This window comes from Loxodonta africana, chromosome 15 (assembly GCF_030014295.1).
Source record: "Loxodonta africana isolate mLoxAfr1 chromosome 15, mLoxAfr1.hap2, whole genome shotgun sequence".
NCBI classification, from domain to species: Eukaryota; Metazoa; Chordata; class Mammalia; order Proboscidea; family Elephantidae; genus Loxodonta; species Loxodonta africana.
Genome location: NC_087356.1, coordinates 53,396,094 through 53,468,182, shown reverse-complemented (window position 1 = coordinate 53,468,182; position 72,089 = coordinate 53,396,094).

Below are 72,089 nucleotides of genomic sequence, written 5' to 3'. Positions count from 1 at the left end.
TGGCCTTGGTTTCCTCTCCATGTGGAAGATCTATGCCTCCTGTATTTAGTACCTCTTTTTTGATTGTTGTAATCTTTTACATAATGACATCAATGATTCCCTGTTTTGAGCCTTTTTTTTTAACATTAACCTTATTTTGTTTTTTTTGATTTCCCTATCTGAGTTGATATCAGAACGTTCTGCTCTGTGACCTTGTGTTGTGTTGGTATTTGATATTATCGATATTCTGACCAAAGAATTTCTTTTAGTAATTCTTGTAGCTTTGGTTTGGTTTTTGCAAATTCTCTAAGCTTGTGTTTATCTGTAAATGTCTTAATTTCACCTTCATATTTGAGAGAGTTTTGCTGGATATGTGATTCTTGGCTGGCAGATTTTCTCCTTCAGTGCTCTATGTATGTCATCCCATTGCCTTCTTGCCAGCATGGTTTCTGCCAAGTAGTCTGAATATATTCTTATTGCTTCTCCTTTGTATGTGACTTTTCGTTTATTCCTGGCTGCTTTTAAAATTTTCTCTTTATCTTTGGTTTTGGCAAGTTTGATGATAATATGTCTTGATGATTTTCTTTTGGGATCTGTCTTGAATGGTGTTCGATGAGCATCTTGGATAGATATCCTTTCATCTTTCACGATGGCAGGGAAGTTTTCTGCCAACAGATCTTCAACTATCCCCTCTGTATTTTCTGTTATCCCTTCGAGTTCTGGAACTCCAGTCACACGCAAGTTATTCTTCTTGATAGAGTCCCACATGATTCTTAAGATTTCTTCCTTTTTCTGATTTTTCTTCAAATATATTGGTGTCAATTGCCTTATCGTCCATCTCCCCCACTCTGCATTCCAATTCCTCAATTCTGCTCCTGGGACTTCCTATTGTGTTGTCTAATTCCATAATTTTATTGTGAATCTTGAATTTCTGAATGCTGTCTCTCTATGGATTTTTTTAAAATAATTTTTCTTGTGCTTTAAGTGAAAGTTTACAAATCAAGTCAGTCTGTCACATATAAGCTTATATACACCTTACTCCATACTCCCACTTACTCTCCCCCTAATGAGTCAGCCTGCTCCCTCCTTCCAGTCTCTCCTTTCGTGACAGTTTTGCCAGTTTCTAACCCTCTGTACCCTCCTATCTCCCCTCCAGACAGGAGATGCCAACACAGTCTCAAGTGCCCACCTGATACAAGTAGCTCACTCTTCTTCAGCATCTCTCTCCAACCCATTGTCCAGTCCCTTCCGTGTCTGATGAGTTGTCTTCGGGAATGGTTCCTGTCCTGGGCCAACAGAAGGTTTGGGGACCATGACCGCCGGGATTCCTCTAGTCTCAGTCAGACCATTAAGTCTGGTCTTTTTATGAGAATTTGGGGTCTGCATCCCACTGATCTCCTGCTCCCTCAGGGGTTCTCTGTTGTGCTCCCTGTCAGGGCAGTCATCGGTTGTGGCCAGGCACCATCTAGTTCTTCTGGTCTCAGGATGATGTAAGTCTCTAGTTCATGTGGCCCTTTCTGTCTCTTGGGCTCATAGTTATCGTGTGACCTTGGTGTTCTTCATTCTCCTTTGCTCCAGGTGGGTTGAGAACAATTGATGCATTTTAGATGGCCACTTGTTAGCATTTAAGACCCCAGACGCCACATTTCAAAGTGGGATGCAGAATGTTTTCATAATAGAATTATTTTGCCAATTGACTTAGAAGTCCACTAAAGCCATAATCCCCCGCCCTTGTTCGGCTGACCTTTGAAGCATTCAGTTTATCCCAGAAACTTCTTTGCTTTTGGTCCAGTCCAGTTGAGCTGACCTTCCGTGTATTGAGTATTGTCCTTCCCTTCACCTAAAGTAGTTCTTATCTACTAACTAATCAGTAAAAAACTCTCTCCCACCCTCCCTCCCTCCCCCCTTGTAACCACAAAAGTATGTGTTCTTCTCAGTTTATACTATTTTTCAAGATCTTGTAATAGTGGTCTTATACAATATTTGTCCTTTTGCCTCTGATTAATTTCACTCAGCATAATGCCTTCCAGGTTCTTCCATGTTATGAAATGTTTCACAGATCCATCACTGTTCTTTATTGATGCATAGTATTCCATTGTGTGAATATACCCTAATTTATTTAAGCATTCATCCATTGATGGACACCTTGGTTGCTTCCAGCTTTTTGCTATTGTAAACAGAGCTGAAATAAACGTGGCTGTGCATATATCTGTTTGTGTGAAGGCTCTTATTTCTCTAGGGTATATTCCGAGGAGTGGGATTTCTGGGTTGTATGGTAGTTCTATTTCTAACTTTTTAAGAAAACGCCAGATTCCCAAAGTGGTTGTACCATTTTACATTCCCACCAGCAGTGTATGAGAGTTCCAATCTCTCCGCAGCCTCTCCAACATTTATTATTTTGTGTTTTTTGGATTAATGCCAGCCTTGTTGGAGTGACATGGAATCTCATTGTAGTTTTAATTTGCATTTCTGTGATGGCTAATGATCGAGAGCATTTCCTCATGTATCTGTCAGCTACCTGAATGTCTTCTTTAGTGAAGTGCCTGTTCATATCCTTTGCCCATTTTTCATTTGGGTTGTTTGTCTTTTTATGGTTGAGTTATAGCAGAATCATGTAGATTTTAGAGATCAGGCATTGGTCGGAGATGTCATAGCTGAAAATTCTTTCCCAATCTGTAGGTAGTCTTTTTACTCTTTTGGTGAAGTCTTTAGATGAGCATAGGTGTTTGATTTTTAGGAGCTCCCAGTTATCTGGTTTCTCTTCGTTGTTTTTGGTAATGTTTTGTATTCTGTTTATGCCTTTTATTAGGGCTCCTAACATCCCTATTTTTTTCTTCCACGATCTTTATCGTTTTAGTCTTTATGTTTAGGTCTTTGATCCACTTGGAGTTAGTTTTTGTGCATGGTGTGAGGTATGGGTCCTGTTTCATTTTTTTGCAAATGGATATCCAGTTATGCCAGTACAATTTTTTAGAAAGACTATCTTTCCCACAATTAAGTGACACTGGGCCTTTTGTCAAATATCAGCTGCTCATATGTGGATGGATTTATATCTGGGTTCTCAATTCCGTTCCATTGGTCTATGTGCCTGTTGTTGTATCAGTACCAGGCTGTTTTGACTACTGTGGTTGTATAATAGGTTCTAAAATCAGGTAGAGTGAGGCCTCCCACTTTCTTCTTCTTTTTCAGTAATGCTTTACTTATCCAAGGCTTCTTTCCCTTCCATATGAAGTTGGTGATTTGTTTCTCCATCACTTTAAAAAATGTCATTGGAATTTGGATCGGAAGTGCATTGTATGTATAGAAGGCTTTTGGTAGAGTAGACATTTTTACTATGTTAAGTCTTCCTATCCATGAGCAAGATACGTTTTTCCACTTATGTAGGTTGTTTTTAGTTTCTTTTTTTTGTACTAGTACTTTGTAGTTTTCTTTGTATAGGTCTTTTACATCTTTGGTAAAATTTATTCCTAAGTATTTTATCTTCTTGGGGGCTACTGTGAATGGTATGGATTTGGTTATTTCATCTTCGATGTTCTTTTTGTTCATGTAGAGGACTCCAAGTGATTTTTTTATGTTTATCTTATAGTCTGAGACTCTGCCAAACTCTTCTGTTAGTTTCAGTAGTTTTCTTGAGGATTCTATAGGGTTTTCTGTGTATAAGATCATGTCATCTGCAAATAGAGATAATTTTACTTTCTCCTTGCCAGTCTGGATGCCCTTTATTTCTTTGTCTAGCCTAATTGCTCTGGCTAGGACCTCTAGCACAATGTTGAATAAGAGTGGTGATAAAGGGCATCCTTGTCTGGTTACCGTTCTCAAGGGAAACACTTTCATGCTCTCACCATTTAGGGTGATGTTGGTTGTTGGCTTTGTACAGATGCCCTTTATTATGTTGAGGAATTTTCCTTCAGTTCCTATTTTGCTGAGAGTTTTTATCATAAACGGGTGTTGGACTTTGTCAAATACCTTTTCTGCATCAATTGATAAGATCATGTGGTTTTTGTCTTTTGTTTTATTTATATGGTGGATTACATTAATGGTTTTTCTAATATTAAACCAGCCTTGCATACCTGGTATAAATCCCACTTGGTCGTGGTGCATTATTTTTTTGATATTTTTTCTATGTTGTTGAATTGTATTGTCTAGAATTTTGTTGAGGGTTTTTGTATCTATGTTCATGAGGGATATAGGTCTATAATTTTCTTTTTTTGTGGTGTCTTTACCTGGTTTTGGTATCAGGGATATGGTGGCTTCATAGAATGAGTTATGTAGTATTCTGTCATTTTCTATGCTTTGAAATACCTTTAGTAGTAGTGGTGTTAACTCTTCTCTGAAAGTTTGGTAGAACTCTGCAGTAAAGCTGTCCGGGCCAGGGCTTTTTTTTGTTGGGAGTTTTTTGATTACCTTTTCAATCTCTTTTTTTGTTATGGGTCTATTTAGTTGTTCTACTTCTGATTGTGTTAGTTTAGGTAGGTAGTGTTTTCTAGGAATTCATGCATTTCTTCTAGGTTTGCAAATTGTTAGAGTACAATTTTTCGTAATAATCTGATATGATTCTTTTAATTTCAGTTGGGTCTGTTGTGATGTGGCCCATCTCATTTCTTATTTGGGTTATTTGTTTCCTTTCCTGTATTTCTTTAGTCAGTCTGGCCAATGGTTTATCAGTTTTGTTAATTGTTTCAAAAAACCAGCTTTTGGCTTTGTTAATTCTTTCAATTGTTTTTCTGTTCTCTAATTCATTTAGTTCAGCTCTAATTTTTATTATTTGCTTTCTTCTGGGGCCTGATGGAGTCTTTTGTTGCTCACTTTCTATTTGTTTAAGTTGTAGGGACAGTTCTCTGATTTTGGCTCTTTCTTCCTTATGTATGTGTGCATTTATCATTATAATTCGACCTCTTAGCACTGCTTTTGCTGTGTTCTAGAGGTTTTGATAGGAAGTGTTTTCATTCTCGTTGCATTCTATGAATTTCTTTATTCCTTCCTTAATGTCTTCTATAACCCAGTCTTTTTTCAGCAGGGTATTGTTCAGTTTCCAAGTATTTGATTTCTTTTCCCTAATTTTTCTGTTATTGATTTCCACTTTTATGGCCTTGTGGTCTGAGAAGATGCTTTGTAATATTTCAATGTTTTGGATTCTGCAAACGTTTGTTTTATGACCTAATATGTGGTCTATTCTAGGGAATGTTCCATGTGTGCTAGAAGAAAAAGTATACTTTGAAGCTGTTGGGTGGAGTGTTCTGTATAAGTCTGTGAGGTCAAGTTCGTTGATTGTAGCAATAAGGTCTTTCGTGTATCTATTGAGCTTCTTACTGGAAGTCTGGTCCTTCTCCGAAAGTGGTGTGTTGAAGTCTCCTACGATGATTGTGGAGGTGTCTATCTCACTTTTCAGTTCTGTTAAGGCTTCTTTTATGTATCTTGCAGCCCTGTCATTGGGTGCATGAATATTTAATATGGTTATATCTTCCTGGTCAGTTGTCCCTTTTATCGTTATGTAATGTCCTTCTTTATCCTTTGTGGTGGATTTAACTTTAAAGTGTATTTTTTTCAGAAATTAATATTGCTACTCCTGCTCATTTTTGCTTGTTGTTTGCTTGATATATTCTTTGCCATCCTTTGAGTTTTAGTTTGTTTGTGTCTCTAAGTCTAAGGTGTGTTTCTTGTACTTACCACATAGATGGATCGTGTTTCTTTATCCAGTCTGAGACTTTGTGTCTCTTTGTTGGTGCATTTCGTCCATTTACATTCAGTGTATTTATAGATATGTATGTGTTTAGTGCTGTTACTTTGATGACTTTTTGTAGGTATTTTTGATAATTTCATTTTTCTACTTACTTTTTTGTGCTGAGACATTTTTCTTTGTAAATTGTGTGTTCCTCATTCTCATAGTAGTTGACTTTATGTTTGCTGAGTTTTTATGTTTTCACTGGTTTTTATTTTGAATTATGGAGTTGTTATACTTCTTTGTGGTTACCTTAATATTTACCCCTATTTTTCTAAAAAAAAAATTTTTTTTAACTTGTATTGTCGTTTATCACCTTGTTTCCCTCTCCATATGGCAGTTCTATGCCTCCTGTATTTAGTCCCTCTTTTTGATTATTGTGATCTTTTACATATTGACTTCAATGATTCCCTGTTTTGAGCATTTTTTTCTTTTTAAAATTAATCTTAATTTGTTTTTGTGATTTCCCGATTTTAGTTGATAGCCGGATGTTGTGTTCTGTAACCTTGTGTTGTGCTGGTATCTCATATTATTGATTTTCTGACCAAACAATTTCCTTTAGTATTTCTTGTAGGTTTGGTTTGGTTTTTGCAAATTCTCTAAGCTTGTGTATATCTCTAAATGTTTTAATTTCGCCTTCATATTTGAGAGAGAGTTTTGCTGGATATATGATCCTTGGCTGGCAGTTTTTCTCCTTCAGTGCTCTATATATGTCATCCCATTGCCTTCTTGACTGCATGGTTTCTCCTGAGTAGTCTGAACATATTCTTATTGCTTCTCCTTTGTTGGAGACCTTTCTTTTATCCCTGGCTGCTTTTACAATTTTCTCTTTATCTTTGGTTTTGGCAAGTTTGATGATAATATGTCTTGGTGATTTTCTTTCTGGATCAATCTTATATGGGGTTCGATAAGCATGTTGGATAGATATCCTTTCGTCTTTCATGAGGTGAGGGAAGTTTTCTGCCAACAGGTCTTCAACTATTCTCTCTGTATTTTCCGTTATCCCTCCCTGTTCTGGGACCAATCACATGCAAGTTATTCTTCTTGATAGGGTCCCATATGATTCTTAGGGTTTCTTCATTTTTTTAAATTCTTTTATCTGATTTTTTTCCAGCTATATTGGTGTTAATTCCCTTGTCCTCCAGATCCCCCACCCTGCAGTCCAATTGCTTGAGTCTGCTGCTCTGACTTCCTCTTGAGTTGTCTAATTCTGTAATTTTACTGTTAATCTTTTGGATTTCTGAATGCTGTCTCTCTTTGGATTCTTGCAGCTTATTAATTTTTCCACTATGTTCTTGAATAATCTTTTTGATTTCTTCAACTGCTTTATCTGTGTGTTCCTTGGCTTTTTCTGCAGATTGCCTTATTTCATTTCTGAGGTCATCCCTGATGTCTTGAAGCATTCTGGAAATGAGTTTTTTATATTCTGCATCTGGCAATTCCAGGCTTGTATCTTCATTTGAGAAAGATTTTGATTCTTTGATTTGGGGAGTTGTAGAAGCAATCATGATCTGCTTCTTTATGTGGTTTGATATCGACTGCTGTCTCCGAGCCATCTCTAAGATATTGTAGTGATTTATTTTATATTTGCTCACTGAGTCTTATCTTGTTTTTTTTTTTTTTCAATATACATAGATGGGCTACTAGATGGCACTGTCTTGATTGTTGTAGCCCTTGAATCATTTATGTCCTATTACCAGCTGGTTTGGGCTGTTACCAGATATATGTGCCTAAGAGTCCATTCACTATTCTTAAGTAGACTTTGATTTTGGGTCATCAAGTGTGTGGTGGAGACTGTCACCTATCCACCTAGAGAAGTAGTGGTGATAATTGTGTGTACCAGATTCTAGTAGCAGCAGGGGTGCACACTCCAGGGGGGGCAGGATGCTGACAGGCTTCCCCCAATTGCCAGTGAGGTAGGTGTGTCTCTATTCCTAAAGCACTTTGGAGGGTGGGCTCTGCAGCTGTACCTTAGGCCCCCAATGCAAGTACCTCTACAGACTGGTAGGTGTCACCCTCCTTAGACCCCTAAGGCAGGAGGCTAGGTGGTCTAGGGGGAGCTTCAGCCCTCAGTTCCCTGTTGTGGGTCAGTGAGGGCTCTGTTGAATACGCAGAGATATCAGACCTGGGAAACTTGTCTTTCCAGTAATCTGCTAAAACAATTACAGTCAGATCCCTATCAGAATTGCTTTTGCATTATAGTAGCCACCTTGTTTCCTGTAGGGATGAAAGCCCAAGACAGTGGATTATATATGCTTGGCTGGAGCTGGTTCTCTATTTTTAGTCCAATTAGGGAAAGATTTTTGGTCCCTGGGTTTTTTGTAGCTGCTTCTCTCAGGCCAGGAGAATGGGGTAGGTAAAGACCAAAAAAAAAAAAAAAAGAAAAACCACAGTGAACTTCACTCTCTGGCTCAGGAAATTCCAGTGTTAATGAAGCCACCTGGGAAGGGGAGGGGAGGGATCAGATAGATAGGAGAGAGTAGCAGCCCAGAATATAGACAAAGTTACTTATCTTTCTTGGTGAGGACTGTTTTATCTGAGATTCCCGAGGAGTGTGTATCCTGTGTGCGTTTGCTGGGTCGAGTTTGCCCCCGAGGGTCAGGCCCACATCCCTTGCTTGTGCTGTCTCAGAAGCCATGGTCAGTTCCTCCGCTCCCAGTCCAAAGCCCAGCGCCAAGCTTCTCCGGCTGGGACGCTGCACTCCAGGCTCCAAAACCAGTCGCTGCCTCCTGGTGACTTCTCCTCCTGTCAGCCACGTTGCTGTGCTGCCTCCGTGCAGTGGCTGGGCTTCCCCCGAGGTCACTTCGGGGGTCTAGGGCTGCGCCCTGTGTTTGTGCCGTCTCAGGATACCTTGCTCATCTTCCCTGTGCCCAGTCCAAAGCCCGGCGCCAAGGTTTCCTGAGTGGGATGCTGGCTCCAGGCTCTGAAAGCAGTCGTTATTACCCCGTGGTTGTTCATTCTCATTCTCTGTCACTCAGGTCAGCTCTTTAGATCTGTGTTTGATGGTCAGGGTTCGTAGATTGTCATGTATGTGATCGATTCACTTGTTTTTCCGAGTCTTTGTCGCAAGAGGGATCCGAGGAAGCTTCTACCTAGTCAGCCATCCTGGCCCCCTCTCTATGGATTTTTGCAGCTTATTAAATTTTTATCTATGTTCTTGAATAATCTTTTTGATTTCTTCAACTGCTTTATCAGTGTGTTCCTTGGCTTTTTCTGTAGGTTGTCTTATTTCATTTCTGATGTCATCCCTGATGTCTTGAAGCATTCTGTATATTAGTATTTTCTGTTCTACATCTAGCAATTCCAGGAATGTGTCTTCATCTGGGAAAGACTTTGATTCTTTGATTTGGGGTTTGTAGAAGCAATCATGGTCTGCTTCTTTATGTAATTTGATATCGACTGCTGTCTCCGAGCCATCTATAAGATATTGTAATGATTTATTTTATGTTTGCTCACTGAGTCTTATCTTCTTGTTTTGTTTTCTTTTAGTACACCCAGATGGGCCACTAGATTGCACTAACTTGATTGTATTGTAACCTTTGAATCACTTATGTCCTATTACCAGCTGGTTTGTGCCATTACCAGGTATATGAGCCTACGAGTCCATTCACTATTCTTAAATAGAATCAGCTCGGGTGTCCTGATAGTGGGTCACCTAGTGTGTGGTGTAGGCTCTCACCTATTAACTTAGAGGGGTGGTGGTGATGGATGTATGCACCAGTTTCTAGTAGCGGCAGGCAGTAACACTCCGAGGAGGGCAGAATGATGACTGCCTTCCTCAGGTGCCAGTGAGGTAGGAGTATCTTTAATCTCTAGAGCGCTCTGGTGGATGGGCTCTGCAGCTGTACCTTAGGCACCCAATGCTTGTACTTCTAAAGATTGGTAGGCGTCACTATCTTCAGACCCCTTTAGCAGGTGGTTAGGTGGTGTGGATGGAGCCTTAGCCCTCAGTTCCCTGCTGTGGATCAGTGAGGTATCTGACCTTCAAAACTTGCCTTTCCACTGCTCAGCTAAAACGATTACAATCAGATCTCTATCAGAATTGCCTTTGCATTATAATAGCCACCTGGTTCCCTGTAGGGGTAAAAGCCAAAGACTGTGGATCTCTTATGCCTGGATGCAGCTGGTTCTGTATTGTTATTCCAGTTTAGGGAAGTCAGAGAAGGATTTTTCCCCTGATTGTTAATTGCTGCTTTTCTGAGGCCAGGAGAATGGATTAGAAAAGAAAAAAAAAACAACAAACCTGCAGAGCACTTTATTCTCTGGCCCAGGAAGTTCCAGTGTTAATGAAGCTGGCTAGGGCAGGGAGGGGAGAGATCAGATAGATAGGAGAAAGTAGCGTGGCAAGATAAAGTTACTTTTCTTGTTTGGTGAGGACTGTTTTATCTGAGATTCCAGAGGGTTGTGTATCCTTTGTGCACTGTCTGGGTCCCCGCCGAGATTGTCCCAGAGGGTTAGGGCTGCGTCCCATGCTTGCTGCGGCTCAGAAAGCCATAATCAACCCCGCCATGTTTAGTCCAATGTCCAGCACCAAGGTCTGTGGGATGCTGCACTCCAGGCTCCGAAACCAGTGGCCGTTTCCCCGTGGTTTCTCAGTCCCCTGTCAGCTGCGTCAGTGTGCAACCTGTGTGTGCTGGTTGGGTCCCCACTGAGTTTGCTCCAGGGGCTTAGGGCTGCGTCCCATGCCTGCCCCGTCTCAGGAAGCTGTGATCAGCCCCACCGCACTTATTCCAAAGCCCAGTCTCCTGGCTGGGATTCTGTACTCCAGGCTCCAAAACCAGTCACTGCTTCCCTGTGGATTCTCATTCACCTGTCAGCCGCATTGGTGTGCAGCCTGTGTGTACTGGCTGGGTCCCCACCGAGGTTGCTACAGAGGGTTAGGGCTGTGTCACGTGCTTGCCCTGTCTCAGTAAGCCAGGATCAGCCCCACCACTCTGGCACCAAGAAACCGCAAGGGCTCAAAGCTGCGGCATGGCACTCCAGCTCCGGAAGTGGTCGCTGTTTCACCACATGGCTTTTCGCTCCCCTGTCACTCAGGTCAACTCCTTAGTTCTGTGTTTGATTGTCAGGGTTCGTAGATTGTCATGTATGTAATTGATTCACTTGTTTTTTCAAGTCTTTGTTGCAAGAGGGATCAGTGGAAGCTTTCTACCTGGTCAGCCATCTTGGTCCTGCCTCTGCAGTCCTTTTTTTGTGGTGCCGATATTTTGTTTGTTCCTTTTATTCTTCTGGGCTGAATTCCATTTTGTTTTTGTATTGTCTTTTTCACAGATTTTGTTTTTACTGAGACTTTATATGTTTTTTCTTTATTTTGATGAGTAGGTTTGTTAACTTTCTTGTGGTCATCTTGAAATTTACCCTTATCTTCCTAGATTTGAACCAGTCTTTCATTTCTTATTATTGCCTTGCCTTCCTCTCCATTAGAAAGTTGTATACGTACACCATTTATTCCCTCTTTTATTATTCTGATATTGTTGTCATTTACAGATTAACCTCTGTGGTTCCCTGTTGTAATTCTTTTGGTATGGGTAGTCCTTGAGAGTTCATTTTCTAGATTGGTATCCGGCTGGTACAATGCTGCATCCTAGATACAGGTTATGGTCTGATGTTTTTTTCTCAGTCCAAAGGACTCTCTCTAGTAATTCTTGTAATTTAGGTTTGGTTTTTACATATTCTCTTAATTTCCGTTCATCTTGATATGTCCTAACCTCACCATCACATTTGAACGAGAGTTTTGCAGAATATGTTATTCGTGGTTGGCAGTTTTTTCTTTCGAAGTTTTTTTTTAATATATTATCCCATTGCCTTCTTGCCTGCATGGTTTCTACTGAATAATCAGAGCTTAGTCTTATTGTTTCTTCTGTGTATATATATGATTTTTTGTTTTTCTCGAACTGCTCTCAGGATTCTTTGTCTTTGTTTTTAACGAGTGTGATTATGGTATGCCTTGGTGATTTTCTTTTGGGGTCTATCTTATATGGGGTTTGTTGAGTTTCTTGGGTGGTCACCTTATATTTTATGATATTAGGGAAGTTTCAGCAATTCTTCAGTGATCCTGTCTGTATTTTCTGTTTTCTCCCTCTGTTCTAGAACTCTGCTCAGTTGCAGATTTTTGCTTTTGGTCGTTCTACATAATTCTCAGGGTTTCTTCATTTTTCTTCATTCTTTCTCTTGATTTTTCCTCAGAGTTTTATCCAAGTGTTTGTCTTCAGTTTTGCGGATCCTGTCTTCCATTGTTTTAGACCTGCTCCTGAGTCCTCTGACACTGTCCACTTCTGAAATCTTGTTTACCTTTTGGATTTCTAATTGTTGTTTTTGTATGATTTCTAGTTGTGCATTTATTTTGTCATTTATTTCCTGTATTATTTTCCTGAATTCTTCCTTTTTTTGGTCTGTATTTTCCATGAATTTGTCTGCCTTTTCTATGAATTTGTCTATTTTTTTCCCTCATGTTTGTCTGCTTTTTTCTTCAACTCTTGGATATCTCTGTATATTAGAGATGTGAATTCCCTATCACATAGTTCTAGTGACTTTTCTTCTACTAGGAAGTCATCTGGAATTTTATTTTGGATGCCTACTGGAACCATCCTGTCCTTTTTTTTTTTTTTTTTTAATATGTTTTGATATTGCCTGCTCTTTTCAGGACATTCAATAGTTATTTGCTTCATTTATTGATTATAGATTTGTTTGTTTTCTCCTGTTTTTTTGTTTTATTTGTTTTTTTCTCAGCATGCGGGCTGTGTGTTTTTTGTGGTCGCTCATCTTTTTTTTTTCCATCTGTGGGCACAATACTTTTCACCTCCTTGCTGAACGGGCAGGTCCAGTCACTCAGCTATGGTGCAGCAGGGCAAGTCCAGCTGAAGGCAATGGGCTTGGATGGGTTGTTTGTGTATTAGGGCCGACAGGGCAGGCCTGGAGTCACTGCAGGGCAGGTTCTGGTAGGCTGTGCCTGTGCTGCTTGGGGGTGTGGTGTTCAGTGCATGGTGCAGGTAGGCAGGAAGGAGGGGGTGGTTTTAGTGTGTAGAGCTAAGGTAGGTGTGGCAAAGAGGAGAGTAGAGAGCAACAGAAGCCAAAAACAAATAATCAAAAAAAAAAAAAAGAGCGCTAAGGGAGCTTGCTGTTGGAGTGGAGAGATGTGAAACTGAGAAATGGGGAAAACATAAAGGAATGAAAAAGGGGTGAGAAAGAAAAAATGTTAGAAAATTAAAAAAAAAAGAAAGGCAAATCCCCCAGGGATCACACTAGTGTGGCTGCAAAGATCTGGGAAGTGGTTCCCAGGCTGCACAGTACAACCCTGGCTAGAAGGGGTAGAGATCTGATACAGTGCAAGGTATTCAGGGTACAGGAAATTAGGTAAGTATAGAGAGATGAGAAATTGAGAGATGAAGAAAGGCAAAAAGGAAAAAAGAGAAAAAAAAAGAAAAAAGAAATGCCCCTGGATATCCCAGCAGCTCAACTTTGCAGACTGGGGAGATGAGTCTCAAACCACGCAGGCAAAGTCCTGGTAGACAGGGCTTCCAAGCAGTGAAAACAAAAAGAAAACAAACAAAGAAAACAAAATGGAACCAAACCAAACAAAAGCCCTTGGGATCACACCAATATGGTGGTGCTGGCCAGGGAGGCAGTTCCCCAATCAAGTGGTGCTTCATGGCCTTTCAAGAAGAAGCAAAAATGGCACACAGAGCCAGGTGTTTGAGAGAAAGGAAGGGGAGGTGGTGAGAGGCACAGAAGAAAACAAAAGAAATAGAAAAAAGCAACATCAGCAACAAACAAATGAAACTCAGGAAGCCAGCCAGTGTGGGTGGAGTGAATCCAAGTGGCACGATGTGGAAGCTGGTTCCTCCTGGCCAAGAAACTGCAGCCGGCGGGAAGCAGAGGAGGCCAAGTTGGGGGGGGGGGCAGAAGAATCATGGGAGGGGGGAAAGCATATATTGCCGGTTACTGGGTGCTCTGTCTCCTGCTGGGAGCTCTGTGAAGCTGCTTTCCCATACTCCCTGTCTGCCAGTCTCTGATGTGGGTGAAGCTAATCCAAGCAGCATGGAGCCCACCCTTCCTGGCTAGCCAAGCGACCTCAGCCAGCTATGAAACGGTGGAGGTAGAGCAGGGGGGAGAAGAGTGGGGAGTGGGAAAGTGTGTATCACTGGTTACCAGGTGTCCCATTTCCTGCTGGGAGCTCCGTGAACCTGCTTTCCCATACTTCCTGTCCACCGACTTCCAAAAAGAGTCCAGGATGGCGAATCCGTGCTGCAGTAGCTGACGGGACCTCCACATGTATCTCTCCTTGCTCTCTGTTCTCTGTCAGTTTCTTTTTTCATTCGGTGCTTGGCTGATTTCTTTATCTCTTTATTTGATGCTAAGGTTTCCAGGATTGATGATTGTCTCTGTTTTACTTAGTTTTTTGGGCCTTTGCTGTGGAGGGACAGTGTGGTGTTTCTGTCTATAGCATCATGTTGGCTCTTCCTTTTTTCCTTCCAGTTTTTATAGTTGTTTTTCTGATTGCTGAGACTTTTTGTTTCCCTTCTTTATTTTGGTAAGTAGTTTTATTTAATTTCTTTGTGGTTACCATGAGGATTACATTTAACATCTTCCATTTAAAACAACCTGCTATATCTTAAAACTGCCTTAACCTCTTTAACATATAAAAATTCTATATATAAAAAAAAAGAACTTGGCTGCTAACCAAAAGGTTGGCAGTTCGAATCCACCAGCCGCTCCTTGGAAACCCTATGGGGCAGTTCTACCCTGTCCTATAGGGTCACTTTGAGTTGGAATCAACTTGACAGCAAGTTTTTGTTTGTTTGTTTGTTTTAATGGTGTCACACACATCCTTTAGTCTTTGCTCATTTTTATTCTTTTTTTTCTGTTTGCTTCTCATACTGAGCAGTCTCAAAGACTACGTCTTTGAGTTCGCTGGTTCACTTTTCTGTTATTTCAGTTCTTCTACTTTTTTCCAAAGTGTTGTTCATTTCTTTTATTTTACTTTCAAGCTCCAATATTTCTAAAGTGTTTCCATCCCGTCATCAAAATTTTTGTTTTGTTCTTGTATTTTTTTCTGATTTCCTTTGATTTTTTTCCATCGTTTCCTTTATCTCTTTGAACATTCTTAGTATTAATGCTTTGAAATCTTTGGTAATTCCAATATTTGTTCTTCCTCAGGGACTATTTCTGACCCCTTGCTTAGTTCATTTGTTTGTGCCATGCTTTCCTGTCTCTTTGTAGGTTTTATAATTGACTATTGTCTATGGGACATTAAAATTTACTTATTTATTTGTTTTAGCTTTAATAAAACCCAAACCCAGTGCTGTCGAGTCAATTCCGACTCATAGTGACTCTATAGGACAGAGTAGAACTCCCCTGTAGAGTTTTCAAGGAGTGCCTGGCGGATTTGAACTGCCGACCCTTTGGTTAGCAGCTGTAGCACTTAACCACTACACCACGAGGGTTTCCTTAGCTTTAACAGATCAGTAAATTAGCTTCTTCCCTTTCTGTTTAGATTGCTTCTCCTGCTCATTGATTCTTCCCTGGGTTTACAGGATCTCCCATTCTAGCCATATTCATCCCAGGACAACTTGCTCAGATGCCCTGGCCAGCACTACTTCAACTTCACCTGTCTGTGTCCTGGTGCTTCCAGTATCGGTGCAGGGTATATGTGCTTGTGATGTCAGGCCTGGATGGAATGTCAGTGGTCCTGGGCTGGAGTGGGTGTGGCTGCTGCACCAGTGTGGTACAGGCCAGCTGACAAGGTACAGGTCTGGAGGCATGGCCAAGGGTGATGCACTGGTCCGGGGGTGGGACTGTGAGCTCGGCATAGGTCCATGGGCAAGGCTGGGACATGATGCAGGTTGGGTTGGCAGCCACATGCGTGGCATAGGTTCAGGGGTGGGGAACTGCAGTTGCAGCACGGGTCCAGGGCCAGGGCCACTGGCTCTGCTTAGGTCAGAGATGGGGCTGTGGGTTCTGTGCTGGTGTGGACCAGGTGCTTCAGGCTTCTGGACAGGGTATGTGTATTTGTACTTGTGGGGTCAGGTTTGGATGAGCATTCCCACAGCATTGGGGCAGTTGTTCTTACAGCATTGGGCTGGGGTGGGTGCATTTATGACACCAGGTTTGGTGGTTTGAGCTGGGTGCAGGCCACCTGGGCAGTGTTCTTGCCACAGGTGTCCAGGTGGAATTCCTGCGTCAGCCCAGTCAACTCCCAGTGGTGAGCTTAGTCTATAGCTGCCTCCCTTTATAGATGGCTGGGCTAGCCTCTGATGAATGGCTGGGCTGAGGAGAGCCCCCAGCCATCTCCAACAGATGGGCTTCCTGGGTGATGAGTATTTATGAGATCAATTCCTGTGATTACATTTTGCTGCAGTCCCCCAGGCTACCAAATGCCATTGCCATCGAGTCAGTTCTGACTCATAGCAACTCTATAGGACAGAGTAGAACTGCTCCATAGAGTTTCCAAGGAGTGGTTGGTGAATTTGAACTGCTGACTTTTGGTTAGCCACTGAGCTCTTAACCACTGTGCCACCAGGAATCCTACCCCAGGCTAGGGGAACACACAGACCCATGCCATCAAGCTTTCTCTGCACCCACTCGTACCAGTCTTATAGCTCCTTGCCTAGGATTTCCTACGGTTCAGTCTACACCACTCTCCTCAAGTAGCACTCCCTGGGAGTTCCTGGGACTCCACTCTATGCTACACCCAAGCCCTGCTGTCTTTCAGGTCTGCCCATGCAAAGTAGGCACCCCATGCACCTTGTCACTTCATTCTGGGACTGTTTACTTCTCCATCTCAGTCTGTTTTCTCCATGTCGCTCTTTCCCTGTGCTCTGTGCTTGGAGGAACCTTTTATCTCCATCCAACATGGCCAAATTGAGGTAGGCTATAGAATCGGGTGTGTATGTTCCACCAAACTCTGCTTTTCTATTGTGTGCATTCTACCTTTCTCTTGATTTAGCTTTTCCTTTGGCTCTCCAACTTTATAGTTGCTGTCTGGAGTTCTGAGACCTTTGGTTATATCACTTCTTAGTTGTTTACTTCTGACATTGCTGCAAGGGGATGGATGAGATTGTGCAACCAGCTATATCAACTTCTTGTCTCCCAGTGGTCACATATTTATTCTAAGTATCACTTTTGTTGTACTCCAAAAATTTTGATGCACAGTATTTTTATTATTCTTCATTCTTAAGTATGTTCAGATTTCATATATGATTTCTTGACTTTTGAGTTAATTAGAAATGCTTTATTTTGTAGTTTCAAAATTCGTATAATTTTTTTCCTTTACTTACTGATCCGTGTTTTAAAAATTGTTTTCATTAGTTATTTCTATTAAATGACATTTTTTAGTCAAAGAAGAATATATTTTGTATTTTCTCAATTTCATGAAGTTTGCTGAAACATTGCTGTTGAGCCTGACTCATGGGTTATAAAGTAGAACAGTGCTCCATAGGGTTTTCTTGGCCCTAATATTTACAGAAGCACATTGTCAGGCCTTACTTCTGTGGTACTGCTGGCTAGGTTCGAACCACCAACCTTTTAGGGTGGTAGTTTAGGGCAAACCATTTATACCACCCAGGGACCTTCTTTATGCCCCAGTATTTTTTCCCTGACGAGAGATGGTGGCTGCTGCAGTCAAGTTATGGCATCTAGTAGCAGAGCAGCCTGTGTGGTCTTGTTGGAAGCCTGGTTCTAAAAAAAAAGAGGAAGGGTCTGTAATCTCTGTGTCATATTTTTCCTTCTACACTTATAATGAGATTAAATTCTCAGAGAAGAGTGTGTTGGGGTTGGCAAAACTATAAAATGCTCTTCTAGTGGAGTCCTTACCACATAAAAGGACATATCAGGAGTGTTCTTCTGCTAACACTATTCTTTATATGTTCATTTGATCAAGCTTGTTAATTGCATTATTAAAGTCTTCCAAATTTTTATTTTATGCCAGCTCAGCCAAACATATAAAAGATATATACCTAGTAATTTAAAGTTTCTGGATATTTAGTAAACCATTTTGCTAAAAAAAGAATGCATTTTTATTTTATAGATTTCTGCCTTTTTCTTCATTTAAATCTCTGCCTTTTCTTCTGAGATAGCTTTTATCATATTTGTTTCTTAAGGACTACTAAATTCCTTTAAAATTTAGTTTTCTTTAATAATAACAGCGCTTAGTGCTCTACATTTTCCTCCAAGTGCAGTTTTTACCTTGTCTCATTTTTTTGCTCTACTTCTCTTTGTCGTAAGAGCTTTTTCAAAAGGAGTAAGGTTAAAATGAACACCAAAGACAAAATAGCTGTTGAAGTGACAATAAATACTTGGAGAGTTATGGATGAAGAAGGCCCTCATCCCCATAATCTATGTGAGATAGTAGGGGGGAAATGTGGTGGAGCGTAGGTTGATTATGGTGTATAAAACTGATTGTTTGCTTTTATTCCTAGTTGACTTGACTACATTCTTCTCCTGGATCCCTGCTTAAGTTGCTTTCTAGATTCCTATTTCCTACGTTAGAACGCAGTTCTGTCTGCTTCTAAACTGCCCATCATCCCCTAAGAACAGCTTCACCTAAGAAGATAGTACACATGTGGTCAAGATGTTGGTATCTAGAGATGCACTTTTGATGGAAGTAACTCTGTTTTCCTACATTGTTTTATCACTAAGAATGATGGATTCATTCAGCAGACAATGAAAAAGTGGAGGTGGCTCTAACCCTTTTTGAACCAAGGAAAGGAGAAATGTCAGCTGGGGGAAGATATAGAGCTGAACAGACAATAGGAAGTCTATAAGGAGTCTCAGTGTCAAGTAGATGCTCCACTCGTGGTCACTGCTCATGCCTTCTAATAGTATATGACCCCCGGGTAGGTGGGTAACTGTAGTTTCAGTGAATCAAACTGAAATTAGGACATTTTCCAACTTGGTCTTCCAGATTAGGCCATAAATCATTAGTGGAGAAACAAGACATTGCTTATTATTTAAAGTGAATCCTAAGGGCACGGAAATCTGGGAATTAGCAAACACTGAATAGTTGCTGAGTGATTGATTTGAGCCAGGATGTCTGAAATTTTAGTTAACCATTCCATTATGGTTGTACTATATTTTAAACATATTTTAAAATAACAATATTTTTTCTGATTCTTCCCAACAAATATAACTAAAAACCTTGAATATTATAAATATATATATGGTCGCACAGTAGTTAAGAGCTCAGCTGCTAACCAAAAGGTTGGCAGTTTGAATCCACCAGGAGATCCTGTAGGATGGTTCTACTCTGTCCTGTAGGGTCGCTATGAATTGGCATTGACTTGATGGCAATGGGTATATATATGTTAGCCAGTGTGTCTGTCAGTTTTTCGTACTGTGGTAGCTGGTATGTTGCTGTGATGCTGGAAGCTATGCCACTGGTATTTCAAACACTAGCAGGGTCTACCATGATAGATAGGTTTCATCTGAGCCTCCAGACTAAGGCAGACGAGGAAGAAGGACCTGGCGGTCTACTTCTGAAAAAAATAAGCTAGTGAAAACCTTATGAATAACAGTGGAACATTGTCTGGTATAGTGCCAGAAGATGAGCACCTCAGGTTGGAAGGTACTTAAGATAGATGGTCAGTGAAAAAGAGGAAGACTCTCAACGAGGTAGATTGATACAGTGGCTGCAACAATGGGCTCAAGCATAACAACAATTGTGAGGACAGAACAGGAACGGACAGTGTTTCATTCTGTTGTGCATAGGGTCGCTATGAGTTGGAACCGACTGGATGGCATTTATATATATATATATATATATATACATATATATACATATATATATACACACACATACACCTACACACACACACACAAGACTCTGAGATGTGGGGAAAAGAAAACAGACTTACTAAGGATCTTAGGGCCTAAAGAACAATGGAGAGTTCCTTGGTCTTTCTTTTTGTCTCATATTTCTCAGATTTGGAGCTGAAGACTGCCCGGTCCTTCACCATGCTCACAGTCGTTCTTATGCCTAAGCCCACTGTTGCAGCCACTGTGTCAATCCATCTTGTTGAGAGTCTCTCTCTTTTTCACTGACCCTGTACTCTACCAAGCATGATGTCCTTCTCCAGGGACTGATCCTTCCTGACAACATGTCCAAAGTATGTAAGACACAGTCGTGCCATTCCTTGCATTCTGGTTGTACTTCTTCTAAGCCAGATTTGTTCATTCGTCTGGCAGTCCATGGTATATTTAATATTCTTCACCAATACCACAATTCATAGGTATCAATTCTTCTTTGGTCTTCCTTTTTCATTTAACTGGAAGGTAGAACAATGGAATTACCTGTTGTGAACAACAGAGAGAAAATAGATAGGAAAAACAAAATAAAATATAAACAGAATCTCAAGGACATGTAGGAATATAACAAAAGATCTAACGTTTGTGTCAATGGAGTTTCAGAAATAGAGGAGAATGAGGGTGGGGCTGAAAAAGTACTTGAAATAATGGCTGAGAATTTTCCAAATTTGGCAAGAGATGTAAACCTACAAATCTGAGAAACTGAGTGAACCCCAAACAGGATAAGCCTAAAGAAATCTATACCAAGACACATCGTAATTAAGCTTTGGAAATCTAAAAGTGAAGAAAGTCTTGAAAGCACCCATAGAGAAGTGATACCTTACTTAAGAGAAAAACAATTCAAACAACAGCAAGTTTCTCATTAGAAGCCATGTACTCTCGAAGGAAGTGGTACAATATTTTTCAAGTGATGAGATAATAGAACTGTCAACCCCAGAATCCTATACCCGCTGAAAATATCTTTCAGGAATAAAGGATAAAACAATACATTCTAAGATGAAAGAAAACCAAGCGAATATATTATCAGCAGACGTAGCCTAAAAGAATGACTAAAGGATGTTCTTTAAACAGAAACGAATTGATAAAAAAAGGAATTTTTGAGTATCAGGAAGAAAGAATATGGTAAGCAAAAATATGAGTAAATTTAATATGATTTCTTTTCCTTTTAGAGTTTTCTAAATTATGTTTTACAATTGAAATAGAAATTATAAAACAGTCTGATATGTTCTAAATATATACAGAGGGAATATTTAGGAAATTACATTATAAATGGAAGAGGGTAAAGGAACATTAAAAGAGGTAAAGTTTCTGTACTTTACACAAACTGGCAAAATGAGAATTAGACTGTGATAACAACAAAAAAAAAACCGTTGTGTTGAGTCCAGTCAGATTGTGATAAGTTATGTATATTTAATGAAATATCTACAGCAACCATTAAAAAGGCAATATGTTAAAAAGAGACATTTAACACTACAGATAAAAAATGGAATTCTAAAAAAAGGTTTAAATAATCACAAGAATGCAAGAAAGATAGTAAAGAAACTTAGAGAACAACAGAAAACAAAAAAATAAAATTGCAGATTTGAACTCTAAACCATAAACTCTAGAAAAAATAAAAAATATATAAACTCTAGCATACAATAATTAAATGCACCAATTAAAAGTTGGACATTGACAAAGTGGATTAAAATAAATGAACCAAGTATATGCTGTCTACAAGAAACTCATAATATATGCAGGTTGAACAGAAAAGGATGGAAACACATATAAACATTAACTGAAGGAAACAGGAGTGACTGTATTAATATCAGATAAATAGACTTTAGAGCACAGAAACAAAGAGGGACGTTAGGCAGTGACAAACGGGTCACTCAAAAAAATGTATGCACCAGACAACATAGCTGCAAAATATGTGAAGAAATACTTATATAACTAAAAGAAGAAACAGACAAATTCACAATAATAGGTGGAGATTTCAACACCCCTCTCTCAACAATTGATAGAACAACTAGACAGAAAATTAGCAGTGACATGAAAGAACTAAACACCACTATTAGCCAAAAAGATCTAATTCCACTTCACCCAACAACAGCAAAATTTATACTTTTTTCAAGTGCCCACAGAACATATACCAAGATAGATCATATCCTGATCCATAATACAAATCTAAATAAATTTCAAAGAACTGAAATGATAGAGAGTGTGTTCTCCAGTCACAATGGAATCAAACTAGAAATCTGTAACAGAAAGAGAACAGCAAAATATCCAAGCACTTGGAAACTAAACAAAACACTTTTAAATAACTTATGGATCAAAGAGGAAGTTTGAAGGGAAATCAAAACAGACATTGAACGAATGAAAATGAAAATAAAACCAAACCTGACCTGTTGCCATCAGGTTGTTTAAAAAAAAAAGAGTGAAAATACAATATATCAAAATTTGTGGGCCACTGCTAAAGCAGTGCTGAAAGGGAAATTTTATAGCACTAAATTTATACATTAGCAAAGAAGAAAGTCACAAATCAATACTGTGAACTCCCAACTCAAGAACCTAGAAAAAGAATAAGGAAAAAAAAAAAAAAGGCAAATGGAAGAAAGGAAATAATAAAGACAGGAGCAGATATCTAAGAAATTGAAAAGAGAAAAAACAATGAAGAAAATAAATGAAACAAAGAATTGACTCTGAAAAGATCAATAAAAATGCTAAACCTCTAGCAAGACTGGCAAAGAGAAAAGATACAAATCCCCAATATCAGTAATGGAACAGGATATTCCTACACAGACTCTGGAGATGTCAAAAGAATGGTTAGGGAATGCTGGAAACAACTCTACACACATAAATTTGACAACCTAGATGGAATGGACCACTTCTTAGAAAAACAACCACAAGTCACCTAATTTGAAATAGATAATTTGAGTAAACTTATAACTGTCAAGAAAATTGAGTTCATAACTTCAAAATTCCCAAAAAATAAATCTTCAGGCCCAGATTGTTTCACTGGAGAATTCTACCAAACATTTAAAGAAGAGTTAACACAAATTCTGCAGTCACTTCCCATAAATTGGAGAAGAGGAAACACTTCCCAGTTCATTTTATGAATCTAGTATTACCCTGACGGCAAAGCCAGACAAACATAGTACAAAAACAGCTACAGATTAATATCTCTGATGAACACAGATGTAAAAATCTTAGCAAAATATTCACAGATAGAATTCAACAATATATAAAAAGAATTATATACATTGACCAAGTGGGCTTTTTTTCCAGGGATATAAGTTGTTTCCATATTTTAAAATCAGTGTAATGTATTAACAGGTTAAGGAAAGAAAAATCACATGATCATAGTAATTGATACAGAAGAAGTACTTGACAGAATTCAACTTCCATTCATGATAAAAACTCTCAGAAAAATCATAAGAGTGGGAAATTTCCTCAACTTGATAAAAGAACATCTACAAAAAACCTGTAGCTAACTTTATACTTACTGGTGAAAGACTATTTCCCACATAAGATCAGGACCAAGGCAAGTATGTATGCTCTCATTACTTTTATTCAACATAGTGCTAGCAATTCTGAAAAGGAAGAATAAAATGGGAGAAATCAATCTACCCCACTTTAAAACTTACTATATAGCCATAGTAATTAAGACTGTGTGGTATTCATGGAAGGAAAGACTCATAGATAAGTTAAATGAAACACAACCCAGAAATAGACCCACACAAATATGCCCATTTAATTTTTGACAAAGGGCAAAAGCAATTCAATGGAAGAAAAAGTCTTTTCAACAAATGGTGATAGAGAAATTGAACATCCATAAGCAGAAAATTAACCTCAATCTAAGTCTCACACTTTATACATCAAAACTCGTGGGAGCCAGAGCTCAGAGACTGCCTTGTTTTTCCGGGTTTCACAAGTTTTCCGTCTTTGACAGGGTGCAGTCTTACCACTTTTCTATTGCTTTCTTCGTAGAAAATATTTTAGTTTTCCTTCTCTGACAGGTTTCCACCTTACACAGATTTCAGCTTTCACAGATTTTACTGTACCAAAATTAACTTGAATTTGATTGTGGGCAAATTAAAAATGTAAAACTAAAAAACTTTTAGAGCAAACATAAAAGGAAATCTTCAGGATCTAGGGCTAGGAAAAGAATTCTTAGACTTGACATCAAAAGCAGGATCCACAAAAGGAAAAATTATACATTGGACTTCATCAAAATTAAAAATTTTTGCTCTGCAAAAGACCCTATTCTAAAGAACTCTAAAAACTCGACAGTAAAAGACATACAAATAAAAAAAAGATTCAATTAAAAATGAACAAAGAAATGAAAAGACCTTTCAGTAACAAGCACATAAGCACATAATGAGATACTCAACATCACTAGCTGTTAGGGACATGGAAATTAAAACCACAATGAGAGGTCACTACACACCTATCAGAGTGACTAAAAAAACCATAGTGACAACACTAAATTTTGGTAAAGATGTGGAGAAATTGGATCACTCACACATTGCTGGTGAGGATATAAAACATATAGTCAATCTTTTTTTCTTTAATTGTGGTTTAGGTAAAAGTTTACAGAGCAAATTAGTTTCTCACTAAACAATTAATACATGTACTGTTTTGTGACATTGGTTGCCAACCTCACAATGTGTCAACACACTCCCCTTCTCTAACTTGACTTTCTTATTTCCGTTCATCCAGCTTTCCTATCCCTTCCTGCCTTCTCGTCTTTGCTTTTGGGCTGATGTGCCCACTTAGTCTCATATACATGGGTGAGCTATGTGTGTTATTGTTTGTTTTAGAGGCCTGTCTAATCTTTGACTGAAGGGTGAACAGGAGCGACTTTAGTACTGAGTTAAAGGGGTGTCGGGGGGGCATGCTCTCAGGGTTTCTTCAGTCTGTGTCAGACCAGTAAGTCTGTTTTTTTTGTTGTAAGTAAACTTTGTTCTACATTTTCCCCCATTTTGGTCAGAACTCTCTGTCATAATCCCTGTCAGAGTAGTCAGTGGTGGTAGCTGGGCACCATCTAGTTGTGCTGGACTCAGTCTGGTGGAGGCTGGGGTAGATGTGACCCATTAGTCCTTTGGGCTAACCTTTCCCTTGCGTCTGTGGTTTTCTTCATTCTCCATTGCTCTGGGAGGGGTGGAATCAATAGACATATCTTCGATAGCAGCTCAAAAGTTTTTAAGACCCCAGGCGCTACTCACCAGGTAGGATGTAAAACATTTTCTTTATTAACTATGTTATGCCAATTGAGCTAGATGTCCCCAAGACCATGGTCCCCAGCCCTCAGCCCAGTAACTCGGTCACTTAGGGAGTTTGGATGGGTCGAAGAAGCTTCTATGATTTTGCCTTCGTCAGTTGTGCTGACTTCCCCAGTTTTGTGTACTGCCTTACCCTTCACCAAAATTAACACTTATCTAATAATGTTTTTCCCTCTCCATCCTTCCCCTCTCTTGTAGCCATCAAAAATTGTTCTCTTTCTGTGAGTAAACCTTTTCATGAGTTTTTATAATAATGGTCTGTTGTAGTATTTGTCCTTTTGTGATTGATTTATTTCAATCAGCCTAATGCCCTCCAGATTCCTTCATGTTGTGAGATGTTTTGGGGATTCATCATTGTTCTTTATCATTGCATAGTATTCCATTGTGTTTATCCATTAATCTGTTGATGGGTATTTAGGTTGTTTCCATCTTTTCACTATTGGGAATAATGTTGCAGTGAACATGGGTGTGCATGTCTATTTGTGTGAAGGCTCTTATTTCTCTAAGATACATTCCTAGGGGTGGGATTGCTGGATAGTATGGTATTTCTATTTCTAGCTTTTTAAGGAGGCACCGTATCGTTTTCCAAAATGGTGTACCATTTTGCATCCCCACCAGCAGTCCATGAGAGTTCCAATCTCCCTGCAGCCTCTTCAACATTTGTTATTTTCTCTCTTTTTTTTTTGACTAATGCCAGAAATGGGGTGAGATAGTATTTTTTCTAGTTTTGATTTCCATTTATCTGATGGCTAGTGATCGAGAGCATTTCCTCATGTGTCTGTTAGCTGCCTGAATGTCATCTTTGGTGAAGTGTCTTTTCATATCCTTTGCCCATTTTTTAATTGGGTTATTTTTGTTGTAGAGATGTTGGATTTTCCTACAGATTTTGAGATATGAGATGTTAGCTTGATATATTTTTTCCATCCTTTGATTTATAATGTATTTATGTCTTCGTTTTTAAGGTGTGCACTTATAGACAGCATATTGATAAGTCATGTTTATTTAATCCATTCATTCACTCTTGTCTGTTCTAGGGTGCATTGAAGCCATTTATGTTCAGTGTGATTATTGATAGGGGTGAGATTATTGCTGTCGTTTCGTAGTGCCCTTTTTTTTTTTTTTTTTTGTGGTTATAGTGACTTTTTTTTTTGTTCCTCCTACTCTCCTGCACTGAGTTCCTTTTGTTTATGGATTTTCTTTTTTCCTTTCATTTTTGTAGATTTTGTGTTTACTGAAATTTTTTGTTTATTTTAATGAGTAGGTTTGTTAACTTTCTTTGCAGTTACCTTGAAATTTACCCCCATCTTTCTAACTTCGAACCAGTATTTTACTACTTGATGTCACCTTGACGACTTCTTCATTAGGAAGGGTTAGAAGCAGCACAGGGCCTAGGTGGGAGGAAAACAAAAAAGGGAGAAAAGAACAGAGAAAGAAAAATAAAAAATGTATGATGCTAAGGGAGCTAGGTGGTGGGGATGAGTAGGTTTGGGGTGGCAGTTAGCTGGTGTATCTCTGGCCAAGTGACTGTGGCCCCTTGGAAAGCAACAGAGGCAACATACAGAACAGAAGGGTGAGGAGTAGAAAAGTGTGTATCTGTGATTACCAGGTGCACTGTCTCCTGTTAGGGGCTCTGTGAAGTTGTCTTCCGTGCTGTCTGTCTGGGGTCATTGGTACCTGTTCTCCAAGACGGTGAAGCTGCGACATGTTAGCTTGCAGGTTACCTCCACTCCATAGCTCTCCTTGTTCTCTGTCAGTTTCTTCTTCCATTCAGTGCTTGATCTAGTTCTTTATCCCTTCATTTGATGCTTAGGTTTTTGTATCTGTTTTACTTAATTTTTTGGGTCTTTGCTGTAGAGGGATGGCATGTGATTCTGTTTGTAGCACCACGTTGGCTCTGCCCTGTACAGTCACTCTTGAAAACAGTTCGGCAGTTTCTTTAAAAATCCATATATGCGACTATCATATGATCTTCAGTTGTACTACTGGATATTTATACCAGAGAAATGAAGACTCATGTTCACACAAAAATGTGTACGTGACTTATTATAGCAGCTTTATTCATACCAGCCCTGAACTGGAAACAGCCCAGATGCCCTTCAATGAGGAAATGATTAAACAGGCTGTGGTGCGTCCATGTCATGGGATAGGACTCAGCAATGAAAAGGAATGAACTATTGATACACACAACCTGGAACAATCTCCAGAGAGTTACACTGAGGGAAAAAAGCCAATCACAAAAGATTACATAATGTATAATTCCACTTATATAACAGTACTGAATGACAAAATCACAGAAATGGAGAACAGACTAGTGTTTGCCAGGAGTCAAGGAGGGAGTGGGGACAGGATGGAAGTGGGTGTGTTTATGGAAAAAAAAAAAAAGATCCTTGTGATGGAAGTATTCTATATCTTGATTATATAACTGGCAATATCCTGGTTGTGATATTGTACTACAGCTATGGAAGATGTTGCCACTGGGGAAACTGGGTAAAAGGTACATGGTCTCTTTTCTTACAACTGCATGTGAATTTACAATTATGTCAAAATAAAAAGTTAAATTTTAAAAATCAAAAGATTGGAAAAAATTACCTCACTTGCAGAGACCTTTAAAAGCCTTTGCACTCATTTTCTTTGATTCTCTGAGTCACACCCACTTTCAGGTCATCCTGGACTTACCCTTTCATAACACTAATTCCTCTGAGGTTTGATTAAACAGAGCATTTCTCACCAGACTGCAAGGGACATATTTTCTTCATCTTGTTACATCCCAGCATCTAGCATGATGTCTGGCAAACAGTAGGTACTTAAATATTTCTTGAATGCATAAACAAATCTCTCACTTGTATAAAATGATAATCAGAAGTCTCAAGTCTTCTGACTCTAAATCTGTTTCTCTTTTATTGAGTCCACTCAACATTTTCTAATGATCTTTTTTACTTCTAGTACTTCTAGCATTTGAGTCGTGTTAGGCTATAGGTATGGATCATAGTTTTGTTCTTCCCTGAAATAGCTGTTCACAATGGGCACATTACTTTAAATAATAATAGCAAATTCTGCTATAACCTCAGGCGATTTATTTTTGCACACCTGACATTGCCTTTCCCTCACCACCTATAAGATTACCTATAAAAATATTAAGGCATAAAAATGGAAATGAAAATTCTATAGCAGTATAGATTTTTTATGTATAAAAATCTGTGTTGTTGTTAGATGCCATCGAGTTGGTTTCGACTCATAGTGACCGCATGTACCACAGAACAAAACACTTCCCAGTCCTGCGCCAGCCTCACAGTCATTGCTACGTTTGAATCTATTGTTGCAGCCGCTGTGTTAATTCATATTGTTGAGGGTCTTTCTCTTTTTCATGACCCTTTACTTCACCAAGTGTGATGTTCTTCACAGACTGGTCCTTTCTGATAACATGTCCAGAGTACGTGGAGGAAGTCTCCCCATCCCTTGCTTTTAAGAAATGTTCCAGCTGTACTTCTTCCAAGACCAGATTTGTTCATTCATTTGGCAGCCCATGGTATATTCAATATTCTTCATCAACACCCTAATTCAAAGGAATCAATTCTTACTCAATCTTTCATATTCATATCCAGCTTTCGCATGCATACGAGGAGATTGAAAATATCATGGCTTGGGTCAGGCACACGTTAGTCCTCTAAGTGACATCCTTGCTTTTTAATACTTTAAAGAGGGTCTTTTGCAGCAGCTTTGCCCAAAGCAATATGTCATTTGATTTCTTGACTGCTGTTCCCATGGGCATCGATTGTGGATCCAAGTAAAGTGAAATCTGTAATAACTTCGATCTTTTCTCTGCTTATCGTTATATTGCTTATTGGTCCAGTTGTGAGGGTTTTTGTTTCCTTTTTTGTAGAGGTAATCTATACAGAAGGCTCTGTAGTCTTTGATCTTCATCAGTATGTGCTTCAAGTCCTCTTCACTTTTAGCAAGCAGGGTTATGTTACCTGCATACCCCAGGCTGTTAATGAGTCTTCCACCAGTCCTGATGCTGCATTCTTCATATAGTCCAGCCTCTCAGATTATTTGCTCAGCATACAGATTGAATAATTATGTATCAACCCTGACACACAACTTTCTTGATTTTAAACCACGTGATGTCCACTTGTTCTGTTCAAATGACTGCCTCTTGGTCTCTGTACAGGTTCCACGTGAGCACTATTAAGTGTTCTGGAATTCTCATTCTTTGCAATATTATCCATAATTTGTTATGATCCTCACAGTCAAATGTATTTGCATAGTCAGTAAAACACAGGTAAACATCCTTCTGGTATTCTCTGCTTACAGCTGAGATCCATCTGACATCAGCAATGATATCCCTTGTTCCATGTCCTCTTCTGAATCCGACTTGAATTTCTTGCAATTTCCTGTCAATGTACTGCTGCAACCATTTTTGAATTATCTTCAGCAAAACTTTACTTGCATGTAATATTAATGATATTATTCAATAATTTCCTTACTCTATTGAATCACTTTTCCTTGGGGTGGGCACAAATATGGATATCTTCCAGCCACTTGGCCAGGTAGCTGACTTCGAAATTTTTTAGCATAGACAAGCAAGCACTTCCAGTACTGCATCCATTTGTTGAAACATCTCAATTGGTATTCCATCAATTTCTGGAGCCTTGTTTTTCTCCAATGCTTTCAGTGGAGTTTGGAATTCTTCTTTTAGTACCATCGGTTCTTGATCATATGCTACCTCCTAAAATGTTTGAATTCTTTTTGGTACAGTGACAGTAATTCCTTTTGGTACAGTAACTGTGTATTCCATTCATTTTCTCTTGATGCTTCCTGAGTCGTTCACTATCTTGCCCACAGAATCTTTCAATATTGCAACTCGAGGCTCTAATTTCTTTCAGTTCTTTCAGAGGGTATTCTTTCCTTTTTTTTTCTAACACCAGGTTTTTTCACATTTAATTATACTTTGTATTCTTGAGCTGCCTTTTGAAATCTTATACAATCTATAGGTTTTTAATCTATAGAACTATAGACTTATTACTATAACAGAGATTTATTTTTCCAGAGATTTCAAATACCCATTGCTGTATTTTTCTGAAAGGTTTCTTCTCCTTCCTCACACCTTCCTGCAATCCAAAGAATTTCCAAGAGACTGTGTACTCAAAACATAGGTTAGTTCAATACCAAAAACATAGGGACATTTCCAAATAACAGTTTACAAATGCATTGTTTGTCAACATTTGACTATTTTGGTATTCGGACTATAAAAGAAAAAATAATAGCAAAGAAACAGAGAGCTGTGGCCTGGGTTCCAGAAATGGGGGTGGGGTGGGGAGAAGGCTTCGGAAGTGAGGAATTAGTTGTTTGAACACAGAATGCAGTGGGGGAGCTTCCGGTGTGTGCACAGCAACCTCTGCAGCCGTGCCAGGCTTGTCCCCAGTAGAGGGAGCCGTCAGTCTGTGTGAAGCCCCAGCGTTCTGTGATCATTGCCGTTCTGTAGTCTTGTCATTGCTGTAAAGAATCAGCTTTGGTGACCGTACCCTCATGAAAGCATCGAAATCTGAGGTTTGGGCAATAGTTCAGGTTGTATTGGGAAATACTCTATTCACTTTCTCAGGATGGAGGGAGCATTCTCTAGTTGGCACCAAAGACTTGGGAACAGGGACTGGAACTAAAATTAACAAGAAAGCTTTCAAGACAAACAGCTCCATCTATTCTTCCAGGCCCAGGTTCTTGTCCCATTTGAATACTTGGCTTTGAAATCAGACCTATTTTCTGCGGGTTGCAAAGAAATGCAGGAGCAGGCAAGCCCTGTTTAAGTATGGCTTGTCTTGGAGAAGTGTGCTTCCCAGACCAAATTAAATGAGCATGTGAGGAGATGACAGCCAGAAAGACAGGGGAGTAATATATTTTTCATTTGACAGCCAGCTGAGGGACATCTTTGTAGCTCACACGAAAACTCTGGGAAATTCTGGGCAGTCATGAATGCTAACACCTTTGGGATTCCTGCCAAGGGGACTTGGCGTACATGCTCCAGGCCATGACAGCTTCATAGACAATGCCCAGAATGTCAGGTCGGCTTTACTGCACTTTGTGTGCTTGAAGGCACTACTTATCCTCTGCCACCTCCATCTCCAGGGATGTTTGAAGACCTTTTTACACTGAGTTATAGTATTCAGCTACCATGTGAGTGCAAAAGGGGAGACTGTAGAAAGAATGTGGTCTCCTATCATAGACAACTGCTAGGAGGTATTAAGAGGTAGATTTCTTGCTTTAAAAGGTCAAGTGTCTTATTAATTGTAGGTTGAATGGGAATGAGGCCTACGGTTAAGAGCTGGGGGCAAGAAGAGAAAATTAACATTTACTGAGTACCTGTCATGTACCAGGAACTTTTCCTTCTTTAGCAACCTGACAACCCTCTTGGGTCTGGATTACTGTCCCCCATCATCATTGTGGAAAGAGTAAGTAACCCATCCAAGGTCACAGTCAGGGTTAGAGACAAGAATGGATCCAGATCTGCCTGCCTCCAAATTTTTGGTCCTTACCACCTCTCAATACTGAACTCCCCTGTGCTTGACGAGATCAGAATCTTCCCACGCCTGCAGCTCACTTCTTTTCTAGGGAAAGTGTGTAGTCTCTGTGGGAAATGAAAACTGTTACAGGGAAAAGTAGGTGTGACTGCATTTAGGCTGTAGCCACTATCCAGGTATCAGGATGCAGCAGGAACCAGTCCTCATAAATACTCCCCTTGTGTGAAGGTACAGTCCAGGCCAAGGTTTGGTCTGATAGCCATAGCTGCTGGAACCCATGCTGTTAGGATCTTGGATCCAGTCTAAAGATCTCTGCACCCCATGTGTAGCACTCAGCTCCTGGGAAGAAAATACTCCCCTGACAAGGCTGACTATGGCTTTATTGTAGCCCCTAGGAAACAAAGCACCTTGGGAAAAGTGGAAAATCATTGGTTATAGAAAGCCGAATGTGTGATACATAGACGTGTTATACCGACTAGCTTTTTCCAGTGTTGATTCTGAGGACATGATGACGATGGTGATAATGGTAATTATGATGATAACAGAGTGCCTGCATTTGGTCCACATGACCAGGATGACCTCCTAGAGAGAAGCGAAGTAAGAACTGAAGGGAGCTGCACAGGTAATATAGTGGAGACAAGGCCTAACTAGCTAGGAGAACTAATAGCTAAAAGTAAAGCAATTTCCCTGGGCAACTGGGAGCTGCTCATTGTCCCCGAAGACACTGATATGGCTTCATGCGGGCCAGAACACCTCAGCCATGGGCAATCAGGGCTTACTAAAACCCTACCCTTCTGTACAGGGAGGAGGTTAACGCATTTCCTGAGATGCATTGCAGTTGAAGCCCCGAAATAACCTGGGACTGGAATCCTTTTGTGGAGCCCTGGTGGCACAATGGTTAAGTGTTCAGCTGCTAACCAAAAAGTCAGCAGTTTGAATTTACCAGCCACTCCTTGGAAACCCTATGGGGCAGATTTATTCTGTCCTATAGGGTCCCTATGTGTTGGAAACAACTCGATGGCGGTGGGTTTGGCTTTTTTGTTTTGGTTTCGAGCCCCTTTTTTTTCTTCTGTCTCTCTCTTTTTTTTATAATTTTTATTGTGCTTTAAGTGAAAGTTTACAAATCAAGTCAGTCTCTCACACAAAGACCCATATACACCTTGCTGCATACTCCCAGTTACTCTCCCCCTAATGAGACAGCCCACTTTCTCCCTCCACTCTCTCTTTTCGTGTCCATTTTGCCAGCTTCTAACCCCCTCCACCCTCTCATCTCCCCTCCAGTCAGGAGATGCCAACATAGTCTCAAGTGTCCACCTGATCCAAGAAGCTCACTCCTCACCAGCATCCCTCTCCAACCCATTGTCCAGTCCAATCCATGCCTGAAGAGTTGGCTTCTGGGCCAACAGAAGGTCTGGGGGCCATGACCACCGGGGTCCTTCTAGTCTCAGTCAGACCATTAAGTCTGGTCTTTTTATGAGAATTTGGGGTCTGCATCCCACTGCTCTCCTGCTCCCTCAGGGGTTCTCTGTTGTGTTCCCTGTCAGGGCAGTCATTGGTTGTAGCCGGGCACCATCTAGTTCTTCTGGTCTCATCGTATATAGTCTCTGGTTTATGTGACCCTTTCTGTCTCTTGGGCTCCTAATCACCTTGTGTCCTTGGTGTTCTTCATTCTCCTTTGATCCAGGTGGGTTGAGACCAACTGATGCATCTTAGATGGCTGCTTGCTAGTGTTTAAGACCCCAGATGCCACTCTTCAAAGTGGGATGGAGAATGTTTTCTTAATATATTTTATTATGCCAGTTGACTTAGATGTCCCCTGAAACCATGGTCCCCAGACCCCTGCCCCTGCTACACTGGCCTTCAAAACATTCAGTTTATTCAGGAAACTTCTTCGCTTTTGCTTTAGTCCAATTGTGTTGACCTCCCCTATATTGTGTGCTGTCTTTCCCTTCACCTAAAGTAGTTCTTATCTACTGTCTAATTAGTGAATTCCCCCTCCCACCCTCCCTCCACCCTCTCATAACCACAAAAGAATATTTTCTTCTCAGTTTAAACTATTTCTCAAGTTCTTATAATAGTGGTCTTATATAATATTTGTCCTTTTGAAACTGACTGATTTCACTCAGCATAATGCCTTCCAGGTTCCTCCATGTTATGAGATGTTCCACAGATTCCTCACTATTCTCTATCGATGTGTAGCAGTCCATTGTGTGAATATACCATAATTTATTTATCCATTCATCTATTGATGGACACCTTGGTTGCTTCCATCTTTTTGCTATTGTAAACAGTGCTGCAATAAACATGGGTGTGCATATATCTGTTCGTGTAAAGGCTCTTATTTCTCTAGGATATATTTCAAGGAGTGGGATTGCTGGATCGTATGATAGTTCTATTTCTAGCTTTTTAAGGAAGTGCCAAATGGATTTCCAAAGTGATTGTACCATTTGACATTCCTACCAGTAGTGTATAAGGGTTCCAATCTCTCCACAGCCTCTCTAACATTTATTATTTTGTGTTTTTTGGATTAATGCCAGCCTTGTTGGAGTGAGATGGGATCTCATTGTAGTTTTGATCTGCATTTCTCTAATGGCTAATGATCGTGAACATTTCCTCATATCTGTTAGCTACCTGAATGTCTTCTTTAGTGAAGTGTCTATTCATATCTTTTGTTTTGGGCCCCTTTTGAGCCTCCCTGTCTTTGCTCAGCTGTTTTCCCATCTTGGAATGTTCTTCTCTGTCTTCTATAGCTGGTCATGTTCCAGTCATTTTAAGCATCTCGTTATCACCTCCATTCTTCCTTCTCATTTCAAACACTGGCACCAGAATAACCTGTTGAAAAGTCAAAGATTACTAGGTTAAGGAAAAACACCACATTGACGGAATTCTTGTAGTGTCTTGGAGGGAGCAGAGCAAAGTTGATACTTGTGAGATTCTGGAATCTGGTTTAAGGTGGTCTTTAAGTGTAGAAGCTTGATTAGGGTAGAGTAAAGACCATAACACAATAGTTTAGGGTTGTTGCATATGGGGAGGTGAGAGTTTTAAGGACAAGATTTAAAAGTGACTTGCAGTGTAAACAATCAATCCACTGAAAAGTTGAGCAGTTTTCAATGGATTTTCAAGGATATTGTTATTTGTAACTTTTATCTTCCTAAGCAAGGGCATCGTGGAATAATAAAGTCATATTAGTGAAGACAGCGGAATAGTCAAGTTGTGAGGGTGTAAGCTGTGGGGATCAGGATGGTTTTGGAATCCATAATCCATGGAACAGCTACTTCTCTTTCCATGGCAAACGTAGCCTTTGTAAGGCATTCTACCACAGCACTCACCAGACCATATGCTGGTTGTGTGTCTCTCTGCCTGGCCCATGTGTGATCTCCTAAAGGGCAGGGGCAGAGCTTACTGTATCCAAACATACAAATATTCAAAAGTACTTGTGGGATAAATGAAAGAAACATATCCAAATGTCTTCCCTGCACCAGTAATGGGTGGAGCTATAGTTTACAAAGAACTTCTTCAATACATGTTCAATTATACTTTTCTTCCGTCTTTCCTTCTCCTGCCCTACCTCTTGCATTCAGAGTTATGGGATAAAAATGTAGTCTGTTTGGAGGGAAGAAAAAAAAATATGAAACTATAACTTGGTGCATCTAGTCTTTAATCAAAGCATGGATATATCTATTTCTGGGAGGAGAGAAATGTCAAAATCAGCATTAGAAATATGTGATGAAACTTGGATAAGCTGGCATGCAGTGTTGGCAGCATGCCTTTTCTTTCTAGATCAGTGCATGAATTTAAACCAGGTTACCTGTCTGGCTACAATATTATAGTGGCTTCATTTTCTTGCTTAATCTTCCAGAATCAATCAGAATTCAGTATCTAAGCTTAGCTACAGTAATTGCCTGGGAGGGAGCTAGGCCAAACTTATAAGGGTCTCTTCATGAGTTTTCTACTAGGCCCACAGCAGTCACTGGAAAGAAATCTCCCTAAAACCCAACACCCCTGCTTTATTTGCCATTTCTATATTCAAGCAACATGTATAGAACACCTTTCAGCTGTTTCTTGCCTATCTATGAGTTCATGTGGTAGTGTGGTCTGCAATTTCTCTACTGGAAGGATAAAAGAAGGCAGGGAGAGGGAGCTTAATCAGGACAGGATTATAGTAGTACCAGATAATAAGAATGCCAATAATTCACTGGATAGAGTCGCATTTGCATAACAGCCTTGTCAATAAAAGGTCTTCCTCTTCTCAATGGAAAAATTAAAAAAAAAAAAAAAATCCAAAAACCAAACCCAGTGCCGTTGAGTCAATTCCAACTCCTAGCGACCCTGTAGGACAGAGTAGAACTGCGCCATAGAGTTCCCAAGGAGCACCTGGCGGATTCAAACTGCTGACCCTTTGATTAGCAGCCGTAGCACTTAACCACTACGCCACCAGGGTTTCTGAAAATTAAAAGACAACCACAAATTCACTGTTTCTGTCAACTATTTGTCTGGGTCTCTTATCTCTATAAGGACCCAGCTAACCAAGATGCAGTGGATGTCTCTTAGGGATACAGAGTCCTGAGAAAGTGAAGAAGGAAACAGGTACATACTCCACCTTGGTCCACTGATGGAAGAACTTTCTAAACTGAAGACATTGCTCATTGAATAGAAGAGGAAATTAGGGGTGAGGTGAGGAGGGGGTAGGCAGTGTCTTGGGAAAGGAGGGGTGGCTAGTATGAGTAGTAGCTGAAAATAAAAGCTAACATTTACTGATCCCTTAAAAAAAATTTTTTTTTTTAACTAATTTGTGTCACAGTCTCATAAGGGAATATTACACAAAAGTGAAAATGAAGGAATACAGAGCTACAAAACAACATGGATAAATCCATCTAACCTAACTTGGAGGGGTAAAAGCAAGTCCCAGAGACTATATATGGCATGATACACTTGTAAAGTTTAAAAACAACTGAAATGAAAGAATATATTGTTAGGCATATATAATTTTATGAGAATAATAATACAAAAAAGCTAGGAAGTGATTCACATATCATTTAGGATAGTGCTTACCACTTTCAGAGAAGGAAGGGGATGAGATAGAGAAGGACCTTTTAGGTAGATGGGATTTTACATGTTGATTATGCAGTAAAACCCGTGAAAGCCAGAACCTGTGTAAGGTGGAAACCTGTCAGGGAAAGAAAACTTATTTTCCACTCAATAGACAATCATAGAAAAGCAGTAACTTCACCCTGTCAAAAGTGGAAAACTTGTGAGACCTGGAAAAACAAGGCAGTCCCATCGAGTACCAGCTCTCCCAGGTTTCACTGTATTATAAAACCCATTGCCCTTGAGTCGGTTCTGACTCCTGGTGACCTCGTGTGTGTCAGAGTAGAACTGTGCTCCGCAGGGTTTTCAGTGGCTGCTGTTTTGGAAGTGGATTTCTTTGGAGGCACCTCTGAGTGGATTTGAGCCTCCAGCTTTTCAGTTAGCAGCTGAGCACATTAACTGTTTGCACCACCCATAAACCTATTATATATAAGCACATAAAATAAAAGAGAGGGGTGCGTACACAAATGATGGAAGTGTGTTGTGGACCAAGGGTTATCATTAATTCCAATTCTGTGTACTTGAGGTAAACACAAACATATACACATAGATAAATATAAAACAAAAACTGAACAAAACAAGTCAGTTACTAAGCAGTTAGCATGGACAGACACGGGGCTCAGCATTTTGTATATGTCAACTCATTTAATTCTTACAACCACCGTATGGGGTAGATAATATTATATCCTCATCTTACAAATGAAAGTTTGGGCACAGAAAGGTTAAAGTACTTGCCAAAGGTCATTTATAGAGCAAGCGGTAGAGGCTTAGAACCTAATACAGCACAGGCCAGACAGTCCAGTGTCTCCTGTAGGCTGCCACCCCCAACCCAGTCCCTTGCCCAGGGCTGTGGTGATGGGTAGTTTTTGCACAGAAGTGAGCACTGGTGGACTAGATGTGCATGCTGTACTCATCGTGGTCCAGCCACAGGCTGTTGCTCTATGAAGTGGTCTGTGGTAAAGAACTTGGCCTAAGCTAATCAGACTTGATCCTGCGAAATATGGATTGTGGCTCATAAAGACGATGGACCAGCTGAAGTAGAAAGGAGAATCCATGCAGAGAAGAAGAGAGATATCAGGAGAAACCATGTGGGCCCGGAGGTAGACCCAGAAAGGTGGGTCTATTTGCATAAGGGGCAATCCATGACGATAGGATATAGTCATAATCTGTAATTGTCTCAATATGTATATATACAACTTCTCCTCACTTATTGACTATCTCGTTATCTGACATTTTGCATTTATGACAATACTAAAAAATCTACTATCTGATTATTTTGCCCATCAGTGACACACATCTAGCAGTAGCGAATGCTGAGGTGCATGGTGAGAGTAACGCTGGCTGTGATGGTTAAGATTGTGTGTCAGTTTGGCTTGGCCATGATTCTCAGTGGTTTGGCAATCACGTAATGATGTAATTCTGCAGTTATTTAATGATATAGTTTGGCAGTTATGTAATGATGTAACGTGGTAGTTACATAATGATGTCGTCATTCCATTTTGCAATTTTTTTGCAATCTGATGTGGTTAACTTCCATTTTCACATAACATCGATTTCGCATAATGACCTGGTCTTTGGAATCTAACCATGTTAATAAGTGAGGAAAAGGTGTGATGTGCCTGCCTAATATATCTTTCATCCTAATAAGCATAGTGGAAGGACTAACCAGAGTAATTAGGGATGAGCCATGTGTGCAAAAAGATGGTGGTAAATGTACTCAGTATTTTCAAATCAGAGATTTCATTTTAGCAATCCTTTTTTGGTGCTGACTTCCGAGGCCGTGGACAAGAAGGGCCTCTGGAGAGCCCAAGGAAGAAACTAGCAGGAGGAATAAAATTAAGTTGAAAACCTCCTTTGACATTTAAGAAAAGTCAACAGCCATCTAAGTGATGAGAGAGACCAGAAATATAACTGGCTGAATGTCAATTTTAAAACTAGAAAGATAGCTGCTACTTTATCTCACTGAGCAGGTGTTTCTGAGCAGTAAATAACTCACGGATGGTCTATTAAACTTTAATGCTTATGATAACAGCAAAGAGCATGTTGCCGCCCTCCTAAAAAAAAGTATATATATATATAAACAAACAGCAATTTTCAACATTTATGCTTTGCACCATTTTCTTTTCACAGTTGTTTTACTGCATTATCTTTGCTATTATCTTGGCCGCAAGTCCCTGCTGTATGAGGCTGATTTGCAATCGTGGGCAGAACAACCTAATGTAATTAACTATCTGGCAAGTGTACAATGATCATTTCCACATAAAAAAGAGTCTCTTCTTGAGTGAACGCCCTCCAAATAAGGCACTGATTCCACTGCTTGTAAAATAGGGGAAGAAGTTTTCTTTTTTTTTTTTTGGAGGTGGGGAAGGCATGTTTATCTGGCTTTCTTCATTTAGTTTAAACTTATCATCTTTGTGAGGTTTTTATTGAAGTAGTAATATGGCAGCTCAAAGTGGCTTTTAAAAATATCTGGAAGAAAAAAATGAAGCAGCGTAATTGGAAAAAGGTTAGACATGAAGAGATGTGCAATTTGAATCAGCCAGATGAGTGTTATCACCTAATAATGAGGCTTTGCATTCCTATTACACTGGCTTTTGTATATGAGCCTTTAAAAACCATAAGCTAATGAAGCTTCTTGCTTCCCCTGTGACTAAGGTCACTGTTGTCGCTGTTTGATGAATAGAGAAAATAAGGCACCAAAACCAGGTGAACTTAGCTTTTCTTCAGTTCAAACCATTTATTAATGCCATGCTTTGGAATAAAACTTAGAAACCTCAACTTTCAGTTCTTTTGTTTGCTTTTTTCTTATTAGAATGCCAAAATTATTTCTTCCCTGCCCAGCACAGTGGGGTCCCCAGGTACAGAGACAGTGAGACATTCTGGGGACAGGGTTGGGGGAAAGACTTGAGGAGCTTGCTTTACGAAAGGCTTAATACCCCTAGCAATTGGGACTAAATCCTCTTACGGAAATTAGGGGGAGTAAAGGAGTGACTCAGCTGTGTGTTAGAGCCAGTTGTGAAATATTCAGGGTTTTACCACCGGCTGTTAAACCTATGGTAGCTTGCAGTTAGCCAAGGTGGGAGCATCTACACCACAGCTATCAGCAACTATTACAAATTAGAGCTTTGCATTCGCTCATCCATTAAGTCAGTTTGCCAGTGCACCACTGAGAGTGAGGGATGAGGAAGAGGGTCTTAGGGTCCCACCTAAGGTTTTAAAACTCTTCATGGAAAGCAGTGTTGTGTACACAAAGATCAGAAGGTGATACCAAAATGGAGGGAGAGGGAGAACACCCAGGGAGTTTAGTAAACTTAGGTTTATGCTGTAAGTGCCAGCTTGGGCCACCAAGTTAGGTGAGGGTGGGAAGGCTGTCAATGGAACCATGGAATTAGTCTTTCCTTTCCCTGGACTTGTTGCCTGCACCTTCATTTCTGTGTCCTCTCCCATCTCCATTCAATCTCCGTTATTCAGTTGTTATTTCATTCAGCAAAACCACTGTTGTCCAGTCAATTCTGACTCACAGCAACCCTATTAAAAAAAAAATATATATAGGACAGGGTAAAACTACCCCATTGGGTTTCTAAGGCTATAAATCTTTGTGGAAGCAGAGTGCCACATCTTTCTCCCGTGGAGCAGCTGGTAGGTTCAAACCACCGACCTTTCAGTTAGCAGCTGAGAGCTTCAACCACTGTGCTACTAGGGTTCCTTTTCATTCAGCAAGTTAGTGTTAAATCTCCCTTGAAGAAGTAATTTTAAGTGGAAAGATGGGGGGAAAGGTCAAACCAATAAGCTAACAAATTTTGGGCTCACGTATCAAAGATTATGAAGACAGGCAGGACCAGGTAGCATTTTGTTCTGTCATATGTAATATTGCCATGTGCTGGAGCCAACTCCACAGGAACTAAAAAAACAACAACATGCTAAAAAAAATTGGCATAAGCATGCTGACTGGGGGCAGGAAGGCAAGGGTGTGGTTGGCAAAAAAAAAAAAAATTTGTGTAAAAATATGGTAATTTAGCACTTTGTGCAGACACTTCTTTTATGCACTTTGTAATTATTTATTTAATCCTCAAACAACCCAATTAGGTGAGTTTTATTATTTGCATCTTACGGATATGGAAACTTAAGTAATGTAATGCATTTGGGCAGTACCTGAACAGAGCTTGCTCAATTAACATTGAGACAATAATCTTCTCCCAGGCATCAGGGTGCTGGAGAAGGCCAGGCTGATGTCCCCTCAGATTCTGTAGAGGGGAGAACACTGATTTAGGAGTCTGAAGATGAGTTCCAGTTTTCTTTTCTGCCCGTTCCCTCATCTCCTGGAACCTCCTTTTCCTCCTGCAAATACAGATCACATCTGCTTTCTTTTCCTTATATATTTTGGTTAGGACTGAAGTGACATTTTAGTTCAGGGTGAATTGTTTTGCGAATATAAGACCAACCCTAATTTCTTCCTACTTGAATTTTCCTGCACCCTGTTTCTCCCACCATCTTCTTTTCCCCAAGGTCTCCATCAGCCTAAGAGATTAATCCCTACTCCCAAAGAAGGTGACCTTTTAAGTCATTTCTAAAACTTGCTAAGATCCTTGAACTGACAACCTATATTTTCTGAAAATGCTGAGTTGTCATAATGGTGTCCATATTTATGACTAATCCTGGGAGAAGGGTCTCTGATCCTCGGAGTGAGAATTGACTCATTACATTTGTAGCTCTCCAGCTATATGCATACAAACACATGTGCGTATATGCAGCAGATTCATTTAAATTGGTATGGGAAGTAGGAGAGGAGGCCAGCCATATGGTGAGTGACTCACGCAGCACTGAAAGCAGAACTGCACGTCGCCACCTCCTCAGCTGCTCTGAGCTCCCTGTAGAGAGCGAGGCGACTTCCCCACTCAGACACCTACCATTGCCCTTGTCTCCCTCACTTCCTTTCTGCTCCACCCACACTCCCCAGCCTCCTTCATCAGAACCTAGATCGCTGAGTGCCTCATTTCTCCAATCAGCCTCCCAGTCTAATAGCCCATCCATGCTTGGAGAAAAAAAAAAAAAAAAACACCTTCCTTGTGATGTGCTGCTCATTTAACCACACTGGCCATTACCAACCCACTCTACAGGAAATGTGCTTCTTCCCCATCCATTAGGCAGTCTGATACAGCAGGGCTAGGGCAGCTTGGAGAGAAGAATTGGGTTCAGCAACCCAGCAGGCTTAGACTGGGGATCCCCAGCAAGCTTGACCCTAAACTCAGCCCTTGAGTTTTAGCCTTGTTTGTCAAGTGATGTTGGTTTAAAAAACCTAGGACTTACTCTGTTTCAAAGAGGACCATGTTAACGCTTACCTAGCATTCATGAGTGCCAGGTACTCTCCTAAAGCATTATCTTGTTTATAAGCATTGTCTTATTTAATCTTCCTATTTTATAGGACCAGAAACTGAAATTCAGGCTGAGAAACTTACTCAAGTTCCCACACTTATTAAGAGTGAAGAGCTGTGATTTTATAGGTTTTTTTTCTCATCTATTTTTTATTGTCTAATTAGTGTTTTCTCCTCCTCAGCCCTCCCCTCCCTTATAACTGTCAAAGATGGTTTCTCTCTGTGTGTAAACCTTTTTGTGAGTTTTTATAGTAGTGGTCTCTTACAGTGTTTGTCCTTTTGTGATGGACTTATTTCATTCAACATAATGCCCTCCAGATTCATCCATGTTGTGAGATGTTTACAGGTTCATCGTTGTTCTTTATTGTTGCTTAGTATTCCGTTGTGTGTATGTATCAGAGTTTGTTTATCCATTCATCTGTTGATGGGCACTTAGGTTGTTTCCATCTTTTTGCTATTGTGAATAATGCTGCAATGAATATGAGTGTGCATATGTGTATTCTTGTGACAGCTTATTTCTCTAGGCTATATCCCTCAGAGTGGGATTGCTGGATCATACGGTATTTCCATTTCTAGCTTTTTAAGGAAGTGCCATATCATTTTCCGTAGAGGTTATACCATTTTACATTCCCACCAGCAGAACATAAGAGTTCCAAATCTCCTTGCAACCTCTCCAACATTTGTTATTTTCTCTTTTTTTTGATTAGTGCTAGTAATGTCAGGGTGAGATGGTATCTCAATGTAGTTTTGATTTGCGTTTCTCTAATGGCTAATGATTGTGATGTTATAGTTCTTTTTATGAAAATTGTAACTGTCATGAGAGGGATTTGTGAGATTTAAACTATGTCATAGAGGGTATTAGATCTTTACTGCACTATCAGATCACCTTAGGCCAAGATATGCTCAATCACCAGCTGCTAGGGCAAGGCAACTGGAGACTCAAGCTTGAAAGAGCTAAGTGGTCCTTTTTAAGTACCAGCGGCCTTCACTTTTCTTTAGTCCTTTCCATTTCCTCAGTCCAGTATTGGGATGGTCTCTGGTCTTTCGCTTTTCTACTTTCAACGGCATTTGGATACCTATTGACTTCTGCTCATATTGCATGATTATAGTCGTATATGTGGTAAAGTCTAGTTATGAAATTTTAGAGCTGTTAGGGACATTATAATAATTTAACCCAATCTTCTCCTTTTCTCATGAGGAAACTGAAGAAAGCGCATTTCTGAGGATGACATGGCAATCACTGGCAGAGCCAGCTAGGTCTCAAGTCTTCTAATTATGCATGTATGGTTCTTTCCTCCATACTAAGCAACCGCTTTCTCTGCTGAATCATTTATTATGTTACTAGCTATGACCTCAGGATGACTTTTCTTCTGTAATCTCCCTTGGTTCTGTGATATAAATATCCCTCTTCTCCTGCTGCACTAATGGGCTCCAAACTCCATTACTACACTCAAATATTCCATCTGGGATTCATTCTTTCCTTTTCTTTGCTTTTTTAACTCAGTCTTCTTTTTGCAGGTGTGGGTAGGCGGTAGTGGTAGTATATGCTAACCAGTTCCATTTCTTTATCCCTATACAGATATTTCATCTCTACTGATACTCAGCCGTTAAAAAAAAAAATAGCATTACAAAAATTCTTGTTTGAACACTTTTGAGATATTTAAAACACAGCATCTTTAAAAAGTGGCCCAGTGGTTAAGAACTCGGCTGCTAATCAAAAGGTTGACAGTTTAAATCCACCAGAAGCTCCTTGGAAACTCTGGGGGGCAGTTCTACTCTGTTCTATTCCCCCTATAGAGGGTTGCTATGAGTTAGAATCAACTCGATGGCAATGGTTTTGGTTTTTTGGGTTTTATATTTAAAAGGATATGAAAAACTTTTTTTCTTCCTGCATTCACTCCAGCCTCTTTGGCTGCCATTTTATGATGACCTTTTGGCCTCAGTTGTTGATCACTGATGCAAACTCTGCACTATTGCAGTCTCTGTCTTGTTGGCCTTAGAGCCTACCTCAGAGTATCCTCTTCTTTGGTAGAATCTCAAAAGTATGAGGCTCACACTTACCATGTGTTAGGGAGAACTATTCATATGAATTAAAGTTAGGTCTACAAGATTTTAGTCTCCCCCTTTTCCTCTCATATGTTCTTCACATAGGAGTGAAGTCTTTGAATAAAAAAGAAGGATACGAAAGAAATATGAGATCCGGAAAACACATCTAGTTTGCTGGATTTAGGAGCACATATCACCACAACGTGTGGACTGAGGCTATATCCTGTTTAGAAAGGACACATTCTTGTCATTGCTGTGTCCCCACTAGTTGGGCTCCAGTGTTCTTATGGGGATTTCCCACTGCAATTTTATCATTTCATAGAGTTTAATAATGACCCCAGACATATTTCCTAGGTCCAAAGAATAGCTGTCCCCAGTGAAGGCTGGTAATATTTACCTGCCAAGAGACTGTGTACAATAGCAAGCTGGACAAAGGAACAGAAATATCTAGCACTGCTGCCTACCTGATTCCTGAAAGATGAAGATTTTAGAAATTAAAGGGAAAGTTGAAATCAAGGGCCAATGAAACACCTTAGTAACTGCCCAAGATTAGTGGGGACATATCAAGAACAAATGAGACCAGCAGGGATGTGCCGTTTGGTGGATGATGTATTCGAAGGCCATTCCGAGGTAGCTAATAAACATCATGCAAACTTTAGTCTGTGGTGTCTCATACTGTGTTGTCTTTAGCTTCCCTGTTAAGTACACAGGTTTATTTTGCACAAGGACCTAACTGACTTGTCCATATTTTAATCTTCTACCTTACTTCTTTTATTCCTTCTGCATGACCCCTGGCCAATGAGCCCGCCAAGGGTGGCTAGCCATGTCTGTGCTGAATGAAACCTGATTGGACAGAATACAGATGTGTCCCTGGTGCTACTCTGTCTGGACAGAATGGGCTAGAGCGTGATCCTATAGCTTTGCATATGTTGCAGGATTCGTTGCAAGTCTTTGATAACAAATAGAATAATAGTGTTTATATTCACACGGGGAAAGACTTACTATCTGAACTGAGCTCCTCTCAGCATAATTACAACTTGCTGAGTGCTGTGGCTTTGGTAAACAATGAAGATATAATCAGTGCACCTATTTGTCCTCCTGGATTCTAGCTGCTAAAGCAATTTCTTTTTTACAGAACTGACAATTTTGCGGTTCTTGTGAAAATCCACCGTTTCCCCCTGAAATCCTGTGAAATGGAGCTTGCCAGTGGAAGCACTATGAAAGCAGTCTGGCTCCCACATCATCTCCGTGAAATTAGGCAGATCATATTTCCAGCACTGCTATTCTGATTGCGTGTTTGTTTAAAATGACAGTTGATGTTGTGTAGCTCTTTCATTAGGGAGGCTCAACAATCTTGACATTATTAACTAACTGCAGCACTTGCTGCATATAAACACTAATCCACAGAGACATCTCAGATAGTACTTGAAGACAAACAAGGCTTTTCAAGTGTGAGGAACCAACAGAAGGTGCTCAGCCATACTTGGAATTTGGCAGGTGTATTATTAGCTATCCACAAGTAAGTCACTTTCCATGAGACCTAAACACCAAGATGTAGAGGGCAAACAGGCATCTGAGTTCAAGTACTTCAAGTTACCAGATAAAGTGCAGAGGGAAACTGGGAACTGCGGCAGGAGGGAAAGAAGCCAGCATAGGGTTTGTTTGCTTTTCCTTTGTTCTATAAGCTTTGGCTGCATTGAGCACCTAATGGTGAATAATGACTCAGAAACGATTACTTTCTTTTCTAGATGTTTTGAGTTGCCTAGGCCCACTGAATCCCTGATTCCAAACGTCAGTTTGGTAGGCTGGGAGACCTGGTATCTCTCACCAAATCTTCTTAGGGCCTGTATAGCCTCTTGCCCTTTGGGGGCGCTGCCCCTTTAATACCCAGAAGGTCTAAAAGGTGATTGGTTGTTGTTGTTGTTAGTTGCCATTGTGTCAGCTCCAACTCATGGAGACTTTATGAACAACAGGACAAGGTGTTGCCTGGTTCTGTGCAGTCTTCATGATTGTTGGTATGTTTGAGTCCACGGTTGGAAACATTGTGTCAACCCAAGAGGTGACTGGACGTCCCCTGCTAACAGACTTTCTGAAGGTGGAAAATTTCCTGATGACATTTAACCTCTCTTCCTCAGTCAGACTCATTTGTGGCTATTCCATTCTGGCCTGGTGGTTCTCGCCTCCTCCTCCTACGCATTGACTCCCTGAAGATCCATCTTGCTGACTACGTGGACATTCCAACTAGGCCTCTGCTTCTGCTCAGTCCTTGTCTAGCTATTTTGAGTTCAACTCCTTCCTTGACCATCCTATTCTGTTTCTGACCTTGGGCTGAGTCTTGGTCTGCACACCTTCTTCCCCCAACTCTGGCTACTTGTTCACGTGTGGGTTTCCTTGAGAAACTCACTATCCTGCTGAGTCCTAAAAGTATTGATTCAGAATTAACTCCTGGCTGACCCCGTGTAGTCCACTGTGGTTCCAAGGTGTCAATTTCTGGCACAGACCTCAAACCCACAGTCCATTTCTATTTTGGGAATGGAACTGATAGTAGGACAATACTACCTCTTGTGGGAAGAAAGGAACAGAGTAAAGGGGTAAAATTATTTTTAAGTCTGTTAAAAAGGGAGAATGATTTTGGAATATCAAAACCATTAATTTCACCTCCCTTTTCTTCCTTTTCCTTTTCCCCACAAATGCCATTAATCTCACCTTGTTGATCCATTAATTTTTCCTTGAAGGGGAGTGGGAAGGTGAGGATGGTGTTCTTGTCCAAAAAAAAAGGCTCTTGAAACCACTATACACCACATGGGGGCAGCAGAGTTTATTATAGCTAAGTGAACTCCAGGTGACTCAGATTTAAGCATATTTACATTGACCACTGAGTCCCTGGGTGGTGCAAATGGTTAATGCACTCAGCTGCTAATTGAAAGATTAAAGGTTCGTGTCCACCCAGAGGCACCTTAGAAGAAAGGACTGGTGATCAACTTCTAGAAAAGTAGCCGCTGGAAACCCTATAGAGCACAGTTCTATTCTGACACACATGGGGTTGTCATAAGTTGGAATAGGATTGATGGCAGCTGGGTTTTTTTTCTTTATATTGACTACCACTGATATCTTCAACATACACTGTACTGAACTGCCCAATATACTAGACTAGAGTCAGCATGAGACAAAAAGTTCAAATACAGAGCATTTCCATAATACTATCAGTTTATCCTGAAAATAACAATATCCATTCCCACGTAAGTAGGGTGATCATATTTTCTCATTTGCCCAAGACAGTCTCAATTTACCTCCAAAGTCCTAGGTTAATTCTTAACGGCATTTCTTTTCACTTTCAAAAATGTCCTGGTTGGTGATGCACATGTTAAGTGTTCCACTACTAGCTGAAAGGTTGGTGGTTTGAACCTATCCAGAGGTACTTTGAAAGACACACTTGGTGATCTGCTTCCATATGAAGTGCAAATGGAGTACAGTTCTACTCTGCACACATGGGGTCACTATGAGTTGGAATTGACTCAAAGATAAAGAATGGTCCGTTGGTGTCTTTAATTGTTCTAAATCCCAGATGGCAGATGGGTCAAGTTGTGCGAGTGGGCAGGGTTGAGCAACAGTCAAAATTAAAGGGTGCTGGTTTTATGGTCTAAGAGAAGATGGATTTGGAAAGTGAAAAACAAAAAAAACAAACAAAAAGCCAAACCCGTTGCCGTTGAGTCGATTCTGACTCATAGTGACCCTATACAACAGAGTAGAACTGCCCTATATGGTTTCCAAGGGGCTCCTGGTGGACCAGAACTGCTGACCTTTTGGTTAGCAGCCATAGCTCTTAACCATTACGCCATCAGGGTTTCCTTGGAAAGCGAGGGGAGTTCAAAAGAGCAGGTAAAAAAAAAAAAAATCTATAACCAAGGCGAAATGTGGGAGAGAGAGAAAAAGTGAGACACGCTAGGAGGTTCCAGGAAAATAAAACTTGGGAAGATCTCCAGAGGTATTACTAAGCAGAGAGAGAGAGACTTTCATAGCTACTACCCCTTGAGTGAAAAGGGGTTATCACTGGCATTAAGGATTTGAACATTAACGTGTTTATTCATCACAAAGGTGCCATGGTGGTTCAGTGGTTAAGAGCTCAGCTGTTAACTGAAAGGTTGGAGGTTCAGACCTTCCTAGCCATTCCCTGGGAGAAAGAGGTAGAGATCTGCTTCACTAAAGATTACAGCCAAGAAAACTTGATGGGGCAATTCTACACATGGGGTTGCTATGAGTCAGAATCAATTCAGTGGCACCCAACAACAACAACAACAATATTAATCAGAAACCTTTGATCCTACTTCGTAGACCCTTGATACTTTAGGCTTTTTTCATGGTCTATAGTACTATCATTTAGGCCCCTTGTCAAAAGAGGTGATGATGTATTCTTATTTCCCCAAGTGCTCTTGTGGGAATCTTTAATTTCTTAAATAGTTGAGCTGGTGTTTGGTCAGACAGGGGAAACCCACCATCTGCCATAGGCACTTTATCCTTCTGGAAAATTACTGACCTGAAGTATATCAAAGCATACACAAACAAAAATCAATTGCTTGAGATTTCAACTCTGACCACAAAGTCAATAAGGATGACAAGGATAAATGTGTTCTTTCCTTCCTCCTGGAACACAAATGGCATGAAACTCAAATTTGGAGATTTATGTTGAGGACCATTTGAGGATTGAGGGATAAAGAAGAAATGGGAGAATTCGAAAGAAGGAGTCCCGGTCGAAGAAAGAAAAGAAATAGGACAATGAAGTAGGTATGATGGAAATTGCCAGCAAAAGCAGTGATATTCTCTTCTTCACTGTAGAAGGACTTAATAATTTTCTCTTTTTCATATACTTCAAGGTAACAAGATGAAGAGGCAACTGCTAATAGCTCTGTGATACTTGCCAGAAGGTGGGGGGTGGAGAGATTATGTTGATGTTGTTAGGTGCCATCTAGTCGGTTCTGACTCACAGCAACCCTGTATGACAGAGCAGAACTGCTCCATAGGGTTTCCAAGAAGTGGCTGGTGGATTTGAACCGCCGAGCTTTTGGTTAGCAGCTGAGCTTGTAACCGCTGTGCCACCAGGGCTTTGGAGAGACTATAGCCCTATAGAAAAGGGTGCAAAATCAGCTCATTTGGGTAAAGTAACAATGATGATGATTATGATGATGAAAATAATAACAACAGATCGTTTTTGCTAAGCACTTTTTTGAAGTGCAGTATACTTATTAATCTATTTAATTTTCACAACTACTCTGTGAGATATGTCTTATTACTATTTCTATTTTATTAATGGGGAAACCGAGGCAAAGAGTGGCTAAGCTAATTGCCCAAGTCAGTAGATGGAAGCTTTGACATTTAGGACAATTGATTGAGAATGGAAATGAAAGACAGTTTTTGGTCACTTCCTATGTTCAATGCATGGAGTGGAGAGACATTCTGGAAATGTTCAAGAGGCTTAATACAGACATGAGAGAACCTCAATCTCACATTTTTATGCAGGAAAGAAAACCAAATGTCCATGGCTGTGAGTGAGGTGAATGGTTTTGCAGTTATAAGTCTTCCTGTGTATGTTTGTGATTAATTCGATACCCCTTAATATTCATTATACATATGTTCCATAAGTAAACTTGCTATTTTATATTGTAGCTGTTTTATAACAGTACTTGCCTTATATTTTAGCATGGAGTTTGGGGATGTAGAGGGTAGGTCAAATAGTAATATCCTATATAGTAATAAATATGAAAATAATCATCTGGAGAAGATTTGTGGAAGACAACGTAAATGATGAAAATAATTTGTCTTACAAAATGAGGGAAATTTATCCAAGCTCTGGGAGCAAGACCACAGAGTGAAACCAAGGCACCAAATTACACGAAAAATCTCTAAAGTTAAGCTGATCACTCTTTTCCTGATTTTCGACTGTCTTTGTTTATCACACATGAAGCAGTTCCCTTTAAGTATTTCTTCCCTCAAGGAGCTTATAATCCTGCCGCTTTGTCTCCCTGCCTAGACTGGATCTACATTAAAGTATACTTGCTAATATTGAACCAGGTGGACTGCGGACTCTGCAAAGTCAAGGATAGCATCATCTCAAATAAAGAAAATCTGAATAAAAATTGCTTAGACGATAGATAGCTCACAGAATAAGGAGTCCATAGACAGTGTTACCGTGTTGATTAATTCACTGGCTCAAAGCTACATCCGAGCTCCAGGATCCACTTCTCTGCAATTTTCTGGGCTTTCTTCTCATAGTTGCAAGATGACCACTGTCTTTCCAGGAATCACAGAAGATGGCGATGTGTAGAGACAGGAAAGAAAATTTCTGTATCTTGGTTTTCTTCTTAAAAGTGAGAGCTTCCAGAAGTCTCCCAGCACCCTTTCCTCATAACTCATTGGCCAAAATTGCCTCACATGTCCGGGACTAAACCAATCACTTGGCAATGAGAAATGAGATCACCATGGTTGGCTTAGGCACCAGGTCTCAAGCTGTGATAGCATGCACCTGGGAGCTACTGAGATCCTTTCAGGGAGTCAGCAAGGTCAAACTATCTTTGTAATAACCCTAAGACATTATCTTTTTCACTATGTATAGATTTGCACTGATGGTGAAATGTAAAGATGGGCAAACTGCTGGCATCTTAGCACAAATCAAGGCAGTGGCACCAAACTATACTAGTAGTCATTGTGTTTGTCATTGCCACACTCATAGTAAAGGAAAATGCCAGTTTCACTTAAGAATGTCCTCTATAAAGCAGTAAAAATGATTAGTTTTGTTAAGTCTCAACCCTTAATATGTGCATTTTTAATATTCTCTGTGATGAAATGGGAAGTATGTATAAAGCACTTCTATTGACTCAAAGTTTATAATGGTTATCTCATGACAAAACACTTGTGAGTTTATTTCCGTTGTGAGCTGAAGTATCCAGTTTTTTCACAAAATACCATTCTCACTTGAAAGAAAAACTGACAAATTATGGTTATTCAGACTTGAGTATTTGGCAGGAATTTTCTCAAAAATGAATGAAATGAGTCACTTCAAGGAAAATAACTGACAGTATTTGTTGCCAATGATAAAACCTGAGCTTTCAAATGAAAATCAGAATTTTGCAAAAACTTGTATCTGCTAATGTGAGCATGACAATTTTTTGTACTTAAAGAATTTTCTGATGAGATTGGTAGTGATTTTTTAAAAATTATGTATTGAAATATGCCAGCATTTGGAAGACTTATATTATTCAGTGAACGAATATTTTCCAAATGACCAATGCATGCTGTTACACAATTATGCATGGATAAAAGATCCATTCAAAGAACAAGATAAATCGATGGATTTTAATTCAACAGAATATGAAAAGTTCATTGACATATTTTAGGACTTCACACTGCAACTAAACTTTAAGGAACTACCACCTGTCAAGCTTCAGAATATAAAAGGAGAATATCCACAATTATCTGAAAAGGAAATACCCCTTTCTTTTTTAAGGCTGTGTTTTCTTCATATACATCAACCAAAACAAATATCACAACAGATTGAATGCAGACATAGGTATGAGAATCCAGCTGTCTTCTATTAAACCATACATTAAAGAGATTTACAAAAGTGTAAACCAATGCCACTTGTTTAACCAAATTGTTTTGAAACATATAGTTATTTTTCATTAAAAAATATGTATTTATGTTAACATGCACTGCATATATTATTATTCTTTTAAAATAAATTTACAAATAAATACTTTTAAAATTTCTGTTTTAAATTCTAATATGGTAAATATCAATAGATATAACCCACATAAAAGCTCTTCAAGGCCCTCAGTTATTTTGAAGAATGTGTAAGAGTCTTGGGAACAAAAAATTTGAGAACTTCTGATTTAGAGAAACAAGACTTATTTCTGGGCCTGAAAGGAGCCTAGTCTTCCTTGAAGGACATGTCTACCTGATACCTAAACCAGGTTGGAATTCTGTTAGGCAGGAATGAGTGGGTTGAGTGGCCAGCCAGCAGTGTTTGCCACAAGGATTATTATGTAAGGAATGGAAACAGGAAATATCAGCCTCTTTCAGGAAGACAAGACCATAGCTCAGGGGAGGAAACAAGACCAGTAGATGACTTGCTGTTATCCTCCTTCTCCTTCTTCATCTCTTCTTTCTCTACTTTTTTTTGTTTTTGAAAATAAAAGAGATTCAAAGTTACAGGCAAGGAGGGCAAGCATCAGTGGAGGGAACAGTATGCAAAGTATAGAAAAAAACAGATGGGAAGACCATCAAAATTATTTAGTCTCAACTTTATTCCTAACACTGAATAATTTCCTATTTTTCTGGGATTTCGTAGTTGCACACTCGCATACACATGCACACAATTATGAATGAACATTTTTTTTTTAAGCTTACATTCCATAGGACCTGGAACATGTATCCTTAAGTCAGAACAAACCACATACAGAATAAATAGACATGTGGAAAACCTTTCAGGTTTAATATTTCATTTATTTTTTATTTTGCGGGCTGTTGAGGACGGGAAGGGAAAAATAAATGAAACTGAATATATAGCTTATATTACTAGGCTAGGTGAAGACAAGGATAAACTTTTAGAATTTTTTAAAAAGACAAATCTTGTAACTTGGCAACCTTTGGTCTTATTATAGAGCTGAAAGGATAGGATCCAGCTCAAACAACTATGGTTCTCTACATTAATTACAATAAATAAGCAAAATAATATTTAAAACTACACAGCTACCCCCAGATTTTTGAGGCTTCTTCATGATGCTATCCCCTGTGGGTCATTGTTTCTTTTACTCACCATAATCTTCACACTCATATAAATGGCTTTACTTCTCTGTCTTGCTGCCTAGGCCATAAGCCAGTAGTTAAGGTCAACAAATGGTAATGCTTCTTTGATTTGCATTCGCAGATCTAAGCATACTTGGCATAAATTTCAGACTTAGTAAATATTTGTTCTATAAGCCTGTAGGTCTAAGGCTGTGGTGACCTGGAGCTATTTTGTACTGCTGGGGGAATCCAGGTATACATGGTGTCCACCTTGCCAGCCAGGTTACAGAGGAGACTGAAGGTCTGGTTTGGAGTTGTCTTACTGAGATATCATTTGGGGTTGTTTAGCCACCTGCAACCATCTTGTTCCTGCCCTTTTTCTCCCTGACTCCTGAGATTCTGTGTTTACTCTCTTGTTCTCTCTGATTATGCACTTCCTCTCCTGCAAACTGAGCTTTTTATCAGCTTCCCTGGGCCCTTCACCATGCAAATATAGTTTTCTTTCTTGCTCCTAGTTCCCTATTACTCTGTCTTGCTAGTGCACATGCTGTTTTCTCAACCTGGAAAGTCCTCCACTAGATTTCCATCTGGTGAACACCCACTCATCTCTCAAGACCCAGCTCAAAAGTTTCATGGTTCCCTGATGCTCCAAGGATGAATTAATTATCTGCTATTTCACATTCCTTTTTTAAATATCTGTGTTATAGCCCAGATGACAATGTATCAAGCTTTATTGTGTCCACATATGCCTCCTGGACTATTCCAGGAGCTCCCCAGGGGTGGAAACTTTGCCTTATTCATCAATGTACATCCAGCATCTAGCAAAGAACTGGTCCATGGTACCTGCTCCATAAATGCTGTGATTCAGTGGAAAAATAAAATCACTGACAAGGGTCTAATCTCTAAAATCTGTAACACCTCAACAACAAAAAGATAAATAATCCAACTAAAAAATGAGCAAGGCATATGAACAGACACTTTATCAAAGAAGACACTCAAGGAGCTAACAGACACATGAAGAAGTACTTGTGATCATTAGCCATTAGAGAAATGCAGATCAAAACTACAATGAGATACCATCTCACTCCCACATTACTGACACTAATCAAAAGAAGGTTGTCAGGAGGGATCAGTCCCTGGAGAAGGACATCATGCTTGGCAGAGTACAGGGTCAGCAGAAAAGAGGAAGACCCTCAACAAGGTGGATTGACACAGTGGCTGCAACGATGAGCTCAAGCATAACAACGATTGTAAGGATGGCGCAGGACCCGGCAATGTTTCGTTCTGTTGTGCATAGGATTGCTACGAGTCAGAACCAACTCGGCGGCACCTAACAACAACAACAAATCAAAAAAAAGAGAAAAAAACAAATGTTGGAGAGGTTACGGGGAGATTGGAACCCTTATGCACTGCTGGTGGGAAATGTAAAATAGTAAAAACACTATGGAAAATGATATGGTGCCTCTTTTAAAAATAAGAAATAGAGGGGGAGCCAAGACGGCTGACTAGGTAGACGCTACCTCAAATCCCTCTTGCGACAAAGACTCGGAAAAACAAGTGAATCGATCACATACATGACAATCTGTGAACCCTGACCAACAAACACAGATTTAAAGAGTTGACCTGAGTGACAGAGACCGAGAACGAACAACTACGGGGAAGCAGCCCCTGTTTTCGCAGCCTGGAGCCAGCGTCCCAGCCGAGGAACCTTGGCGCGGGGCTTTGGACTGGGTGCAGGGGAGCTGAGCACTGCATCCTGTGACAGCGCAAACATGGGGCGCAGCCCTACCCCCCCGAACTGACCTCGGGAGGGGGCCCAGCCGGTCCGCGCAGGTGGCGTGGTGATGTGGCTGGCGGGTGGAGAAGTCGCTGGGAGGCAGTGACTGGTATTGGAGCCGGGAGTGCAGCGTCCCAGCCAGGGAACCTTGGCGCCGGGCTTTGGACTGGGCGCAGGGAAGCTGAGCTCAACATCCTGTGATGGTGCAAACACGGGGCGCAGCCCCAGCCCCCTGAACTGACCTGGGGGGGGCCCAGCTGGTCTGCGCGGATGGCGCAGCAACGCGCCTGGGGGGAGGAGAAGTCACTGGGAGGCAGCAACTCTTTTTGGAACCGGGAGTGCAGCGTCCCAGCCGGGAAACCTTGACGCTGGGCTTTGGACTGGCAGCGGAGGAACTGACTGCAGCTTCTGAGACAGCACAAGCAGGGGACGCGGACCTGACCCTCGGGGGCAATCTCTACCCAGCCAGCGCACGCAGGCGACGCGCCCCTCTGGAATCTCAGATAAAACAGCCATCCCAAGCAAGATAAGTAACTTTGTCTATATTCTGTGGTGCTACTCTCTCCTGTTTTTCTGAACCCTCCCCTCCCCTTCCCAGGCGGCTTCATTATCATTGGAATTTCCTGAGCCAGAGGGAGAACTGCTCCCTGGCTTTTCTTTTCCTTTTGTTTTTTTTGGTCTTTTCCTAACCCATTCTTCTGGCCTGAGAGAAGCAACCACAAAAAACCCAGGGACAAAAATCCTTCCCTAATTGGACTAAAAACACAGAACCAGCTCCAGCCAAGCGTATGTGATGCACAGTCTCCGGCTTTCATCCCTACAGGGAACAAGGTGGCTATTATAATGCAAAGGCATTTCTGATAGGGATCTGACTGCATTTGTTTTAGTGAATTTACTGGAAAGACAAGTTTCCCAGGTCTGATATCTCTGCGTATCCGACAGAGCCCTCACTGACCCACAACAGGGAACTGAGGGCTGAAGCTCCCCCCAGACCACCTAGCCTCCTGCCTTAGGGGTCTAAGGAGGGTGACACCTACCAATCTGTAGAGGTACTTGCATTGGGGGCCTAAGGTACAGCTGCAGAGCCCACCCACCAAGGTGCTTTAGGAATAAAGCACCTACCTCACTGACACTTGGGGGAAGCCTGTCAGCATCCTGCCCCCCCTGGAGTGTGAACCCCAGCTGCTACTAGAATCTGGTGCACACAACTATCACCACTACTTCTCAAGGTGGATAGGTGACAGGGTGCATCACACACTTGATGACCCCAAATCAGATTCTACTCAAGAATAGTGAATGGACTCAGGCATATATATCTGGTAACAGCCCAAACCAGCTGGTAATAGATCATAAGTAAGTCAAGGGCTACAACAATCAAGACAGCGCAATCTAGTAGCCCATCCACGTATATTGAAAGAAAACAAAACAAGATAAGACTCAGTGAGCAAATATAGAATAAATCACTACAATATCTTAGTGATGGCTCAGAGACAGCAGTCGATATCAAACCACATAAAGAAGCAGACCATGACAGCTTCTACAACCCCCCAAACTAAAGAATCAAAGTCTTTCCCAAATGAAGATACGATTCTGGAATTATCAGATACAGAATATAAAAAACTAATTTACAGAATGCTTCAAGACATCAGGGATGACCTCAGAAATGAAATAAGGCAATCTGAAGAAAAAGCCAAGGAACACACTGATAAAGCAGTTGAAGAACTCAAAAAGATTATTCAAGAACACAGTGGAAAAATTAATAAGTTGCAAGAATCCATAGAGAGACAGCATGTAGAAATCCAAAAGATTAACAATAAAATTACAGAATTAGACAACGCAATAGGAAGTCAGAGGAGCAGACTTGAGCAATTAGAATGCAGAGTGGGAAATCTGGAGGACCAGGGAATTAACACCAACATAGCTGAAAAAAAATCAGATAAAAGAATTAAAAAAAATGAAGAAACCCTAAGAATCATGTGGGACTCTATCAAGAAGGATAACTTGCGTGTGATTGGAGTCCCAGAACAGGGAGGGAGGACAGAAAACACAGAGAGAATAGTTGAAGATCTGCTGACAGAAAACTTCCCTGACATCATGAAAGATGAAAGGATATCTATCCAAGATGCTCATCGAACCCCATTTAAGATTGATCCAAAAAGAAAAACACCAAGGCATATTATCATCAAACTTGCCAAAACCAAAGATAAAGAGAAAATTGTAAAAGCAGCCAGGGATAAAAGAAAGGTCTCCTACAAGGGAGAATCAATAAGAATAAGTTCAGACTACTCAGTAGAAACCATGCAGGCAAGAAGGCAATGGGATGACATATACAGAGCACTGAAGGAGAAAACCTGCCAGCCAAGGATCATATATCCAGCAAAACTCTCTCTGAAATATGAAGGCAAAATTAAGATATTTACAGATAAACACAAGCTTAGAGAATTTGTAAAAACCAAACCAAAGCTACAAGAAATATTAAAGGAAATTGTTTGGTCAGAAAACCAATAATATCAGATACCAGCACAACACAAGGTCACAGAACAGAATATCTTGATATCAACTCAAATAGGGAAATCACAAAAACAAATTAAGATTAATTAAAAAAAAAATGCTCAAAACAGGGAATCATTGAAGTCAATATGTAAAAGATCACAATAATCAAAAAGAGGGACTAAATACAGGTGGCATAGAACTGCCATATGGAGAGGGAAACAAGGCGATATAGGACAATACAAGTTAGGTTTTTACTTAGAAAAATAGGGGTAAATATTAAGGTAACCACAAAGAGGTATAACAACTCCGTAACTCAAAATAAAAACCAAGAAAAATGTAACGACTCTTTTTTTTTTCAGCAAACATAAAGTCAAATATTATGAAAATGAGGAACACACAATTTACAAAGAAAAACGTCTCAGCACAAAAAAGTAAGTGGAAAAATGAAATTGTCAACAACACACATAAAAAGGCATTAAAATGACAACACTAAACATATACTTATCTATAATTATGCTGAATGTAAATGGACTAAATGCACCAATAAACAGACGGAGAGTCTCAGACTGGATAAAGAAACACGATCCATCTATATGCTGCCTAAAACAGAAACACCTTAGACTTAGAGACACAAACAAACTAAAACTCAAAGGTTGGAAAAAAAATATATCAAGCAAACAATAAGCAAAAAAGAAGAAGAGTAGCAATATTAATTTCTGACAAAATAGACTTTAAAGTTAAATCCACCACAAAGGATAGAGAAGGACACTACATAATGATAAAAGGGACAATTGACCAGGAAGATATAACCATATTAAATATTTATGCACCCAATGACAGGGCTGCAAGATACATAAATCAAATTTTAACAGAACTGAAAAGTGAGATAGACACCTCCACAATTATAGTAGGAGACTTCAACACACCACTTTCGGAGAAGGACAGGACTTCCAGTAAGAAGCTCAATAGAGACACAGAAGACCTGCTTACAACAATCAACCAACTTGACCTCATTGACTTATACAGAACTCTCCACCCAACTGCTGCAAAGTATACTTTTTTTTCTAGTGCACATGGAACATTCTCTAGAATACACCACATATTAGGTCATAAAACAAATCTTTGCAGAATCCATAACATCGAAATATTACAAAGCATCTTCTCAGACCACAAGGCCATAAAAGTGGAAATCAATGACAGAAAAATTAGGGAAAAGAAATCAAATACTTGGAAACTGAACAATACCCTCCTGAAAAAAGACTTGGGTTATAGAAGACATTAAGGAGGGAATAAAGAAATTCATAGAATGCAACGGGAATAAAAAGACTTCCTATGAAAACCTCTGGGACACAGCAAAAGCAGTGCTCAGAGGCCAATTTATATCGATAAATGCACACATACAAAAAGAAGAAAGAGCCAAAATCAGAGAACTGTCCCTACAACTTGAACAAATAGAAAGTGAGCAACAAAAGAATCCATCAGGCACCAGAAGAAAACAAATAATAAAAATTAGAGCTGAACTAAATGAATTAGAGAACAGAAAAACAATTGAAAGAATTAACAAAGCCAAAAGCTGGTTCTTTGAAAAAATTAACAAAATTGATAAACCATTGGCCAGACTGACTAAAGAAATACAAGAAAGGAAACAAATAACCCAAATAAGAAATGAGATGGGCCACATCACAACAGACCCAACTGAAATTAAAAGAATCATATCAGATTATTACGAAAAACTGTACTCTAACAAATTTGCAAACCTAGAAGAAATGGATGAATTCCTGCAAAAACACTATCTACCTAAACTAACAGAATCAGAGATAGAACAACTAAATAGACCCATAACAAAAAAAGAGATTGAAACGGTAATCAAAAAACTCCCAACAAAAAAAAGCCCTGGCCCAGATGGCTGTACTGCAGAGTTCTACCAAACTTTCAGAGAAGAGTTAACACCACTACTACTAAAGGTATTTCAAAGTATAGAAATTGACGGAATACTACCTAACTCATTCTATGAAGCCACCATCTCCCTGATACCAAAACCAGGTAAAGACATCACAAAAAAAGAAAATTACAGACCTATATCCCTGATGAACATAGATGCAAAAATCCTCAACAAAATTCTAGCCAATAGAATTCAACAACATATCAAAAAATTAATCCATCATGACCAAGTGGGATTTATACCAGGTATGCAAGGCTGGTTTAATATTAGAAAAACCATTAATGTAATCCACCATATAAATAAAACAAAAGACAAAAACCACATGATCTTATCAATTGATGCAGAAAAGGCATTTGACAAAGTCCAACACCCATTTATGATAAAAACTCTCACCAAAATAGGAACTGAAGGAAAATTCCTCAACATAATAAAGGGCATCTATACAAAGCCAACAGCCAACATCACTCTAAATGGAGAGAGCCTGAAAGCATTTCCCTTGAGAACGGGAACCAGACAAGGATGCCCTTTATCACCGCTCTTTTTCAACATTGTGCTAGAGGTCCTAGCCAGAGCAATTAGGCTAGACAAAGAAATAAAGGGCATCCAGATTGGCAAGAAGGAAGTCAAATTATCTCTATTTGCAGATGACATGATCTTATACACAGAAAACCCTAAGGAATCCTCCAGAAAACTACTGAAACTAAGAGAAGAGTTTGGCAGAGTCTCAGGTTATAAGATAAACATACAAAAATCACTTGGATTCCTCTACATCAACAAAAAGAACATCAAAGAGGAAATCATCAAATCAATACCATTCACAGTAGCCCCCAAGAAGATAAAATACTTAGGAATAAATCTTACCAAAGATGTAAAAGACCTTTACAAAGAAAACTTCAAAGTAGTACTACAAGAAATTAAAAAGGACCTGCTTGAGTGGAAAAACATACCTTGCTCATGGATAGGAAGACTTAACATAGTAAAAATGTCTATTCTACCAAAAGCCATCTATACATACAATGCACTTCCGATCCAAATTCCAATGTCATTTTTTAATGTGATGGAGAAACAAATCACCAACTTCATATGTAAGGGAAAGAAGCCTTGGATAAGCAAAGCATTATTGAAAAAGAAGAAGAAAGTGGGAGGCCTCACTCTACCTGATTTCAGAAGCTATTATACAGCCACAGCAGTCAAAACAGCCTGGTACTGGTACAACAACAGGCACATAGACCAATGGAACAGAATTGGGAACCCAGATATAAATTCATCCACATATGAGCAGCTGATATTTGACAAAGGCCCAGTGTCAGTTAATTGGGGAAAAGATAGTCTTTTTAACAAATGGTGCTGGCATAACTGGATATCCATTTGCAAAAAAATGAAACAGGACCCATACCTCCCACCATGCACAAAAACTAACTCCAAGTGGTTCAAAGACCAAAACATAAAGACTAAAACGATAAAGATCATAGAAGAAAAAATAGGGACAACCTTAGGAGCCCTAATACAAGGCATAAACAGAATACGAAACATTACCAAAAATGACAAAGAGAAACCAGATAACTGGGAGCTCCTAAAAATCAAACACCTATGCTCATCTAAAGACTTCACGAAAAGAGTAAAAAGACCACCTACAAACTGGGAAAGAATTTTCAGCTATGACATCTCTGACCAGCGCCTGATCTCTAAAATCTATATGATTCTGTTAAAACTCAACCTCAAAAAGACAAACAACCCAATCAAGAAGTGGGCAAAGGATATGAACACGCACTTCACTGAAGAAGATATGCAGGCAACTAACAGATACGTGAGAAAATGCTCTCGATCATTAGCCATTAGAGAAATGCAAATTAAAACTACGATGAGATTCCATCTCACTCCAACAAGTCTGGCATTAATGCAAAAAACACAAAATAATAAATGTTGGAGAGGCTGCGGAGAGATTGGAACTCTCATGCACTGCTGGTGGGAATGTAAAATGGTACAACCACTTTGGAAATCTATCTGGCGTTATCTTAAACAGAAATAGAACTACCATACAACCCAGAAATCCCACTCCTCGGAATATACCCTAGAGAAATAAGAGCCTTCACACAAACAGATATATGCACACCCATGTTTATTGCAGCTCTGTTTACAACAGCAAAAAGCTGGAAGCAACCAAGGTGAGCATCAACGGATGAATGGGTAAATAAATTGTGGTATATTCACACAATGGAATACTACGCATCGATAAAGAACAGTGACGAATCTGTGAAACATTTCATAACATGGAGGAACCTGGAAGGCATTATGCTGAGCGAAATTAGTCAGAGGCAAAAGGACAAATATTGTATAATACCACTATTATAAGGTCTTGAGAAATAGTATAAACTGAGAAGAACACATACTTTTGTGGTTACGATGGGGGGAGGGAGGGAGGGAGGGTGGGAGAGGGTTTTTTACTGATTAGTTAGTAGATAAGAACTACTTTAGGTGAAGGGAAGGACAATACTCAATACGTGAAAGGTCAGCTCAACTGGACTGGACGAAAAGCAAAGAAGTTTCCGGGATAAACTGAATGCTTCAAAGGGCAGCAGAGCAAGGGCGGGGGTTTGGGGACCATGGTTTAAGGAGACTTCTAAGTCAATTGGCAAAATAATTCTATTATGAAAACATTCTGCATCCCACTTTGAAATGTGGCGTCTGGGGTCTTAAATGCTAACAAGCGGCCATCTAAGATGCAGCAATTGGTCTCAACCCACCTGGATCAAAGGAGAATGAAGAACACCAAGGTCACACAATAACTATGAGCCCAAGAGACAGAAAGGGCCAGATGAACCAGAGACTTACATCATCCTGAGACCAGAAGAACTAGATGGTGCCCGGCCACAACCGATAACTGCCCTGACAGGGAGCACAACAGAGAACCCCTGAGGGAGCAGGAGATCAGTGGGATGCAGACCCCAAATTCTCACAAAAAGACCATACTTAATGGTCTGACTGAGACTAGAGGAATCCTGGTGGTCATGGTCCCCAAACCTTCTGTTGGCCCAGGACAGGAACCGTCCCCGAAGACAATTCATCAGACATGGAAGGGACTGGACGGTGGGTAGGAGAGAGATGCTAATGAAGAGTGAGCTATTTGTATCGGGGGACACTTGAGACTGTGTTGGCATCTCCTATCTGGAGGGGGAATGGGAGGATAGAGAGAGTTGGAAGCTGGCAAAATTGTCACGAAAGGAGAGACTGGAAGAGCTGACTCCTTAGGGGGAGAGCAAGTGGGAGTATGGAGTAAGGTGTATATAAACATATATGTGACAGTTTGACTTGATTTGTAAACATTCACTTGAAGTGCAATAAAAGTTAAAAAAAAAAGTAAGAAATATCGTAAGGTCTGGCAACCCCACTCCTAGGAATATACCCTGGAGAAATAAGACTGGTCACACAAATAGACATATGCACACCCATGTTCACTGCAGCATTCTTCACAATAGCAAAAAGATGGAAACAACCTAAGTTCCTATCAACAGATAAATGGATAAACAAATTATGGTACATACACACAATGGAATACTACACATAGATAAAGAACAATGATGAATCCATGAAATATCTCACAACATGGATGAATTCGGAGTTCATTATGCTGAGTGAAATAAGTCAATCCTAAAAGGACAAATATTGTATGAGACCACTGTTATAAAAACTCAACAAAACGTTTACACACAGAAAAAAAAAAAAAAAAAGGAATTTTTGGTGGTTACCAGGGATGGGAGATATGGGGAGGGGAATCACTAACTAGATAGTAGACAAGTGTTAACGTTGGTTAAGGGAAGGACAACACACAATATAGGGGAAGTCAGCACAGTTTGACCAAGGCAAAGTCATAGAAGCTTCCTAGATAACATCCGAACACCTTGTGAGAAGGAGTTACTGGGGCTGAGGGCGGGGGACCGTGGTCTTGGGACATCTAGGTCAGTTGGCATAACATAGTTCATAAAGACAGTGTTTTATTTCCTACTTGGGTGAATAGCATCTGGAGTCTTTAAACATTGGGAGTCGCCATCTAAGATACATCTTTTGGTCCCATCCCATCAGGAGCAAAGAAGAGTGAAGAAAACCAAAGACACAAAGAAAATATTAGTCCAGAGGACTAATGGACCACATGAACCACGGCCTTAGCAGCCTGAGCCCAGAGGAACTAGATGGTGCCTGGCTACCACCACTGTCACCTGTGACAGGGGTCACAATAGAAGGTCCCAGACATAACAGGGATAAAATATACAACAAAATTCAAATTTACAGAAAAAAAAAAAAAAAACCAGACTTACTGGTTTGACAGAGACTGGAGGAACCCATGAGACAGACTATGGCCCCCAGATACTCTCCTCACACCTGAAGTGACACCTGAAGTCCCCCTTTCAGCCAAAGATTAGACAGGCCTATGAAACAAACGATAACACACATGAGGAATGTGCTTCTGAGTTCAATTAAGTATATGAGACCAAATGGGCAACACCTGCCTAAAAGCAACGATGAGAAGGCAGGAAGGGACAGCAGGAAAGGACAGGAACACTAGATGGATGGAAATGACGAACCCGGGGTATAAAAGGAAAGGGGGAGGGTGCTGACATATTGTGGAGATTGCAACCAATGTCACAAGACAATCTGTGTATAAATTTTTGAATGAGAAACTAATTTGTGCTGTAAACTTTCACCTAAAGCACAATAAATCTAAAAAAGTATAAAATCATCATCTCAGGTCTGATCTGTGAACAACTTGTTTAATCAAGCCTGCACTTTTCTACAGGGTTTATCCCACTTATTCATTCTCTTTTCTTTTTTCCACTCTTCTTTGACTTCACCAAGAAGCCTGAGCCTTTCATCTGTTGTACAGGGAGCCTGAGTCTCACGTGGGGCCCAGCTGCTAAATAATTATCCTTAATTAGAATACACAGATATTGTCGTTTAGGGTAAGTTTCCACAAGGCAGTGTTCTGTCCATACTAGTTAGGTATACATGTAGGTACACTGGTTGGAGGGTGCATTTCAAAAAATACATCAGTTAACCTATTAACTATTCTGTATTGAGCCCCTATGACATGGCAAGCGTTTAGTTACCATGTCTAGTAGATATCACCCAGGGAAGTTTATGAGAGAAATAGTTTGAATTATATGAAATTGCCAATATTTGACTTTCAAAAATCATTTCTGAACTCAAGGAGCTTTTTATCTAATTGGAGTGGCTTAGTGGACATCTAGTGAAAAAGCAGAGACCAGAGGAAGTGTGACTATAACTGCCATGTGACTACAGAAACAGGAGTAATGTGTGGTTGGAGCCAGTAGGAGGCTGGGGAGAAGAACTTGCCTGCATCCTGAAAGTGGGTAATGGTTGAATGCTAGAGAATGACATGCATAAATGCTGGAGGACAAAATAAGCTCAGTATGTGGGCAGAACTGGCAAGGGCTTAGGCTGTCTTGGAGAACTTGTGTTAGGGACTGCTGGGATGTAGGGTTGCAAAGAAAAGGGCCAGATCATATAAGGCACTCACAAGTAAGCATGGGAATATCACTCTAATTTGGCTCTTGCAGGTTTTAGGACAGGGTGGCAATTCAACAGAATTGTGTTTTGCGGAACTAGACTGACAATGTTTTAGGCTCATGTTGAAAGCTCCTTTGTTGAGTAAGTTCTCCTTTTTTTAAGATTTTTGATCCAGGGATGCTAACTAACAATGAAGATATCTTTGTGTTGTTGCTGGTTGCCACTGAGTCGATTCTGACTCATGGTAACTCCACATGTGCAGAACTGCTCCATAGGGTTTTTAAGGCCGTGCCTTTTCAGAAGCAGATCACCAGACCTGTCTTCCAAGGAGCTCCTGGATGGATTTGAACTGACATCTTTTCGGCTAGTAGTAGAGCCCTTAACTGTTTAGAGCTACTAACTTCCTCTAAAGGAAATTTCCTCTAAAGATTGTCTGATGTCACATAAAGAGGGATCAGGAATAAACTCCTTGTTAGGCTTAACATTCTGATATCTCTGAAGCATGTTCTAGCTCTGTGCTTCCAGCCTTCCTTGGAATACTCATCTTGGGTTAGATTTCTTGGTGGGAGTCTCCCAAGGCAAAAGGTATTTTTAGAATGTTACTTCCTAATTAGGACTGACTCCAATCTTGAGGCTTGAAGCAGCTCAGAATTGCATTTCAGAAGTTCATATGCCCAATATCTACTGAAGATATGAGAAATGCTTTCACCTAAATTTTGGCACAAGACCAGGCAATGTTTTGTTCTGTTACACATAAAGTCGCCGCGTGTCAGAGCAGTCTTGATGGCAACTAACAACAGCAACAACAAAATTTTTTGGTGGGGTGGGGAGGGAAAAGGCAGGGTTTCACATTCAACTCATTGCCTCAAAAGTACATGGCTCCAGGGATTGTCTACAGTGGGTTATATGAGATTGCTGAGGCAAACTTATGGATCTAAAAAACAATTAAACAAATTGTTGTATCATAGCAGAGAGTGACACCATATTGAAAATCCTTATATAAACCCAGGTCATGTTCTAAAGGGAACATTTGACCTCATAGCTCGTAATATACTAATTCTCAATCTAACTGCTGTTTATGTGATTGTTTTTATGTGAAAACCCTTTTTGAATTTTAGCTCAAGACTACAAGCACCCATTTTACCCTGGTACAACCTTGAGTGGGGGGGATTCTTCACCTTTTCTCCTTATGTTGAGACTCAGCCCTCAGAGTGGGACTTAGGTGTAGGGTGTCTTAAATTTTAGTTTTCCAGGGACAGTTTTGTTTCTGCCTATTACTCTTGTGCTTTTATTAATTGTGCCTGGTTTCATTTTCAAAGTTCACAGTTTGGACAATAAAATTAAATATATGAAATATGTCATCACTCTAATGACCCTGTTTATAGCACGTGAGGATGGGGGGAGGAAGGTCGGGGTGCCTGAGGATCCAAGGAGTGTCTGTGAGGTGTAAGCTGCCCAGATCTCCTGTGACACTGCCAGCTGGAAATGTAGTGAAGGTCTCCACAACTGAAAAACAATGGAAGTGCTGATTTCTGCTTTAGGAAAAGTGTTTGCTTCCAAAGGGAAAAATAGGAAGACAGAAAATGGGGAAAACCTGAGAAGCTGAACTCAAATTGGGCTCAATGGGTCTGTGGTGCTTCTGCTGCAAACTCTTTTCCTTCATGGTAGCAGAGAATTGGTAATTTTATTGCCTACACATTCTGATGACCACAGGAAGGAATAAAATGCAGCCTGGTACACAGAGTGCCTGTTTGGCAGTCGCCTGCCTTCGCATCCTGGGCTGAAGCTGTTTCCTGTTGGAAAAAAAAAAAAAAAATGGCTGTGAAATGTCAGCTTGGCAGGCATTGCCTGCTCTGCTTTTCAGCCCTCCTATTTTTTTTATTGGGTTTAGCCAAGGCAGAGCCGTCCTACCAGCCCTGCAGTGACTCTCCAGCTGTCAGTAGGGGTTATCTTATCAATAGACCCACAAATACTGCCTCCATCAACTACTCCCTTTCTAAGAGAAGCTAAGCCCTGAGGAGAAAAAAGTGGATGAGTCCCATCAGCAGGCCAGGCAGAAGGAGAACCTCTCCTGGGAAGGTCAAGGCAGCGCAGGCCACTCTGTGAGCTGATAAGGTAGCAGGGTGATGACTCTGAGGGAATCTTTAGGTGCAGAGGAAGAAGGGGAAAAAGAGGAAAAGAACAGAATTGGCTTTTTACCCTGTGAGCCTCATAAAATGAACTATCAAAAGTAACTTAGAGACTTGAAATGCGTACTTAATGACTGAGACAATAAGAGTGCAGAGGGAAGCTCATCAGAACACACTGGGCAAGGGCAGGAGGGAGGACAGCATACAAACGAGCTTCTCCACAGCTGGAGCATGAGGGGCTGAGTTAGTCCCACACCTGTCCATGAGGGGAGGACTGTGCAGAAGCACCTCCGAAGGGGAGCAGGCAGAGAGACTGTGTGTGGAGGGAAAGAACGGTCCCTGGTTCCCTCTGCAGCAGGAGGAGCAGTGCTGAAGCAGAGCTGTGTGCCGCAGTGTACAGGCGTTTCCAGGGGAGTGCCTCTCCTTAACTGTCTCTGCAGTAAGGTCTCTACTAGTTTGGGGCAGAATGTGGGACCTGAGGTGAACCCTTAGAGCTGGCTGCTCTGAAGAAGACGGATGCTCCTGCACACCTGCAAAGTCATACGCATTCATTGGACCATGGCTAATCATGAATGATTTTGTACCCTAGAATGTGCCAGGCAGTATGCTAGGTGTGAGGATACACAGGTGGCTGTCATCAGCCCCTGCGCTGAAGAAGCCTAGAGTACAGCAGATAAGACCTATATACAAATAAATCTTTGCAACAATAATTGCATAGAGCAGAAGAGGTGTTATGGAACTGAAAAATGCTATAAAGCCCCAGAAGAAAAGAGAACAATAAACTGCCTCAGCACTGAGGGAGGCTTCCTAGAGGAGGTGCTGTGGCCCTGGTCTGAAAGGGAGAGGAAGGGTCTGCCAGTTGATGGAGTGGGGTAGGGAGTATGCCCAGAAGAGGACTCAGGGTGTGCAAAGGCGCAGAGGTGGGAAACAAGCATGACATGTTCAGGAAATGGCAAGCAGCTCAACAGGGCTCTGAGATGAGAGGCAGAAAGTGCAGCCGAATACTAATTAGGCTGAGGATAGATTGGGAAGGTCCTTTAAGTCATGGTAAAGAGATTGGACTTGATCCTATAGGGAAGCCACTGGAGGATGGGAAGAAGGGACATGATCTGTGTTTGGAAAGGCCTCCCTGGCAGCTGTGTGGAGGAGACACACAGATGCCAAGTGTCATCTGTACTATGGTCACCAGGTACATCTGCTGTGCCAGGTGCCCACCTGCTAATGCTCGGAACAAAGCCCAATGGTTGGGAGTCAGGGAGGAGCAGAGTTGGCAGGGGCTAGACCTGGGCATTAGATTTCTCTGTCCCACACAGCTAGAGAGCCACCTGCTCCATACAGGTTGAGCCACGCCACACAGTAGGCTGCTTCCCTACCTGCCCTTTAGGCCAAGGTGGTAAATGCCCAACTCAGAGGATATGCAGGTGCAGAGCATATGACAGTCACAGGCAACTCAACACTCTAGCACTGCCATCTGACCAGAATTAAGAAGCCAGGAAATCGAGAAGCTTTTCAACAGGCTTGGGCATCTGATAAATTAGCAAAGAAAACTAGGATAGTCTTTTTGCTGCCATTATCACTTAAGTCTGGCAGTTGTCCTGATTTTATTTTCATGTGTCAACATTTGCAAAGGATGTTGGGACTTGGATTCCTGTGCCCTCCTTCTACCCTGTTCTTTAATTGAATCCCATTGATCTTTGAGGTCATAGATTAAGTGTCACTTCCTCAGAAGAGCCTTTCTCAATTCTCCAGACTAGCTTTGGCTCTCCTGTGATGTGTTTCCTCAAGACCTATATCTGTAGCAATGGTCCTGGTTTAGATCTTTTCTTCCTGTCCTTTTCTTTCCACTTCAAACATATCTGCCCATGATACATTCTTCCAAAGCTTAGGGACTGATTGAAGCCATAAATACATTCAGAATATATTATTTGGACTGAACATGGCTGAACTCCTTGCTTAAGCTAAAGGCAGTTCTTTGAATTTCAGGCATCTTTTACTTGTTCATAAGAGGCCCTCTACTCCCAATAGAAAGGGCTACCTGATGTAAGGGAAAAGAATGGAGGTATGTTTCACCTGGTAGGTCTTCTCCATTGTCTCTTAAGTCCTACCCTATAATTACATAAGGCTCTGAGAGATCTTATCTCTGGTGGCATTGGCTGTAACCCGACCCTCCATCCCGAACAAACACAGGTTCCTGGTTGCTGACCAGGTTCTTTCTCCCTTTCTTCCTTACAATATGGGTTCACTAAGGACAACAATAGATTCAAATATAAAGAATACATTTCCTGGCTCACTTGCCACTGGAGGTAGACATATGACAGTTCTGCTCAATAAAACAGCAGTGGAAATTGTTGGGTAGGGCTTCCAGGAGAACTGTGTAAGGGGAACAGACATAGCTGGCATATATACTTTTTGCGTTTTCTTCATTCTGAACTAGGATGTAATGACTATAGCTGGAGCAGCAGTCTTGCAACCATGAGGCAAAAATTGAGAGAATTCTAGTGACTTTGGCTTTGACAAGCTACTAAACCAATGTCAGCAACTGCCTACATCTGGACTTCTCACCAGGTAGAAAACTAGATCCGGATCCTGTTTGATCTACGGTAGTTGGGATTTTCTGTTAACATGCAGTAAAAGGTAGTTCTGAGCTGACACACCATCATGTGTGTGCTCTGTGGAGTGACTCAATGTTTGTGAGTGCCCTCTCTGCATGAAGCTGTTTTGGGCCCTACGGGACATCTCTGCCTGAAAGTGACAAGTGTATCCATAAGTAAGGGCACTTGCCTTAATTGGGTCCACGAGGCCTGCCCGACCAAGCTCCCTCTTGCCTCTCTAACCTCATTTCATGCCATCTTCTCGTCTTTTCCCATAACAGTCTCCAGTCGTATTGGTCAAATTCCTGGAACATAGTTTCCTCAGGTTCAGGGCCTTTGTGCTTATTATTCTTTCCGCTATGGATCATTCTCCCTCTTCACCTCTCCGTGGCTTCTTCTTACCCCTCACCTGTAAAAACCAAACCCATTGCCTTCGAGTCGATTCCGACTCATAGTGACCCAATAGGACAAAGTAGAACTGCCCCGCAGAGTTTCCAAGGAGTGCCTGGCAGATTTGAACTGCTGACTTTTTGATTAGCAGCCTTAGCACTTAACCACTACGCCACCAGGGTTTCCAACTCAAGTCTCCCGTATCTAAACAAGCCCCTTCTCATTCCCTCTATTATCCTTTATCCTCACACTTTTTGTGTTATTCATAGCTCTTACCCCAATTTGAAATAGTTTTATTATTGTTTTTTGCTTTACGTTATTTCATCAATAGCTCTCCCTATGCCCTGCCACCCTGCCTACCTCTAAAAGATAATTTTTGTGAGGGCAGGGACTAGTTCTGTTGTACTCAAGATTTCAGTCTCAGAGTACCTACATAGCATCCATCTTACAGAATGCTCAGTAACTGCTTGTTGATAAGCTTTAAAGTTTGTGTGTGTGGGCGGGGCGGGGGCAGAGGGGCGCAGGGGAAGGATTGAGGACCCCCAGTATCCCAGCAATGCAGAGTCAGGCTGAGTTGACTTTACTCTCCTGTTGGTATATGGTCTGATGGTTTACTGTGGGTGGAGGGGAGCCTTCAGTTCCCTTGGCACCATCCTGCTTCTTCCTGGGAGGACTGCAGTAAGACGCCTGAGGATCCACAAGGTGCCCTGAGGTACTGATGCTGCTGGAAAGAGAATTAAGAGCCAGCACCTCGCAGTGCCTGCCTGTGTCAAATGATTATAAAGAAGAATGACAAGAGAAAATGAAAAGGAAATGGGCTGACAGCCCGCAGAGTGGTATTTCAACTCCAACACAAAACATTCAGTAGTAATTATAGAATAACCTTCATTTAAATGCAAATAAGCCTGTAATTAAGATAAGGGACCTACCATTTGCCAGCGTTTTTGTTGTTTCTTTTTATTTTTTAAATTTTGGGGCTGACAGTTCTGGTTTCTCAGACATTCCTTTGCTTTATTGATGAGTAGTCATTATGTTTATGGATTGTGTTGTGAGTGCAATATTTGGATAACTGCAGAGTAGAAATTAGTGTCACTTACTTTCAGCTGCCCCCAGCAAAAGGAAAAAAAAATGTGGGCGTTTTTGCATACTGTTGACATAAGCAAAACTTCCTAAGTGGCATGGCTCTGGTCGAGGTCAGATAATGTGCTGTCCCAGATCACCAGGAGCCTGAGACAAATGCATTGAGTTCAGAATTACAGGAGGAAACAAACAGCTTTCTTGAATTCTAGCAGAGCTGCTGAGCCCTGAGAAAGCATCTTCAGTTGCACCAAGTGCGTTTCTTGGCATAAAATTGGCAGAACGGAGGATGCAGTTTTTAGATGTCTTGTCATTGGGATTTTCAGAGGGGCAAGAAAGTCAGCTGGTGTTGACCTGGCCGTGGTCTCCATGTTAATTTGTGACACAGGATAACTCTCTTAACCCCTTTTGCCAAGTTAATATTGACCACATCACTTATTAGGTGCTGTTGACTCTGGTTGACTCACAACGTGGACTCTCAAGGTAAATTAAAAACAAAGGGGCTAAGGAAGCATTCATTCACTCATTTATTCAGGACATACATATTTGATATCTACTAATGCCAGGGAAAGGAGCCCTGGCTGCTCAGTGGTTAAGCACTCTGCTGGTAACTGAAAGACCGGCAGTTGGAACCCACCAGCGCCTTCACAAGTGAGAGAAAAGACCTGGCAATCTGTTACCGTAAAGTTTACAGCCTAGGAAACCCTATGGGGCCATTCTACTCTGTCCTGTAGAGTCACTGTGAGTTGGAATCTACTCAATGTACAAAACAGCAGGGAATTCCTGAGCGATGCAAAGAGTTAACACACTCAGCTGCTAAAAAAAACTTTGGAGGTTCAAGTCCACCCAGAGGCACCTTGGAAGAAAGATCCTCCTCCACAAAAACAGCCATTGAAAACCCTATGGAACATAGTTCTACTCTGACGCACACGGTATCACCTTGAGTTGGAGTTAACTTAATGGCAACTGATTACTAAAGCCAGAACTATTCTAGATCTTGGGGATCCGGCAGTGAACAAACAGGCATAAATGTGACACAAACCATCCAAAGCATGCTGTGGAGAATGTCTGCAGGCATACCTGGCCGCTATTTCGCAGAGCTCATCCTAAGGCCTGGTCCCACCATCCCTACCTGTTCTGCTGCCACTGTTCCTTAACTCATTGACTCATCTTAAGATGGAAACCTCCTTTTCAGCTGGAAAACATTGGAAGCAGAGGGTTTCAGAGCAGCTGAAATTTCCAGCAAGTTAAATTTATCTTTTTAATTAGCAAGGGGGTTGTTTTAGTAGTTCATTAGCCATTGTTTAATTAAAGAGAAGTTTTTCCCTTAAAATGTACAGAAATCAAACTAGACCTTCCTAAGACTTTGTTCTTTTCCAGAGGATCTTTAGGTCTCTGTGTGGTCTATATCCTTCAGTAAGTAGTCGGGCAGCTGCCTCTTTAGCTGTATTTATTATTATTATTTTAAATTACACTTTGAAAGGATAAGGTGTGTTTCCAGCCTTACTTGCTGAATTAGAGAAGTATGGGACAGTTAGCTGGGTAGCAGGGGCAAAGACAAATTCAGATAGCACAGCTAAGAAGCCTGACTGTACTCGGCCAGGTTTCC